General features: G+C 43.8%; 1 protein-coding gene and 1 long non-coding RNA gene across 2 annotated transcripts; one reads left to right on the top strand and one right to left on the bottom strand.

Annotated features, from left to right (window-relative positions):
• The first annotated feature begins 3,667 nt into the window (after positions 1-3,667).
• Positions 3,668-22,520, top strand: LOC132370030 (uncharacterized). Its single transcript, XR_009504510.1, has 4 exons — positions 3,668-3,793; positions 4,115-4,343; positions 13,545-13,724; positions 22,239-22,520. It is a non-coding gene; the product is annotated as an uncharacterized LOC132370030 (long non-coding RNA).
• An 8,926-nt stretch (positions 22,521-31,446) lies between these two features.
• LOC132370028 (spindle and kinetochore-associated protein 2-like) lies at positions 31,447-31,869 on the bottom strand. Its single transcript, XM_059929754.1, is given in 1 exon segment — positions 31,447-31,869. A coding segment is annotated over 1 exon segment (366 nt). The 3' UTR covers positions 31,447-31,503.
• Between the last annotated feature and the right edge of the window lie 26,854 nt (positions 31,870-58,723).

The raw sequence follows: 58,723 nt of genomic DNA, 5'->3' as shown, positions 1-58,723 counted from the left end.
CATTTTAATTGTGAAATATAGCACACATCTAGAAAAAGGCACAAAAGAGAGATATACAGCTTATTAGTTTGTCAAAATCATTCCTTAAAAACCACCTCCAACGTCAAGAAATAGAGCTTGGCCAGCTTCCCAGAAACCCCCCTGCTCCCTCCCCCAAAGTAAAACCTTTAAAAAAGTATGGTAATCATTGTATTGTATTGCTTGTACATTAGTCTCCCCTTATCCATGGTTTCACTTTCCGTGTTTCAATTACTGGGGTCAAATGCAGTCTAAAAATATTACATAGAAAATTCCAGAAGTAAATAATTCATACGTTTTAAATTGTGCTGTGTTCAGAGTGGGGTGTTGAAATCTCACGCCACCTGCTCTATCCAGCTGGTGACAAGAATCAACCCTTGTCCAGTGTATCCCACCCATTAGTCACTTACTGTCTTGGTTAGCGGATCAACTGTCGAGGTATCGCAGTGCTTGTGTTCAAGTGACCCTTATTTTACTTAATAATGGCCCCAAAGCACCAGAGCAGTGATGCGAGCAATTCGGATATGACAAAGAGAAGCCATAAAGTGTTTCCTTTAAGTGAAAGGTGAAAGTTCTCAATTTAATAAGGAAAGAAAAAAATCGTATACTAAGATTACTAAGATCTATGGTAAGAATGAATCTTCTATCTGTGAAGTTGTGAAGAAGGAAAAAGAAACTCGTGCTAGTTTTGCTGTCACACCTCAAAGCGCAAATGTTACAGCCACAGTGCCCAATAACTGCTTAGTTAGGTTGGAAAAAGCATTAAATTTGTACAATAAGATATTTTGAGAGACCACATTCACATAGCTTTTATTACAGTATATTGTTATAATTGTTCTATTTTATTATTGTCAGTCTCTTACGGTGCCTAATTTATAAATTAAACTTTATCCTTGGTATGTATGTATAGGAAAAAACTTGGTATATATAGAGTTTGGTACTATCTGAGGTTTTAGGCATCCACTGGGGATCTTGGAAGGTATCCCCCATGGATAAGGGGGACTACTGTATAGTTTTACCACCCAAAACATGCATCTCTCAACATTATAGTTTTGTTTGTGTTTAAAAAAAAAAATAAAGTGTTACACAGTTTGCTCTGTGTCTGGCATCTTTTGCTCAGTATTATGTGAGATTCATCCATGCTGTTGTTCGTGGCTCTAGTTCCTTAATTCTTATTGCTGCTGTATAAAAGTACAATTTATGAGTATTTTGCAATTTTAATTCATTCTACTGATGATGGATATTTGGGATACGGGGTTTTTTTTTCCCCCAAATTTCTGCTATTATGAATAGTGCTGCTATAAATCTTTTAACACTCTGAACAGCTCTTGGAAAAAAAAATAGCATTCTCCCTTTTTAGGGTTGAGGAAAACCATCTCAGGAAGGTTAAGTCATTTCCTCAAGACTATGACACTAGTGAGTGGGGGAGTCAGATTCTAACTGCAGACTCTGCCTCCTGAGAAGTTTCCAGAATCTTTCTGTGTAGAAGTTACTAGAGGAGTGTGGAAGTTAGCAGCACCTCCCAGGGAGGACCTCTGATCAGCTACCAATGCCAGGGGCTGGCCCTCCTTGTTCTTTTGTTTTAACCAACTTTATTGAGGTATAATTATATATGACTATATTTTATTTTTTAATTTTATTATCTATTGAGGTATAGTTGATTTACAATGTTGTGTTAGTTTCTGGTGTACAGCAAAGTGATTCAGTTATACATTCTTTTTTGTACTCTTTTCCATTATTGTTTATTACAGGTACTGAATATAGTTCCCTGTGCTACACAGTAGGACCTTGTTTATATGACTATATTTTAAATGTCCAGTTCAGTGAGTTTGGGCAAATGTATGCACCTGTGATCAAAATAAGCACACTTCCAGCCCCTCAGAAATGTCCCCCCTGCCGTTTTGTACTGCAAAATGTGCTTTGTGTCTCACTCCTTCCATTCAGCTTTATATTTTTGGGAATCACCCATATTGTGGGTCTCAGTATTTGGTTCCCTTTTTATTGCTGAATAGTATTCAGTTGTGTAAATATACCACAACGTGTCTATTCATTCATCATTTTGGTTGTTTCCAGTGTGGGGCTATTATGAAGAAAGCTGCTATGAACACTCATAGAGAACTCTTTGTGGATTTATGTTTACGTTTCTCTTGTGTAAATATGTAGGAGTCGAATTGCTGAGGCATATAGCTAGCGTATGTGTAACTTTATAAGATACAGTTTTCTAAAGTTGTTGCGCCATTTCACACTTCCACAAGCAGTTGATGCATATTCCACTTGCTCGCCATCTTCCCTACTTCGTAGAAGACCCCACAGTTTTCTGACCCTGCTCTGAAATTCCAGTAACTCCAGCTGCCCCTAGGTCTGACACCTGCCTCCTCAGCTCAGCGGGGCTCCAGCTGGCTGCACCCCAAGGAGACAGAGGCTGAGTGGTCCTGGGGCTCAACCCCAGGTGTGCCCCTTCTCTCCAGGACTACAGTCTGCCTTCTCCTGTGGTCTAACACCTAAGAAGAGTTGCTCATATTTTTGACTCCAGCTTTACTGCTGTTTACCATAGGAGAGCTTATTCTGTACTAGTTCCTCCATCATAGCTGGACGCTGAAGTCCTCCATGCTGTGTTTTTTTTTTGGGGGGGGGTCCTATATATTGAAGTCTCAAAGAATCACTCTTTTTTGTTGTTGCTCTCTGATCCTGATGGCTGAGAAACTCATTTATATGAAATAAGAAATGTGCAGACCAAAGCTTATTGAAAGAGTGTCTCTCAGTAAACGTGCAGTGAAGAATAAATATCACCAAACAAAATCCTTGTGTAAGTGTTATCTGTGCAGTCTCCCTCCTAGCAGGGCACTGAGTGAAATCACAATCAGAAGCTCTTTTATTGAGGATTTAGTATGAGGAATCGCGGTCTTGGGTAGCCAGTTTTAGTCTGGAGGTAATCGAGTGCGTTCTCTCTCTAAGGTACAGCAGAAGCCACGTTGTAACCTGAAGGTTGTCCTGCTAATAGAATCAGCACGGGAGGGGCTTCCCTGGTGGCGCAGTGGTTGAGAGTCTGCCTGCCAATGCAGGGGACACGGGTTCGAGCCCTGGTCTGGGAAGATCCCACATGCCGCGGAGCAACTGGGCCCGTGAGCCACAATTACTGAGCCTGCGCGTCTGGAGCCTGTGCTCCGCAGCGAGAGAGGCCGCGACAGTGAGAGGCCCGCGCACCGCGATGAAGAGTGGTCCCCACTTGCCACAGCTGGAGAAAGCCCTCGCACAGAAACGAAGACCCAACACAGCCAAACATAAATAAATAAATAAATAAATTCAAATAGCTTAACCAAAAAAAAAAAAAAAAAGAATCAGCACGGGAAATTAGACAAATGGTTAATGGCAGCCAGCTATGGCAGCCTGAGGCATCCAGCTTATAACAGGGAGAGCCTTGCTGGCGGGATCAGAAATCCAGAAGGTCCGCCATACTCCCTGAATACATACCTCAATTAAATAGAGTTGGGAGACCAGCAGGGGGAGCTCTCACACCCTGCAGCAACAGCAGAGCCCAACAGAAAGAAAGACTCCTCTTTCCTGGCAAGGACTCAGCCAATGAAAAGCCACGGACCCTTTGTTTACACAGCCCTCCCAACTTCCTTTTCTTCCCTATAAAAATGATCTCTTTTCCCTTGCTGTGTGGGGACTTGCACAGAGCTCACCATCGTGGCCGATCCTAAATTGCAATTCTCTGCTATCCCGAATAAACCCATCCTAGCTGGAGAAATATCTGGCCGTCTATTTGTTTCAGGTCAACAGAGAGAACCTTTCCTTTGGAACAGGAACTGCTTAAAGTTGGTGGCTAAAACTCATCCTTCCTTGGATAGGAAGCATACAGCCCTTGAATAGCAAGCATTTGCCACTTATGTTCCTTTTGCTTTGCTTGGGGGACTTTGCTTGTCTCCGCTCTGATCCCTTATAAGTGGTCTTAGAGTTGAGCTCACAGATGGCAGCCCCATTTTCCTCATTTAAGGTTTGTAAGGCCCTCCTCTCTGTAGCTTCAAGTATGGAAGGTAGTCGAGCACACTAATCCTTTGCTGTGTTCTAAGGTGACACCTCTATTCTATTACAGATTATTCTATTACAGAATATCTCATCTGGGCTGTCCGGCCTCATTTGTGCCCTAGGGCAGGGGCCCCCAACCCCCGGGCCATGGACTGGTATTGGTCCTTGGCCTGTTAGGAACCAGGCTGAACAGCAGGAGGTGAGCAGCAGGCCTGTGAGCAAAGCTTCATCTGTATTTACAGCCACTCCCGATCGCTTGCATTACCGTCTGAGCGCCGCCTCCTGTCAGCATGATGGTGAGTTGTATAATTATTTCATTATATATTACAACGTAATAATAATAGAAATAAAGTACACAATAAATGTAATGTGCTTGAATTATCCTGAAACAATTCCCCACCCCCCGCCCCCGTCTGTGGAAAAATTGTCTTCCATGAAACTGGTCCCTGGTGCCAAAAAGGTTGCGGACCTCTCCCCTAGGGGTATAGCACTCTTTTCTGCCCCTGGCTGAAGGAGATACTGTATAAGGAATTCCTATTCAGAATGAGTGGTTGAACTGTGTTGCTTCCAATGAATGATTCTGAAATTCTAAATACATGCACTCTTTTCACGTTTTGAAATTTCATGGTCATTGGCTACTTTGGAGAAAAGGCAACTTTGTTTGGTTCTGCAAAAATCAAAGTCTATTTGACAACTGGAAGGTGTTTGACAGAGGAAGCTTGCAAAATCTGTTATGAATTTGCTAGTGCTGCCATAACAAAGTACCACAAACTGAGTGGCTTAAATGACAGGAATTTATTGTCTCACCATTCTGGAGGCCAGAAGTTCAAGATGGTGTCCACAAGGTTGGTTCCTTCCGAGGGCCTTGAAGGAGGATCTGTTCCCTGCTGCTCTCCTAGTGCCAGGTGGTTTGCCGAGCATCCTGGCACACCCCATCTCTGCCTTCATGTTCCATGACCTTCTCCCTCTGTGCTAGCCTTATTAGGTCACGTGGCTGTGTCTGAGGCATCCTCCTGCTGACAGTGTCCCAGCGGGAGGCCGACTGACATGGGCTGGTATCTTTCTTTTCCTGCCACAGGTAATGAATAGTAGTTCCCCTGCTCTGAGGACTTCGACAGAAATAGGTGGAGTCCGTGTGGCCTAATGAAGCTGCTGTGTGATGTAGGGGGATGGGCCCTGGACTTGGGACAAAAAGCCCTGGGCCCCACTGTGTGACTGCAAGTGTCAACATCCCCATCTGCAAAGTAAAGGAAGTGAAACAGGCAGCTTTTTAAGGTCCCTCCAGTATTAATGATTCTTGCAGCTGCTGGGGAATCAAGTGGTAGTCTCTGAATCTAGAGACGAGCCCCATGCTGTGTGTCCGCTAGGAGGCCGGGACTGTCTGCGTTGGATCCACTGCCCTTTGAGCAGGATGCCTCATTTACTAGAAGTCAGTTAATGAAAAAAAAAAAAAAACAGAGGGGATGGGGTAGGAATCTCTTCTTAGTTTCCCCGTCAACATCAAACCACTCTAGAATAACAACTTATAAGTCATGGCCATTTAAGGCAATAAGAAAAACTGAGTGTTTCTCAGTTTTTTGTTTCACGGAGTGTTTTGCTGCTTTCTGCAATCAGTCTGAATTTCTCCAGACTTGACCCTTTACCCACGAGGAGCCCTCTGTTTTTCTTAACATGTTGAACTTGGAGATCACAAACTTGTTAAGTCACAGAATTTCAGACCCAGAAGGGGCTCTTTGCAGTCGAGGAAACTGACCAGAGTGATAAGTGGCTAAAGGTCATATCGCAATTTAGTGGTAGGGCCAGGACTAGAAACCACCAAAATCAATTTTCTCAGCTATATGAGAGGTGATCTCTGAAGTTCTAAAGCTTTAGGCTTAAGAGACTGATGTTTTGGTCTTGATTATCTGGCCAGTGATCTTTGCTCCCCCATGATGGTTCTAACTAATCATTAATTTTGCTTGGTAGGTTGACTTTTTTTTTAAATAAGACTTTATTTTTAAGTGCATTTTTAGGTTCACAGCAGAATTGAGTGGAAGATACAGAGATTTCCCATATACCTCCTGCCCCACACATGCATAGCCTTCCCAGTTATCAACATGCCCTGCCAGATGGCACATTTGTTACAACTGATGAACCTACATTGACACATCATTATCACCCAAAGTCTGTACCTTACATTAGGGCTTATTCTTGTTGTTGTACATTCTATGGATTTAGATAAAATTATAATGATATGTATCTGCCATTATAGAATCAAACAGAGTACTAAGAATCCTCTGTCTTTCCCTATTCATTCCTCCCTGCCCGCAACTGGTATTTTTTACCATCTTCAAAGTTTTGCCTTTACCAGAATGTCATATAGTTGGAATCCCAGAATACGTAGCCTTTTCAGATTGGCTTCTTACACTTAGTAATATGCATTTAAGTTTCCCCCATGTCTGTTCATGCCCTGATAGCTCATTTCTTTTTACTGCTGAATAATATTCCATTGTCTGATGGACCACAGTTTATTTATCTATTCACCTACTGAAGGACACCTTGGTTGCTTTCAAGTTGGTTGACTTCTTGAGTGTCCAGAGATAGATTATTAAAAACTTTCCTCATCAGAATGAAATTCAATTAAGTCTCATTAAGTCCATTATCTCGAATTAAATCGCTGATTAAATCTATTAAAGTGATGGTTCTCTGGACTTTTGGATTTCACAAAGGTGTAAAATTAACAAAAATGTTTGCGCATCTACATTGTGTTAATTTTACTGAGTAAATATGCATGTTTTTATCTAAAACCTACAATTTATTATTATCCTACTACTATAAAAGACATTTTAACTCAAAAAATAAAAAAGGGCTTCCCTGGTGGCGCAGTGGTTGAGAATCTGCCTGCCAATGCAGGGGACACGGGTTCGAGCCCTGGTCTGGGAAGATCCCACATGCCGCGGAGCAACTAGGCCCGTGAGCCACAACTACTGAGCCTGTGCGTCTGGAGCCTGTGCTCCGCAACAAGAGAGGCCGCGATAGTGAGAGGCCCGCGCACCGCGAGGAAGAGCGGCCCCCGCTTGCCGCAACTAGAGAAAGCCCTCACACAGAAACGAAGACCCAACACAACCAAAAATAAATAAATAAATAAAATTTTAAAAAATAAAAAAAAATAAAAGAGTACACAATTTCAGAATACATCACAGCCAGATAAATAAGTTCCTCTTTGAAAAACTCTTGCATTGTTCTTACTTTTCTCATTTTGCACAAATCAGTAGAATCCTTGTCACCCACCAAACCCAGCCTACACATCAGCCTTGGAAACCACTGCTTTAAGGAACTAGCCAATGTGACCCAAATTCCTCTACAAAAGAGCTCTTCTGCCTCTGAATGGCTCCCTTCAAGAGATGTTGGAGGCTGAAGACATTTCCAAGCTGCAAGAGAAAACAGTGAGGGTGGGAAAGTAGGTCTTCTAAAGCTGAACTTGCAAGGAACTTCTTGGGAGAAGATTTGTAACTTCGATTTCTATATGATAAAACATTCTTGAGACTTAAACTGCACTAGAAGTTGAATGGGGGTGGGGGGGTGGGAAAAAGAGAAAATGTTTCCTTCTGTGAATGTAAGCTTGCTGGACCAGTTAGAGGTAGGTTAAATCCTAGTCCGATGGTATAGGCAGCTGCTGTGTGGGCCCCTCACACTCAGAGTCAGCAAATGCAGAGAAGGTGCTTAAGGCACAGGTAATCATCCCGAAGAGAAATCGAGAAACCAGAATTCCTGCTTTTGTTTACTCAGTGGCTCTTTAGCAAACGTCTAACCCCAGTCCACAGTTTTAAAGGACAGGGACTTCCCTGGTGGTCCAGTTGTTGGGACTCTGCGCTTCCACTGCAGGGGGCGCGGGTTCAATCCCTGATCAGGGAACTGGGATCCCTCTTGCAGCACAGCACAGCCAAAAAAAAAAAAAGACATCATACAATTATTAGCAATATTCGCTCAGATAATGCTGGCTCTTCTTCTTCTTTTTTTTTTTTTTTTAATATTTAGCTATTTATTTATTTTGGCTGCACCGGGTCTTAGTTGCGGCACATGGGATCTTTTAGTTGCGGCATGCATGCAGGATCTAGTTCCCTGATCAGGGATCGAGCCCGGGCCCCCTGCATTGGGAGCATGGAGTCTTAGCCACTGGACCACAGGGAAGTCCTGGTTCTTCTTTTTTTTTTTTTAAATTTTTTTTTTTTTTTAAATTTTTTTTATTTTTGGCTGTGTTGGGTTTCCGTTGCTGTGCGCGGGCTTTCTCTAGTTGCGGTGAGCCGGGGCTACTCTTCGTTGCGGTGTGCAGGCTTCCCATTGTCGTGGCTTCTCTTGTTGCAGAGCATGGGCTCTAGGCACGCAGGCTTCAGTAGTTGTGGCACGTGGGCTCAGTAGTTGTGGCTCATGGGCTCTAGAGCTCAGGCTCAGTAGTTGTGGTGCATGGGCTTAGTTGCTCCGCAGCATGTGGGATCTTCCCGGGCCAGGGCTCGAACCCGTGTCCCTTGCATTGGCAGGCAGATTCTTAATGGTTCTTCTTTTTAAACAATATTCCATGGTTAACCAACCATGTTCTTCACAGCAATTGGTGCCCTTCACTTTATCTGTCTCTTAAATTATATTGTCTGAGAAAAGATATACTTCAAAAAACAAAACAAAACAACAACAACAAAACCAACCTTCATCTTTTTGTGGGATTTCCTGGGTATATACAAGTCAGGGTATAATTCCCAACATTCCTTTAGGTTGTAAGACTGTATCTATGTTCTGCTTTATCAATGATGCCCCATTTTGCTCTCTCTCATACACTCTGCCTCTCTTTCTCAAAGAGCCAGGTAAAAATCAATCTAAGATTCTTCCCAGATAGTAGGGGCATTCAGGACGCTCCCTAGGCACTGTGTGCTCCTGGAAAAAGTACGAGCCCAGGGGATTTCTCCCCACAGGAAAATAGGAAACCATAACCACTGGAATGGAGAGGGGTTCTTGCCATGACATCTCTCCAGAACTTGAAATTGTACCTGAAGATCTCATTTCCTTGGAAAAACTGAGCAAGGGGGAGAAGGTGAAATAAGAAGACAGATTGTTGAGGATTATAAAGTCTCTGCTACACTGTGAAGCTCTGATGGGTCAGTACATTTTCCCCCAAAGATAAGGACAGATTACTAGTAAAGATTTTTTCACCAGGTAGGCGCTGAGGCTCTTAGGAATGTTCTAGAATCCTTCAGGAGAATGGTATGGATAGTTCTACTGTGCCTGCAACCTGGCCTTTTGTCACCTTGAGAGCTGTGATGTTTTGTTTGCTTGTTTTTGTTTTTTTTTTAACTGGATATGACCTGGGGACCGAGAGCTGTGAGGTTTCACCACTAGATTATGTTTGACCACTAGATTTTTTTTTTTTAATTTATTTATTTATGGCTGTGTTGGGTCTTTGTTTCTGTGCGAGGGCTTTCTCCAGTTGCAGCGAGCGGGGGCCACTCTTCATCGCGGTGCGCGGGCCTCTCACTATCGCAGCCTCTCTTGTTGCGGAGCATAGGCTCCAGACGCGCAGGCTCAGTAGTTGTGGCTCACGGGCCCAGTCGCTCCGCGGCACGTGGGATCCTCCCAGACCAGGGCTTGAACCCGCGTCCCCTGCATTGGCAGGCGGATTCTCAACCACTGCACCACCAGGGAAGCCCGACCACTAGATTTTTTAATAATTAAGATAAATTTTAAGATAAACTATAAAGTAAATGAAAATATTTAAAAATAATATATCCTCATTATAAGAACTTTGAGGCAAACAGAAATAGAAAGTGATCACTGTAATCTCCCCGTCTGATCACACCATGGCTGTATTTCTTCCTATGACTCCTTCTGGGTATTTTTTAGGCACAGCTGTAATGGCATCCTAACTACCTCGTATTCTTTTGTTACTTGGTGTGTGTGTGTGTGTGTGTGTGTTTTACCATGCCACCACTTCATGAGTCTCACTTTTACTGGCTATGAAATTCCTTCTTGTGGGTGGCACATTTTAGTTAAGTATCTCCTTGTTGAGCTTGAGGGCAGTATGACTTTTGTTTTTGTTGTTACTCACCAGAAATCTATGAAAGTGTTCATTCTGCCAGGCCCTTGCCTATGTTAATCATTGTTTTGTTCAAAATCTTTATTAATTGAATGAAAATAGCAGCTCATGTTTAATACATATTTCTTTGATTACCAGTGAAGTTGAACACTTTCCCATATTCTTTTGTTTGCACCTTGTGTTTTTTTTAAATTTAATTTATTTATTTTTTTATTTTTGGCTGCATTGGGTCTTCATTGCTGTGCGCAGGCTTTCTCTGGTTGCGGTGAGCGGGGGCTACTCTTTGTTGCGGTGTGCGGGCTTCTTATTGCGGTGGCTTTTCTTGTTGCGGAGCACGGGCTCTAGGCACGTGGGCTTCAGTAGTTGTGGCACGCAGGCTCAGTAGTTGTGGCTCATGGGCTTAGTTGCTCCGTGGCATGTGGGATCTTCCCGGACCAGGGCTTGAACCCATGTCCCCTGCATTGGCAGGCAGATTCTTAACCACTGCGCCACCAGGGAAGCCCACACCTTGTGTTTTGGTGACATCCTGGTTAAGTCCTTCAGGCAGAACCAATTAGAAGGATGTTTCCCATTGATAAGCTTTTAGAGATTAGCAGTAAACGTTCAAAGGGGGAGCATTCCATAGAGAGTGGGAGTGAGAGGGCTAAAATACATGATAGTAATTATCAAATATTCTACTTTAAATACAATTATAAATAGATGAAATGTTATTTTAAAATGAAAGACTAGTAAGTCAGAGAAAGACAAATATCATAGGATATCACTTATATGTGGAATATAAAAAAATGATACAAATGAACTTACAGAACAGAAACAGACTCACAGACTTAGAAAACAAACTTATGGTTACCAAAGGGGAAAGGTGGGAGTAGGGATAAATTAGGAGTTTGGGATTAACATATACACACTACTATATATAAAATAGATAATCAGCAAGGGCCTACTGTATAGCCTAGGGAACTCTACTCAATATTCTATAACAACCTAAATGGGAAAAGAATCTGAAAAAGAATGGATATATGTATATGTATAACTGAATCACTTTGCAGTACACCTGAAACTAACACAACATTGTAAATCAACTATACTCTAATATAAAATAAAAATTAGGGACTTCCCTGGTGGCGCAGTGGTTAAAACTCTGTGCTCCCAATGCAGGGGGCCTGGGTTCGATCCCTGGTCAGGGAACTAGATCCCACATGCATGCCGCAACTAAGAGTTTGCATGCCACAACTACGGAGCCTACATGCCGCAACAAAGGAGCCCACCTGCCACAACTAAGACCCGGTGCAACCAAATAAATAAATAAATACTTTAAAAATAAATTAAATAAAATAAAAATTAAATTAAAAAATAAAATAAAATGAAAGACTGAAACACCTCCCCCTTTTTTCTCAGAGTAGTTTTAATTTGGTTCAGCACATATACTTGACATTCAACGCATCTCCATGTGAATTGAACTAGTTAGTTTTTTGTCTACTTCCTCCCATGGTCAGTGAAGACCAGAAAGCAGTTACATACAATGCTATTAACTGAGGGCCCCTCTGAATAAAAGATTCACATATTCAAAGATTCCAAAAGGGAACTTTGCTGGTGGCACAGTGGTTAAGAATCCACCTGCCAATGCAGGGGACACGGGTTCGATCCCTGGTCCGGGAAGATCCCACATATGCACCACATGTGCACCACAACTACTGAGCCCGCGCACCTAGAGCCCGTGCTCCGCAACTAGAGAAGCCACTGCAGTGAGAAGCCCGCGCGCCACAACGAAGAGTAGTGCCCGCTCGCAGGAATTAGAGAAAGCCCGCGTGCAGCAACGAAGACCCAACACAGCCAAAAATAAATAAATAAATTAATTAATTAATTTAAAAAAAAGATTCCAGAGGTATAATCCTAGGTCCTTTTCTGCTGCTGTTGAATGTCCTTCGTCTGGTTTGAAGGCTGTCTGACCGGCCTTACCCTCAGATTTCTGACATCACTCTTCTGCCACGTTGTCACCTTTATTTGCACCTTTTCAGTTTATCAGCACCATAAATTCTTTCTCAGATAATGGATATTTGTTTTATATTACTAACTGACATCTACTGGTACTGCCTGTGTCAGGCATGGGCTGAGTACTTTTCAGGCATTACTCATTTAATCTTTACAACACCCTATATGGTAGTTACTAGTATTATTCCCAGTTTACAAATGTGGGCAGAGTCTCAAAGAGATGAGCCAACTTGCTCTGGACCCAGAGGAGATGCCTGGGGAGTGGCTGGAATTTGAACTCAGGTCCTGATTCTAGAGTTACTAAAACATGTCACCTCAAACCTGCAGTTTAACCCCAAAGGTCCTGAAAAAGTACTGTACTCTGAAATCTCATGCCATATGGCCAAACACTTGTACATAGTAGATGCTCATTAAAATCCTTGCTGAGGGGCTTCTCTGGTGGCGCAGTGGTTAAGAATCTGCCTGCCAATGCAGTGGACATGGGTTTGAGCCCTGGTCTGGGAGGATCCCACATGCCGCGGAGCAACTAGGCCCGTGAGCCACAACTACTGAGCCTGCGCTCTAGAGCCCGTGAGCCACAACTACTGAGCCCGCATGCCACAACTACTGAAGCCCACGTGCCTAGAGCCCCTGCAACAAGAGAAGCCACCGCAGTGAGAAGCTGGCACACTGCAACGCAGAGTAGCCTCCGCTCGCCGCAACTAGAGAAAGCCCACGGGCAGCAACAAAGACCCAATACAGCCAAAAATAAATAAGTAAAAATAAATTTTAAAAAATCCGTGGGGGCTTCCCTGGTGGTGCAGTGGTTAAGAATCCGCCTGCCAATGCAGGGGACACGGGTTCGAGCCCTGGTCCGGGAAGATCCCATATGCCGTGGAGCAGCTAAGCCCGTGCACCACAACTACTGAGCCTGCGCTCTAGAGCCCACGAGCCACAACTACCGAAGCCCACGTGCTTAGAGCTTGTGCTCTGCAACAAGAGAAGCCACCACAATGAGAAGCCCGCGCACTGCAACGAAGAGTAGTCCCCGCTCTCAGCAACTAGAGAAAACCCGTGTGCAGCAGTGAAGACCCAATACAGCCAAAAATTAAATAAATGAATAAATAAATAAATTTATTTAAAAAAAATCCTTGCTGAGTTAAAAGAGGATCTACCTGTTTAAAAGATTTTATGTCTCCAAACGAGGTAGTTTCTCTGCCTCTCTACAAACTATAAACTCATCCTTGAGAATTCATGGGAACATTCCTTGGGGTTGCAGTGGACTAGAGCATCTGAGTCTTTGGAATGACCTGAATGAGAATAGAACAGAATTTTTGACCTGAGAAACTCTTTACTACAGAAAAACCAATAAGTTGTGGGTAAACTGTGTAGTGGGAATATAGCAAAGGGTAGGATACTTAACATCCCTCAACGTTCAAAGACAAAATTTTGTCCTGTTTTCTAGGTGAAATGATGTTCATGTTGCAGACTCCGAATTGCTTCCCTGTTTGGACCTGACACATCTGGGTCTGTCTGTGGGTAATGTGGCCTCTGAGGACATCTTTATACACTTGGCAAAGGGACCACCTTTTCAAGCTTGGACCTTAAAATCCCAGTAAGATCTTCCTCACAAATGGGCTCCAAGGTAAGGACGTACCCCTTTTCCCTAACGAAGTCCAGATTGCAGTGCTGGTAACTTCCTCCCAGACTCAAACAGGACCTCAGCATCCTGGGATCCCCTAGAACCACTTCATTTATCTCTTTGGGCAAACTAAACATGCTCAGTTTAAAATGCAGTGAAGCTCACCACTGTCCTTTGTTTTGGAGAGTCTTATTTTTGCATAAGTAGTCCATCCTATACAGGTTGCTAACTACTGTGTATTCCCCTTGCCCCTATGACTGCTGGTGTAAATAAACTGCATCTCCCCATTGGTAAACAATGATAATAAACAAAATTTTAAAAAATGAAAAACAAAAACAAAACTAAACTAAACATGCTCAGTTTAAAGTCTTTGTCAGATTATTTTATTAGACTAATTTCATCTGAAATAAACTCATATTCTAATTACTGATTTTGTTGACTGCCTTAGTATTACATCTTTTCAGTGTTTTATAATATTGGTTTATGGACCATGCTCAGAGTTTGTATGTTTCTCCTTGTCTCTCTCCTTCTGTGCTCACCCCTCCCAGTTTTATGCTTTTGCATTTGCCTCCCTCCCATCCTCAAGGCTCTAGTCCAGAACTGGCTCTTATTGTGACGGTTGAGCTGCCCCACTGAGCGATTAAGGATGACACAGATCCAGGCACTGAGCCAGCAGGCAGCCTGGCTCACTCCCTGGACTGCAGGATGAATCCTGGTCGACTCACGTCTCTGGACTTGCAGCTTGTTCTACATCTTAGCACAGGCAGGTTTCAGCAACAATTTAGTTCAGCCCCTAGCCTAGCCTGGCCCAGCCCACAACTTTAAGCAGGGATCCAGCTCCATCCCCCATCTAATTTGAGACTTTTAGTTCCCATGACCCCCCCAGGAATGAAACTTGGGGCTCCCACTGAATGTCTGGGCCTGGAGCTCTTCAGCCCACTTACCGCAGTGCGTTTTCATCCTGCTTCTCATCCGTGGTTCTGAGCCCCCCGTACGCAGAATAATGGCCTGTAGAGGTGTCCACATTCTAATTCCAGGAACCTGTGAGTATGTTACCTTACATGGCAAAGGGGGGTTTGCAGATGGGATTGAGTTCAGGATCTTGACATGGGGAGATTGTCTTGAATTCTGCCAGTGGGTTGATGTGATCACAGGGGTTCCTTATAACGAAAAGGGGGAGACAGGAGAGTCAGAGAAGATGTGATGATGGAAACAGCAGAGGTCAGAGAAAGAGATTTGAAGATGCTACACTGCTGGCTTTGAAGATGAAGGAAGGGGCCATGAGCCAAGGGATGCAGGCAACCTCTAGAAGCTGCAAGGAAACAGATTTTCCCCTCGAGTCTTCAGAATGAATGCAGGCCTGACGACACCTTGATTTTGAGCTCAGTGAGACCTAATTTGCATTTCTGACCTCCAGAACTGTAAGATAAATCTGTGTTGTTTTACGTCACAAAGTTTTCAGTAATTTGTTACAGCAGTAATAGGAAACTATCTTTGTTTTTCTCATGTTGCTGCTCTGTTTTCTTTTTGATTATTTTAAACCTCCCCCTCCTTTTCTGTGTGTGGAACTGAGAAAGACTTTCAACCATGAATTTGCCCACAAGTGGACCCTTTCTCTAGAAATAAATGGTGACCATTTATTAAAGTGAGAAAACAGATTGGTAGTGACAGGAGTGTGTAGAATGCTAGCTAGTGTACTTTCAGCATTTTTTTAAAAGTACTGAAACTTAAAAAAAAAGTTTTTTCTAAATCACACATATACCATGTATGCACCTATAAACCTAACATTGTAAGGCCATAAATGAATTGCCAGACTGTTTTTGAAATAGCTATAACCTGATAGTGCAAGTACTGGACAACAAATAATTGAAATCTGAGATACCTTTTTATCTCTGCCATCTAGTCCCTGTGAATTAAAGAAATAACTCACCTTCTCTAAGACTTCCCTTTTCACTATCTGCCTCTTTCAGAGTTTGTGGGAGTAATAACAATATTTAAAGGCTTTTAAGCAATTAGAATTGTTTTCTTGTTATCAGATTGGTGATGCTTCTATAAGAAAACCATTGTATAAGTTATCTATCGCTGCAAAACAAACTACCCCAAAGCTTAGTGACTTAAAACAAAACAAATGTTTATTATCTCACATCATTTCTGTGGGTCAGGATTTCAAGAGCAGCTTGTCTGGGTAGATCTGGCCCCAAGTCTCTCATGAGGCTGTGGTCATGATGTCGGACATGGTGCAGTTGATCTGAAGTTTGATTAAGGCCGAGGATCTACTCCCAAAGTGACTCGCTCACATGGGTGACAAGTTAGTGCTAACTATTGGCAGGAAGGCATGGCTCATCTCAAGGATCTCCCCACAGGGCTGCTGAGTGTGTTTACCTCCTGGCAGCTGGCTTCCCACAGGGCAAGCAGTTCAAGAGAGAGCAAGGCAGAAACCACAGTGCCTTTTATGACCTAGCTCAGAAGTCACATGGTATCGTGTCCACACATCCAACCGGCTACACAGGTCAGCCCTGCTCAGCATGGAGTGGACTATAGAAGGGCATGAATAACAGGGGGCAAGGATCTCTGGGGTCTATCTTAGAGGCTGCCTACCATGACCAAGGAGAAGGTTCTATTTAGTCTTCAGCCTTAAAGCCTTCCTTATCTCATAAATCCCTAGAGATGCAGAGTAGGAAGGAAATTCCAAGGTTAGTCCAAACATCTAGCTCACAGGAATCACATCTTTAAAATCATATCACCTAAAACTCTCTACTGATAATTTAAAACTGAGTTGCATAAGCCTTGTCTCATTTGCATTAGAGCCTCCGTATCTCCCAGGAGCAGAAACCCTGCCTTGTGCTTCTGAAACTCTTAGGACATCTCGCCTGCTCCTTGGCACAGAGTTAGGAATACATACATTTTTGTAAACTTGACAAATTGTTAACTGGCATTTGAAGAGTAACACATTGGTTAATATCCAGCTCCTCTCCCCCCCCAACCCCGCCCTCTTAATTTGATGTTTCTGTGTGTTTTGAAAGCCTGGGCTTATGGGAGTGGCTGACTCCAGAATTTTAGGAGAAGTCAGTTGTAGGGTGAACCTCTCCACGCTGAGGTTGAATTTGGAGTCCAAATAGGAGCCAAATGGGGGTATATACAGAATCAAAAATATTGCCAGCGTCCTTGTCCAGGGATGCTAGTGAATGAAGCACATTGGACAGAAGCAATACGTGTAAACAGAGAGACAGGATGTCAAAGGTGGTGGAGACACAGCTGCACCTGCTGTGTGATTTTTAGGCAAGTCCCCAAATCACCTACACTTTCTGGGTGTGGCTTCCTTATTATTTACTTGGGATAATAATGCCCACGTGTTTTCAGAGATGTGAAGCAACTGGACCTCTCCTACTGGAAGGACCGTAAATAGTTATAATCACTTTACAGAGCACTGGCAATATCCAGTATAGCTAACGATGTAATACCCACCCCATGATAGACACCCCAGCAATTCTATTCTTGGTCTGACCTTGGAGCAGAAGTTCTCAGCCCTGATTGCATGTTAGAACCACCTGGGGGAGTTGGGGTTTTTTTTAAGCGCTAATGTCTCAGCTCTACCCTCAGGGATTAAGATTTCATCAATTCTGGGATGAGGCCCAGAAACTGGTTTTTTACAAAGCTCCCAAGGCTATTCTAAAGTGCACTCTGCCAGAGAGAAACTCACACAGACAAAGAGACATCCAATTGGTACCAAATATACACTTAAAACCAAGGGAGATTAAGCATCTAAATGTAAAAAGTCAATCTTTAAAATTCTTTTAAAAAGGTTAAAACTACCACATGACCTTGGGATATGGAAGGATCTCATGAGATTAGAAATGCATACACCATAAAAGATAAGATGGATACATTTGCCTTTGATGTGTAAAAATCTTGTGTTTGAAAAGATGCCATAAACAAAGAGAACAGATAAGCCACATTCTGAAAGAAGTAATTTGAGAATCAGATAACCAAACAAAGGATTAGTATTCAGAGTATAAAAGAATTCAAACGTGTTAGTAAGAAAAAGGTGAATTATCTATAAATGCTCCAACCAAAAGACACAGGCTCAATGAATGGATACAAAAACAAGACCCATATGTGTGCTGTCTACAAGAGACCCACTTCAGACCTAAGGACACATTCAGACTGAAAGTGAGGGGATGGCAAAAGATATTCCATGCAAATGGAAATCAAAAGAAAGCTGGAGTAGCAATACTCATATCAGATAAAATAGACTTTAAAATAAAGAATGTTACAAGAGACAAGGAAGGACACTACATAATGATCAAGGGATCAATCCAAGAAGAAGATATAACAATTATAAATATATATGCACCCAACATAGGAGCACCTCAATACATAAGGCAACTGCTAACAGCTATAAAAGAGGAAATCGACAGTAACACAATAATAGTGGGGGACTTTAACACCTCACTTACACCAATGGACAGATCATCCAAACAGAAAATTAATAAGGAAACACAAGCTTTAAATGACACAAGAGACCAGATAGATTTAAGTGATATTTATAGGACATTCCATGCAAAAACAGCAGATTACACTTTCTTCTCAAGTGTACACGGAACATTCTCCAGGACAGATCACATCTTGGGTCGCAAATCAAGCCTCAGTAAGTTTAAGAAAATTAAAATCATATCAAGCATCTTTTCTGACCACAACGCTATGAGATTAGAAATCGATTACAGGGAAAAAAACATAAACACAAACACATGGACGCTACACAATAGGCTACTAAATAACCAAGAGATCACTGAAGAAATCAAAGAGGAAATAAAAAAATACCTAGAGACAAATTACAATGAAAACACGATGATCCAAAACCTAGGGATGCAGCAAAAGCGGTTCTAAGAGGGAAGTTTATAGCTATACAAGCCTACCTCAAGAAACAAGAAAAATCTCAAATAAACAATCTAACCTTACACCTAAAGGAACTAGAGAAAGAAGAACAAACAAAACCCAAAGTTAATAGAAGGAAAGAAATCATAAAGATCAGAGCAGAAATAAATGAAATAGAAACAAAAAAACAATAGCAAAGATCAATAAAACTAAAAGCTGGTTCTTTGAGAAGATGAACAAAATTGATAAACCATTAGCCAGACTCATCAAGAAAAAGAGGGAGAGGACTCAAATCAATAAAATTAGAAATGAAAAAGGAGAAGCTACAACAGACACTGCAGAAATACAAAGCATCCTAAGAGACTACTACAAGCAACTCTATGCCAATAAAATGGACAACCTGGAAGAAATGGACAAATTCTTACAAAGGTATAACCTTCCAAGACTGAACCAGGAAGAAATAGAAAATATGAAAAGACCAATCACAAGTAATGATATTGAAACTGTGATAAAAAATCTTCCAACAAACAAAAGTCCAGGACCAGATGGCTTCACAGGTGAATTCTATCAAACATTTAGAGAAGAGCTAACACCCATCCTTCTCAAACTCTTCCAAAAAATCACAGAGGAAGGAACACTCCCAAACTCATTCTATGAGGCCACCATCACCCTGATACCAAAACCAGACAAAGATACTAAAAGAAAAGAAAATTACAGACCAATATCACTGATGAATATAGATGCAAAAATCCTCAACAAAATACTAGCAAACAGAATCCAACAACACATTAAAAGGATCATACACCATGATCAAGTGGGGTTTATCCCAGGGATGCAAGGATTCTTCAGTATATGCAAATCAATCAATGTGATACACCATATTAACAAATTGAAGAAGAAAAACCATATGATCATCTCAATAGATGCAGAAAAAGCTTTTGACAAAATTCAACACCCATTTATGATAAAAACTCTCCAGAAAGTGGGCATAGAGGGAACCTGCCTCAACATAATAAAGGCCGTATATGACAAACCCACAGCAAACATCATTCTCAATGGTGAAAAACTGAAAGCATTTCCTCTAAGATCAGGAACAAGACAAGGATGTCCACTCTCACCACTATTATTCAACATAGTTTTGGAAGTCCTAGCCATGGCAATCAGAGAAGAAAAAGAAATAAAAGGAATACAAATTGGAAAATAAGAAGTAAAACTATCACTGTTTGCAGATGACATGATACTATACATAGAGAATCCTAAAGATGCCACCAGAAAACTACTAGAGCTAATCAATGAATTTGGTAAAGTTTCAGGATACAAAATTAATGCACAGAAATCTTTTGCATTCCTATACTAGTGATGAAAAATCTGAAAGAGAAGTTAAGGAAACACTCCCATTTACCATTGCAACAAAAAGAATAAAACACCTAGGAATAAACCTACCTAGGGAGACAAAAGACCTGTATGCAGAAAACTATAAGACACTGATGAAAGAAATTAAAGATGATACAAACAGATGGAGAGATATACCATGTTCTTGGATTGGAAGAATCAATATTGTGAAAATGCCTATACTACCCAAAGCAATCTACAGATTCAGTGCAATCCCTATCAAATTACCAATGGCATATTTTACAGAACTAGAACAAAAAAAACTTAAAATTTGTATGGAGACACAAAAGACCCCGAATAGCCAGAGCAGTCTTGAGGGAAAAAAATGGAGCTGGAGGAATCAGACTCCCTGACTTCAGACTATACTACAAAGCTACAGTAATCAAGACAATATGGTACTGGCACAAAAACAGAAATATAGATCAGTGGAACAGGATAGAAAGCCCAGAGATAAACCCATGCACCTATGGTCAACAAATCTATGACAAAGGAGGCAAGGATATACAATGGAGAAAAGACAGTCTCTTCAATAAGTGGTGCTGGGAAAACTGGACAGCTACATGTAAAAGAATGAAATCAGAATGCTCCCAAACACCATATACAAAAATAAACTCAAAATGGATTAGAGACCTAAATGTAAGACTGGACACTATAAAACTCTTTGAGGAAAACATAGGAAGAACACTCTTTGACATAAATCACAGCAAGATCTTTTTTGATCCACCTCCTAGAGTAATGGAAATAAAAACAAAAATAAACAAATGTGACCTAATGAAACTTCAAAGCTTTTGCACAGCAAAGGAAACCATAAACAACACGAAAAGACAACCCTCAGAATGGGAGAAAATACTTGCAAATGAATCAACGGACAAAGGATTAATCTCCAAAATATATAAACAGCTCATGCAGCTCAATATTAAAAAAACAAACAACCCAATCAAAAAATGGGCAGAAGACCTAAATAGACATTTCTCCAAAGAAGACATACAGATGGCCAAGAAGCACATGAAAAGCTGCTCAACATCACTAATTATTAGAGAAATGCAAATCAAAACTACAATGAGGTATCACCTCACACCAGTTAGAATGGGCATCATCAGAAAATCTACAAACAGCAAATGCTGGAGAGGGTGTGGAGAAAAGGGAACCCTCTTGCACTGTTGGTGGGTATGTAAATTGATACAGCCACTATGGAGAACAGTATGGAGGTTCCTTAAAAAACTAAAAATAGAATTACCATATGACCCAGCAATCCCACTACTGGGCATATACCCTGAGAAAACCACAATTCAAAAAGACACATGCACCCCAATGTTCACTGCAGCACTATTTACAATAGCTAGGTCATGGAAGCAACCTAAATGCCTATCGACAGATGAATGGATAAAGAAGAAGTGGTACATATATACAATGGAATATTAGTCAGCCATAAAAAGAAACGAAATTGGGTCATTTGTAGAGACGTGGATGGATCTAGAGACTGTCATACAGAGTGAAGTAAGTCAGAAAGAGAAAAACAAATATCATATATTAACACATATATGTGGAACCTAGAAAAATGGTACAGATGAACTGGTTTGCAGGGCAGAAATTGAGACACAGATGTAGAGAACAAACGTATGGACACCAAGGGGGGAAAGTGGTGGTGGGGTGATGAATTGGGAGATTGGGATTGACATGTATACACTGATGTGTATGGATAACTAGTAAGAACCTGCTGTATAAAAAAATAAATAAAATAAAATCCAAAAATTCAAAAAAAAAGAAAAAAAGATGAATTATCTAATTACCATTACTTTTTCTAAGGAGAATAGATAAATAAAATGGGCAGAGTTATATAGGGAACTGTTCAGCAGTAAAAAAAATGAATCAACTATGTATTAACATATATACACATTTACATATGTTCATACATACATATGTATTAAGATAAATAACTCTTACAACAATGTTGATCAATAAAAACAAGACCTTCAGAATGATACCGTATGACGCCAATTTCCTGAAAAAAATTGAAACACACAAGTCAACACTGTATGTGTTCATTAATAAAGACTGTACAAGTATAAATACACACATGGGTCTGAAAAACACTATCCTGAGTTTTATTTTTACCTCTAAGAAGAAAGGGAAATAGGATTGGGATTTCAAATAAATCTATAATATTTTAGGTGTTCAACTGAATCATAAATACATGAATGTCTGTTGTATCATTATCTATACTTTTTTGTATGCTTAAAAACATTATAGGGACTTCCCTGGTGGCGCAGTGGTTACGAATCCGCCTGCTAATGCAGGGGACACGGGTTTGTTCCCTCGTCCAGGAAGATCCCACATGCCGCGGAGCAACTAAGCCCATGCGCCACAACTACTGAGCCCGCATGCTGCAACTACTGAAGCCCACGCGCCTAGAGCCCGTGCTCCACAACAAGAGAAGCCACCGCAATGAGAAGCCCACGCGCCACAACAAAGAGTAGCCCCCCACTCGCCACAACTAGAGAAAGCCCACGTGCAGCAACAAAGACCCAACGCAGCCAAAAATAAATAAATTAATTACAATATTATAAAATTATTGAAAAATCTAAAAATTAGTTATAGCGTCTTTGGGGGGCTAATCCTCTAGAACCACAACAGACTTTTTGGTGTGAAATCTTGATCCGATTATCCTGGTTTTGTAAACTGTCACTTTAAAGAGAAAGCTCGTGACCTTGTAGAGAAACGAAGGCAGAAAGTCTTTAGTTCATAGAGTAAATATTGGGGTTTTAGCTTCCTATATGAGGCGCCGTTTGGGGGCGCCAGAGGACAGCACAAGCCAGCCGATCCCAGGTTCTCCCAGGGGAACAGAACGGCCGGGTTCACCTGTTCCACACTGGTTAATAATCAAACATCTGGTGGGTTCTTACCTCCTGAAGTGTCTTGTGATGACGGTAGCACGTGCTGTCTTTAACGCCCTGGACTTGATATAGTAAGGGTTTGCGGAGCCCCTGAAATGCAGCTTATTTTTGACCTGAGTACTTAGAACTTTGCAAGCTGAGTCAGGTGGCAATGGTTCTTCCATTGCATAGGGTTATGAAAAATTAATTTGGCTGAAACTCTGTACTTTCTGACACCCCCAGGATCCTCTTGAGCAGGAAATGAGGCTGCTTGATAAACGTGCTTTTGTCATCTCTTGAGGAATTGCCATATATTAAAAATAATTTAAAAGAAAAAAAGGATGATCAAGGTTGTTACCCAATATTACAAAGAAAATTACATGTAGATAGGTTGATGCCTGGTGAAAATGGAGTGTGAACGGCTTTCCTTACCTAATCGGAGGGTCTTCTGAGAGGTCCTGTTAAAATCATCCAGCCAAGTTTGGAGGAATTCTTCCCATTTTATAGCAAAGGAAGAGAAAAGATCACCAAGAAGTCCCCTTCATTGGGTCCCCTAGACCAGTGCTGTCCATTAGAACGTTCGTGATGATGGAAATGTTCACATTTGTGATGTACAATGACGTAGCCACTAGCCATGTGTGGCTGCAGCATGCTGAACTATGGCTAGGATGAAGAATAAAATTTTACATTTTATTTAATTTTAGTTCTTTTCAATTTAAGTGACCACATGTGGCTGGCGGCTGCTGAATTGGACAGTGCAAGTCTAGATATTTTTAAATATTTATTTTTGTGTTGTGCCACTAACATATGCACTAAAGAAAATGAGATGCATGTTAAATTCAAATTTGGGTGTAGATACTTCTAAATATTTCCCTACTGATGTCAAATGTACTTATAAATACACATGTTTTTCTTTTCAAAAATGGGATCATACTTAACATATTGCTTTTAATGTTTTAAAAAAGTAATATACAGGGAACATCTCCCCATACCAGAACTTTATATCATTTTTAATACTTGGAGTATCCTCTGTTGAATGGATAGTAATGGACAGTTATTATTCTAAGCACATTGCCCGCATTATCTCATGTGATCCTCACAACCCCATGAGGTAGATATCATTCCATTTTACAGATGAATTCTCTGAAATACATAAAGATTAACGTGTACTTTGCAAAACTCAAGCAGAGGCAGTGGGAGAGTCAGGGTTTCAAGGCTCCCAACCAGGTGGGCTGACTTCAGAGCCTGCTGTTGAATCTCTCTGCTTTAAATAAAGTTTTTTAAAATTGAAGTATAGTTAATTTACAATGTTATGTTAGTTTCAAGTGTACAGCAAAGTGATTCAGATATATATAGATATAGATATTCTTTTTCAGAGTCTTTTCCATTATAGTTCATTACAAGATATTGGGTAGAGTTCCCTGTGCTATACAGTAGGTCCTTGTTGTTTACCTAGTTTATATATAGTAGTGTGTATATGTTAATCCCAAACTCATAATTTATCTCCCCCACCTAAATAAATTCAGTTTAAAATAAGCATTCAATTCATCTAAAAGACACCCCAACAGCTTTGTCCTTAGTTTTGGTCTTAGGGCTTGAACACATCCTTTGTGCTACATTCAGTAATTGACGGGATGCCTTTAAGTTGCTTTACTTGTCCAATGGGGACAAAGAGCTGAGTTTACTGAGCACGTGAGCCTTTATCTGTGCAACACAAGGATGCCTTTAGGTGGTGTCGAGCCGCTGCTGCATGGGGGCTTGTCTTCCTACTGGGCATGTAAACCCTCCTACCCCAAAAACCGATCACGCCAGCCAAGAGTTACCTGCCTTGCTGCAGAGTACAGCACTTGAAAGCAGATAATAAAGTGGTGTGAGTGAGTTAACTTGCTGTGTTCACAGCCAAGCTCCCCACCTGTAAAATATGGTTCATAAACTTGTTGAGTGCCTGCAGGGAGGGATGCATCTGGGTGCTCCTTAAGGAGATATGGAGGTACATAAGGCGTGATCCTTGCTCCCAAGGAGGTACAGCAGTGTAAGGACTCGAGAGCACATCCTTCCAAACCCACATGGCAGCTTGTGCAATAACACAGGCAAAACACCAGGTTCAACAGAGCAGAGACAGCGAGGTGTCATCTCCAGGGAAAATTCCATGAAGAGGGAGACATTTGACCCAGGAGCTGAGCCTTCATACAATGGTTAAGCTTTCAGTTGGAAGAAATCCCAAGTGGAGAAACAGAATGATGTGAAAGAACATTGGTCTCGCAAAGCTTGACAGCCGCTGACACAGCATCTTTGTTTAAGCTTTCAATTCTAATTACAAACGAATAAATACCAACTGTCAAATAAAAATGAGAAAATCTAGGCAAATATAAAGAAGAAAACTTAAATTATACCTAGTCCTACCACTTAGAAATATTTCCTTCTAATCTTTTTCCTAGTTGCCCCGACCTAGTTGCATACTTTAGTGTCATTTTCCCCCAAATCTCCCTTGGAAATGTAAAACTCCTTAATATAGATTTAAACACAATATGCATTTTACCAACATCATCCTCTTTGGGGTGTTTTCCTGAGAGCCTGGTGACTGGCCCCTAAGGGGACAGGGTGCCCTCTGCACTACAGCCCAGCTGTCATCCTGGGATCTCCCTGCACCACCATCACCCTGAGGATTCCCTTCTCCTCGCTCTTGTGTTGAGACCTAGATTCCCAGATCAAATGGCTTTTTTTCTTTCTTGGTTTACCCCCTCATTTTGGTGGAACACATCCTCTAAAAGCTTTCTGGAAATGGGTGTATGGTAGCTAAAATGTTTGAAACCCTTGCATGTCTGTTAATGGCTCTCATTCAGCCCCGTCCTTGATTGATGATCTGTGTAGGAATTGAACTCTTGGTCACAAGTCATTCTCCTACAGATCTTTTTAAGGTGTTGTTCCATTGTTTTCTAGCCTCCAGTGTCCTGCTGAGAGGTCTGGTGCCAGTTTGATTTGTTATCCCTTCCCTGGAAGCTTTTAGAAGGGAGCTTCTCTTTGTCCCTATTGCTCTGAGGTATCATGGTGATGTCTGTGGTCTGGGTCTGCTTTTATCCATTGACAAAAATGCCCTTTTAGGGCTTCCCTGGTGGCGCAGTGGTTGAGAATCTGCCTGCCAATGCAGGGGACACGGGTTTGAGCCCTGGTCTGGGAAGATCCCAAATGCCGCAGAGCAAGTGGGCCCGTGAGCCACAGCTACTGAGCCTGCGCGTCTGGAGCTTGTGCTCCGCAACAAGAGAGGCCGCGATGGTGGGAGGCCTGCGCACCACGATGAAGAGTGGCCCCCGCTTGCCGCAACTGGAGAGAGCCCTCGCACAGAAACAAAGACCCAACACAGCCATAAATAATAAAATAAATAAACCCAAAGTTTAAAAAAAAAACCTGTCATCTTTATTGCCTGCAATCCTACACAACCACATCATCTTTAAAAAAAAAAAAAAAAAAAAGCCCTTTTATTCCACCAACTCACATCATCAGTTTTGGAAATTTTTTCTTGAGTTATTTTCCAATGATTTCTACTCTCCATTCTCTTGGTTCTCAGATTCTGGGCTTGCTGGCTTGTGCCCTAGTTTTCATATCCTTTCTGAAAAATTTTCTAGCTCTTTGTCTTTTTCTCTACTTTCTGGGAGATTCCCTCAATTTCATCTTCCAACACCTCCTTTGAGTTTCTAATTCTACCATTATATATTATTATAACATGTTAACATTACATAATGTAATATATTTAGTATAATATATTTTGGGGAGCTTTGTTTTGCTCTCTGTCCCTTTTTCATAGCATCCCTTTATTCCATAGATGCAGTATCTTTTCACATCTCTCCTTTCTGTACTTCCTGTCTTATTGTTTCCTTCAAGTTGATTTTTTTCTGATTCTTGTTCGTCTTGCTTCTGTCTTTCATCTAAGAGATCATCCTCCTCAAATGTCTGACAATCCCTGCCTCTCAGTTCCTATGTAATAGTAAAACATCAAAGAGCTGATTGGATGCTCAGGGCTCACAGATAGGGCTGGTCCAGCGTGGGCAGGGTGTAGGGTGATATGAGCCTCCTCTGCTCTCCTTCTAGAGGGCATATGCCCAGCTCCAGCAATCTGGAGGCCCCAGTGGTCAGGACTAAATCCTTTACTTAGTCCACTGGTTTTAGAGTACAGAATCCTGACCCTTAACCACTTCTGGTGTGGCCCAGTTCAAGACTCTGCTTTTACTGTCTGCAGAGAATAAATTTCCAGGCTTCAGCTGAGGTGAAGAAAGGTGCAGTTGCCCATCTGCTCAGAATAGAGGAGGGGATCTGGGGATCTAGTTTCATCTTAAATAGACTTTTAGCCACTTCTGTTTTCCATTACTAACCAATGTGTCTTCCCCAAAGATTTGTTAAATAAAATAATTGAGATAGCCCTTGCATAACATGGGACACTTTATAAGGACACAAATATAAGGCAATTCTCTTTTCTAAGGGATATTTTGCAGGGGGAGGGGAGAGGTTCAATTTATATTTAAAGAAATACAATATTAAAACCACAATGAGATACCACTTTACACCCACTAAATAGGCTGCAAGTAAAAGAACGGATAACGCCAAGTGTTGACAAGGATGTAGAACAACTGGAACATTCATACAGAACTGGTGGGAATGCAAAATGATGTAACCACTTTATAAAACTGTTTGGCAGTTTCCTATAAATTTCAACATATACTTACTACATGACTCAGCAATTCACGCCTAGGTGTGTTTACCCCAAAGAGATAAAAATATGTGTCCACACAAAGACTTGTTCACAGATGTTCTTAGCAGCTTTATTCATAATGGCCCCAAACTAGAAAGAACCCAAATGCCCATCAACAAAGGAATGGATTTTTAAAAATGTGGTATAGCCATAGAATGAAATACTATTCATCAGGAAAAATGAACAAAGTATTGATACATGTAACAACATGGATGAGTCTCAAAATATTAAACTGAGTGAAAGAAGCCAGACACAAAAAATACCTATGTTTCCAATTAAATGAAATTCTAGAAAAGAAACTATTGTATGGTGACAAAAAGCAGATCGGTGATTTCCTGGCCCAGTGGTGGGAATGGGGTGGGATGGCTTGCAAAGGTGCATGAGGAAACTTTCTGGGACGGTGGAAATGTTCTATATCTTGATTATGTTGATGGATTCATGAGTATAAATGTTTGTCAGAACTCATTAAAGTGTCCATTTTAAAAATGGGTGCATTTTATTGTATGTAAATTATACTTCAGTAAAGGTGATGTTTTTTTTCAGTGGTTTCTAAAGAGATTACGACTTCTGTCCATGGGCAAGGACTGTTGGCCACTGATGCATGGGCTTCACTTGAGGGAGCCAGCTGTTCTGATGATCTATTTTACGGGTGTTACTGAACAAAGTTCGTGTGCCCGACACACAGTTAGGCCAAATAAAACTGCAATGATGGCGTTTGGAGCAGAGAAAGGTTTACTGCAGGGCCAAGCAAGGAGAACAGGTGGCTCACGCTCAAAAACCCCGAGCTCCCCAATGGTTTGGGGGGAAATTTTCTTAGAGGCAAAATTTGGGGTGAGGGCTGCGGGGCGTGTGACTTTGTTCTGATTGATTGGTGGTGAGGTGACAGGGCGGTGCTCCAGGAATCTTGGGCTCAGCCTGAAGTTATCAATACCATCCTCCACCTTAGTGGGGGCCTTAGTTCTGCAGAAGAACTCAAAGATATTGTTATGTCTATTCCTTGAGGAGGAACCAGGACCTTGCCCCAAGTATGTCTGGACTGCTCCTCCCTTGTTTCTGTATTCCCTGACTTTCCTGATTAGCAACTGTTTGAATCTGCCCTTTGGAACTCAGAGAAGGTCATGGAGGCTGAATGAAGCCTATTGCCTACAAACAAGAAACAGGGGACATGGAAAGGTTTTGCACGTGGGAGCCCTAAAGGGTCCTGCTGGGTTTCATTACCTCAGGTGGCAAAGGAGAATTCAGGTAGCAAATGGAATTGAGGTTGATAATTAGCTGAAGTTAAAATAGGAAGATTGTTTTGTTTTATCCAGTGGGGCCAATATAATCACAGGGATAATTAAATTTGGAAGTGGAAGGCAGAAGAGATTAGAGTGATAAGATGCGTAGCCATTGCTGGCATTGGAGATGGAGGGAGGGGCCAGGAGCCAAGGAGTGAGGGCACCTCTAGAAGCTGGAAAAGGCAAGGAAATAGATTCTCCCCTAGAGCCTCCAGAAAGGAACACAGCCCTGGTGATGCCCAGATTTAGCCCAATGACATGTCTGACCTACAGAACTGTAAGATAACAAATTGTATTGTTCAGGGCACCAAGTGTGTGATAAATTGTTATAGCAGCAATAGCAAACTAAAACAGGAATTAAAATGGAGTTTACATCTTAAAGTTTACATCTTAAATTAAAAAACTTGTTTAAAAAACTTAAGTTTACATCTTAAATTAAAACCATTTAAGAAGTAAGCTATTATGTATAGGATGGATAAACAACAAGGTCCTACTGTATAGCACAGAGAACTATATTCAATATCCTCTGATAAACCATAATAGAAAAGAATATTAAAAAAGAATGTGTGTATATATATATATCTCTGAATCACTTTGCTGTACAGCAGAAATTAACATAACATTGTAAATCACCTATAGTTCAGTTTTAAAAAAAAAAACCCATTTCAGCTCCTTACACTAGTAAGATGGTAATTAGTTAACTTCCTGCTGGGCCAGTCTGTTAGCTAGTTTGCTAATTTACCTATAGGATTTCTCCTCTAAAGGAGTATCTAGAGGACTCCCTTAAGCTTCTCCCCAGAGGGTTATAAAAACGCAACCATTTAGAAAATAGAGATGCACTGTCCTAATCCTCTATAAATCCTTAAACTATAGAAGAAGCTGTTACTGATTCACACACGTTAACTCAGGGGAGCCCAATCTTGAGGATGGGAAAACGTCGAGTTCACCATAGGTGGCCTTTGTTTGTTCTAATCGTAGAGACTTCTCTTAAGTCAGCTGTTAAAGACCAAGGTCTCTTTGCAAACCAGGCCACTCAGCTCCGCCCTCCCTCCGCCCTCCCCCTCCCTCTCCGCAGGCCTCTGCAGCGCGTCCGCCTCCTCCAGGGTTTCAGTTGGAGGCAACAGCCCTCTTGTCCTTCAGCCAACCCTTCTGTAACTGATGTCCCCTGACGAGAGGGAGCGAAGCTTCAGGTTCATGTCAAAAGGATTTTAACCCTTGCTCCACCCAGAAGCCGCCTGCGTCAGGTTGATGGACTATAAGAGCCTCGGTCCTAATTAGGGTCAAGCGGAAGTTACTAATCAGCACCGTGCCCAGGACTGTTCCTAGGCTCAGCTGAAGCAAAATCGAGAGGAAAATAAAGCATGCCGTCACACGCCCCGTGCGCGGGAGCCCATTGGACCATTGGAAAGGAGGAAACGGGAGCCCCCATGAGACACGGGCCTTTAGATGCAGTGACGCTGACTGCCAAGAAACTCCACGCTCTCTGCTTTCCGCAGAATCTGATGAATACTCAGTTTGTTCAGTGCGCAAAACATACACACCCCAGTTCTGGAATTGGAGAGCGGTGATGGTTGCACAGTACTGTGGATATACTTAACGCCACTGAATTGTGCATGAAGTGGTTCAAATGGTAAATTTGACACTGTGTGTGTTTAATCACAATTAAAAACAAAAACCAGAAGTTCCGTTGCTTGCTTCCAAAACCTGAGCCATTCATTTTATTTTTCATTTAGGATGTTGACTTTTTTTAAATCTTTATTTATTTATTCATTCATTTATTTATTTATTTTTGGCTGCATTGGGTCTTCGTTGCTGTGCACGGGCTTTCTCTAGTTGTGGCGAGTGGGGGCTACTCTTTGTTGTGGTGCGCGGGCTTCTCATTGCGGTGGCTTCTCTTGTTGTGGAGCACGGGCTCCAGGCGCACGGGCTTCAGTAGTTGTGGCACGCAGGCTCAGTAGTTGTGGCTCGCGGGCTCTAGAGCGCAGGCTCAGTAGTTGTGGCACATGGGCTTAGTTGCTCCATGGCATGTGGGATCTTCCCGGACCAGGGTTCGAACCCGTGTCCCTTGCATTGGCAGGCGGATTCTCAACCACTGAGCCACCAGGGAAGCCCGACTTTCTTTTATCTTGAACTATAATTGACATATAACATTAGTTTCAGGTGTACATTGCAAAATGATCACCACATCCATTCTTTCTTTTTTTTTTTCTATCCTTTAATTTCCAAAGCATGTTCATTCACATTTGACTGACTGATAGTACATAATTTTCTTTTACAATAGGCCAGGACATCTGTGTTATCCTGATTATACAAAAACAGATACAAAATGGTGTTGAGACTTACTTGCCTGAAATTACAGGACTAAGTGTATACGCATATATTTTTTAAAATCTCTCTATTTCCATTCCATCCCTTTGGCTGAACATTATGAGCACAATATCTGCCCTTCTTCCCGTATTCCCCTGTCTTGTGGCAGGCATCACTATCCAGTAACCCAAGCCAAATCTCCTTTGTCATCCCCCCCAACAACCGTCATCAGATGCGAACAAGACATCTTCCTAAATCTCTCTGGAATTGATCTCTTCCCCATTAGAGTTCCCTTTTGCAAGTCCATTTCTTCATCATAAGTCTGACATGTGAGCTCTTAATTGCTCTGCCGCAGTTTTCTCTTCTTCAGTCAGTGGTAAGAGCTTCAGATCTGTTTGCTTTTGTAGTTCTTGTATCAAGGTCATAGTCTTACTGAAAGTAGCACAAATGCAGCTCTTAGTCTCTTTCTGCTTGACAGCAATTGGTTTAAAGCGTGCATGCAAAGTTTGATATCGAGACTTTATTGCTGACAATTCCTTTAAGAGTGTAACTGGATTTTTCTTGCCTGCTGAATCAGGATAATTAGTCTTGATTTCCTATTCCAACCTGTGCTGAATGTAATCCAGATCAGAGTCAGCTTTCTGGAATGTCAGTTCCAGCTTATCGACCTCCGCCTCCATGTTGAATAGTTGACATTCCTCCTCCATTCTTTTTTTTTAATTTTAATTTTTTTTAATGAAGTATAGCTGATTTACAATGTTGCATTAGTTTTAGATGTACAGTACAGTGATTCAATCATACATACATATGTATCTATTCTTTTTCAGATTCTTTTCCCTTATAGTTTATTACAAAATATTGAACATAGTTCCCTGTGCTATACAGTAGGTCATTGTTGGTTATCTATTTTATATATAGTAGTATGTATATGTTAATCCCAAACTCCTAATTAATCCCTTCCCCCCTTTTCCCTTTGGTTACCATAAGTTTGTTTTCTATGTCTGTAGGCCTATTTCTGTTTTGTAAATAAGTTCATTTGTATCACTTTTTTTAAGATACCACATATAAGCGATTACATATTTGTCTTTCGCTGTCTGGCTTACTTTGTATGATAATCTCTAGGTCCATCCATGTTGCCGCAAATGGCATTATTGCATTCTTCTTTATGGCTGAGTAGTATTCCATTGTATATATGTACCACATCTTCTTTATCCATTCATCTGTCGATGGACATTTAGGTTGCTTCCATGTCTTGGCTACTAAGATCCTTTTTTTGGGGAGGGGACGGGTGGGCCGTGCAGCTTGTGGGATCTTAGTGCCCCCAGCAGTGGAAGCGTGGCGTCTTAGCCACTGGACCACCAGGAAAGTCCCCTAAGATCCATTCTTTCTTTTTTAAAAATTAATTAATTAATTATATTTTATTTTTGGCTGCACTGGGTCTTTGTTGCGGTGCATGCGCTTCTTATTGCGCTGGCTTCTCTTGTTGCGGAGCACGGGATCTAGGTGTGCAGGCTTCAGTAGTTATGGCTCGCAGGCTCTAGAGCTCAGGCTCAGTAGTTGTGGTTCACGGGCTTAGTTGCTCCGTGGCGTGTGGGATCTTCCCGGACCAGGGCTTGAACCCGTGTCCCTTGCATCGGCAGGTGAATTCTTAACCACTGTGCCACCAGGGAAGTCCTAAGATCCATTCTTTTTTTTTTTTTTTTTTTTTTGGCTGTGTTGGATCTTCGTTTCTGTGAGAGGGCTTTCTTCAGTTGCGGCAAGCGGGGGCCACTCTTCATCGCGGTGCGCGGGCCTCTCGCTATCACGGCCTCTCTTGTTGTGGAGCACAAGCTCCAGACGCGCAGGCTCAGTAGTTGTGGCTCACGGGCCCACTTGCTCCGCGGCATGTGGGATCTTCCCAGACCAGGGCTCGAACCCGTGTCCCCTGCATTGGCAGGCGGATTCTCAACCGCTGCGCCACCAGGGAAGCCCCACTAAGATCCATTCTTGATTCTCTCCTTTACTTACCCCACGTGACCAATCTATCAGGAAATCTTGTCACCTCCAGGAGATTTCCAGAATCTGTCCTCTCCATCTCCGTACCACATCCTGGTCCAAGCTACCATTCATACCTTTGATTACGGCAGCAGTAACCTCCTAACCTGTAACTCACCTCCCTAATCGATTCTTGCCTTTCTGCAGCCCATTTTCCTCTCAGCAGCCAGATCATAACTTAACTGACAGTGCTCTCCTCGCTGAAACCGAATGGATTCCCCTGGCTCTTGGCATAAAAGCCAAGCTCCCTATCCAGCCTCCAGGGTTCACACCATCTGTCACAATCTGCCTCTCCAGCCCCACCTCCTGCCACTTCCTTTCTGGTTCACCACGTCCCAGCCCCTTTCTTTCTGCTCCTTGAGGATGCTAAGCTTGCTCCCATATCAGGGCTTTGCTCTTGCTGTTTCCTCTGCTCGGTCTCCACACGCTGGCTCTTTCCTGGCAGACCTCAGCTTCATGTCACCTTGGCAGAAAGGCCTTTCCCTTCTAAGTCTAAAGTAGCCACCAAATCTCTCCATCACATGTCCCTGGTGCATTTTCCTTACAGCCTGTATTATTCCCTAATGTTTTCTTGTTTATTTGTAATCATGCACTGTCCATGTCCTCCCCCTAGAATGGAAACTCCACGAAGAGTAGGACCCTGAATGGCTGGGTCCCCAGCATCTAGAATGGTGCCTGGCACGTAGCAGGTGCACAACACGTATGACTGAGTGAATGAGTGAAGAATTAAAGTGTATTTCCCAGACATCGGGAATATCACTCGTAGCGGGCTGAATGGTGGCACCCAAAAAGATATGTTCATGCCCCAGAACCCGTGAATGTGACCTTATTTGGAAAAACAGGGCAGGGGGGAGAGAGGGAGGGATAAATTAGGAGTCTGGGATTAAAATATACACGCTACTAAATATAAAATAGATAACCAACAAGGACCTACTGTATAGCACAGGGAGCTATACTCAATACTTGTAATAACCTTTAAGGGAAGAGAATTTTTTTAAAAAAGAGTAAATATATTTATATAATTGAATGTATAATTCAATTATGTGTATGTGTAATTGTATGCAAAATTGTATTACTTTGCTGTACACCTGAAACTAACACAACATTGTAAATCAACTCTATTGCAATAAATATTAACAGAAAAACGGTCTTTGCAGATGTAATTAAGTTGAGGATCTTGTGATGAGAGTGTCCTGGATTCCCCGACTGGGCCCTAAATCCAAGGACAAGTGTCCTTAGAAGACACAGCGGAGACGGCCATGTGCAGACAGAGGCAGTGATTGGAGTGATGCTGACACAACCCAAAGATTGCCTGAAGCCACCAGAATCTGGAAGAAGCAAGGAAGGATCCTCACACTTAGAACCTTCTTAGGGAGCATGGCCCCGCCAACACCTTGACTTCAGTCTTCTGGCCTCCAGAATGGTGAGAGAATACATTTCTGTTGCTTTAAGCCACAGATTTGTTACAGCAGCCCTAGGATGCTGGTACACTCCCCAAATTTACCTTCTTCTGAACTCTTCTGGCACAAATTAACTGTGTGTTCCCTTTGATGTTAAATTAACCACATAAAACAGTATGTGAGGGCTTCCCTGGTGGCGCAGTGGTTGAGAATCCGCCTGCCAATGCAGGGGACACGGGTTCGAGCCCTGGTCCAGGAAGATCCCACATGCCGCGGAGCAACTAGGCCCGTGAGCGACAACTACTGAGCCTGCGCATCTCGAGCCTGTGCTCCGCAACAAGAGAGGCCGCGATAATGAGAGGCCCGCGCACCGCGATGAAGAGTGGCCCCTGCTCGCCGCAACTAGAGAAAGCCCTCGCACAGAAGCAAAGACCCAACACAGGCAAAAATAAAATAAAATAAATAAATAGCGTTCCCTTTAAAAAAAAGAAACAAAAAAAACCAGTACGTGATTCTCTCCCACGTGCTTGTCCTATTTCCACCGCCTGATAACTAAGGGAAGGATGTTATTGTTCTGCTTCTTGGCATTGTCCACAGCAGTTTGCAGAGCGCTAGGGTAAGAGCAGAGACTCAGCGAGTCGGTATTGATTGAACGGTGGGGAGTATTGATACACCCACTGCTCAGATCGGGGTTACAAAGCAAAGACTCTGGCATCATCAGGGATCCAGGGAACTTTGCTGCCTGTTGAAGCCCTGACTTGATACAGGTTTGGGTATGATTTTGGCTTTGTCTACGCTAATCTGCCATCCTTCAAACCCAGCCTTTACAACACGAGGAAGATAGCTGATATTTTATAATAACTATAAATGGAGTATAACCTTTAAGAATTGTCAATCCCTATATTGTACACCTGTAACTTATATAATATTGTACATCAACTATACTTCAATTAAAAAAACAACAACAGCATTTAGCTCCTGTTACCTCAGTCCCCCCTGAGCTTGACTACTGTGGAAAACTTGTTCTCTGGCTGGAACTTGTAAGCTTGTCAAAACGACTGAGTTCTGGGAAGGGGACCACCCAGATGGTGCGGGAGTTAATGGCTTTGTTCTTGGTCCTCTTTTGCTCCATCTCTGGGCACACACCCAAGTCTGGTGGTCTTCGCTGGGGGCCTTCCCAGGTGAAGGAGGAAGGGACAGTGGGAGAGAGAATCAAAGGGGAAAAAATAGCCCACAAGAAAGCGGGAGAAATAGCAGGCCCAAGGGAAAAGCAAGGACTTCAGAGTTGGTTAGTCACTGAAAACTGGTTCTGGACAAAAAGAGACTCAGCGCTGACCTGCGGGCACCGAAGGCACTGGCAGCCACATTAGGGGGCAGTGGATGCTGGTCTTTTCCTAAGAGGGCACCTCGTGTTTTTCTTTCCTTTTTTGACTGTGGGTTTTTCCACTTTGTCATTTCTGCCCGGTGTCTCTGGGGAGCCTCGTGCTCCTTCGCAACAAGGTTCTTGTGACTTTGCTGCCAAGAACGACTTCCATAAATGCTCCAGGGGGTGCCCAGGACCCCCTCCCCGCAGAAGGCAGCAGGAACACCCCCCCCCGTGCCCCCACTCCTCCTGTGCCTATCTGAAGCATGAGGGCAGGGACAGTTCATCTTCCTGCCCTGGGGCATCGGAGGGCAGGTGTGGCCACGTGGACAGCATCCTGGACAGAGATGATGGGAAGTGTCTCTATTTTCCCTTTCTCTGGACTTCCTCTTATGGATTCACCCTTCCCCCCATTTTCTTTCCAAACTCAGAAAGGAGCAAAATTTAGTGTGAAGCAAGAAGTGAAGGTAACGGGGCTTCCCTGGTGGCGCAGTGGTTGAGAATCTGCCTGCCAATGCAGGGGACACGGGTTCGAGCTCTGGTCTGGGAAGATCCCACATGCCACGGAGCGACTAGGCCCGTGAGCCACAACTGCTGAGCCTGCGCGTCTGGAGCCTGTGCTCCGCAACAAGAGAGGCTGCAACAGTGAGAGGCGCGCGCACCGCGATGAAGAGTGGCCCCCGCTTGCCGCAACTAGAGAAAGCCCTCGCACAGAAACGAAGACCCAACACAGCCATAAATAAATGAATTTAAAAAAAAAAAAAAAGAAGTGAAGGTAAAGAGGGGGAAAGAGCAGAGGGAGGGGGGGAAAGGTGGTGCCCCCGCGGGAACAAGGTGAGGCTTACCTGATGCGCAAAGTCGGTACAAGCAACTTACGTAAGGAACAGCTGTTCAGTAAGCAGATCAGGGGTGCTAAGTACCTTCTAGAGAGTTAAGGCTCAGGTTGGATGCCTTCAGGAGTAGATTTTCTCAACCTTGGGCTCTGAAGATTGAAAATGGCCACTGAGGCCACTGAAGAAAATGGACTTGAAAGGAAAGAGGCTTCCACCTGCCCCAGCAGGTACAATCGGAGAAGTGGGGAGGGGATGCGTATGATTGGGTCACACGGACACACGTGCTTTTACATGGACACACACACACACACACTTTGGCTTAGAATGAGTCTGTCTGGGCCTTGACTTGTCTTAGAAAGGTTCTCAGTGGACCATGACCGTGGCAAAGGCAGTATGGGACATCAGCCACTGGAAGGGTGGCCTTTGTGTGGTGGTACCAGGACTAGCCCTGGGGTACAATTTTAAAAGTTATCTTGTTGTTAAGTAAAACATAAGTATATGCACAATAATAAAATAAACGTTAAAATAAAATAAAGTACAGGTACAGAAAACCATACAAAACAAAGTTATGACTTTAACGAATGATTCTAAGGTGAACACCTTTGTAACCACTACCCAGGTCTAAAGGTAGACTTTTCCAGCGACCCCCGGACGACCCTTCTGTGTCCCCTCCCAACCCACACCCCTCCTTCCCCCAATAGTAGCCTCTCTCCTGACGTTCATAGGAATCGCAAACTTGAGCTCTTTATAGTTTTATCACCCGGCTGTGCATCACTAGACACCATGTTTTATTTAGTCTTGCTCATGTTTTAATTGGATGTGTCTTTTCACTCTCTTTAAATTCTGGATATCCCCCTGGATCCTCCCCTTCCCTACAGTTTCTCTGTGGCAGACCTGAAGAGCGTCCCGCAGTCTGGATTTTGCCGGTCGCACCCTTGCAGTGCTGGTGAAGCCCTTGACTACTATTTGAGAGGATGGTGGGTATAATGGAAAGACCCCCTGGGCGGGGACCTGAGTGTCACCCCAGCTCTGACACTAACTGGGAAACAACCTGGTGCAGCCAGGAGACACATGGTGGAGCAGTTACAGGGACATGGGCCACGGAGTCCAGCGGAGCAGCGATCCGTTCCTGGTTCCAGGACTTAGGACTGTCTTGGTTTGTTTCCTCATCTGTTTGAGGGCATTCTTCATACCACAGAGTCATTGTAGGGAGTCAATGGGAAAGCTCTTTTTGCTGCTCCTGAGAGATAATGAATATGTTATGCTGCTCTTATTATTTTTACTCTCACTATTATTACTAATGTGACTGAGTCCAAGCTCGCTCTGCTTGCCACACAACAGGCCAATAAATCAAGAGACAATTTGTTGGGGGAAGGAATAGCGACTTTATTCAGAAAGCCAGCAGACTGAAAAGATGGTGGACTACTGCCCCAAAGAACCATTTCCCAAATTAGAATACAGGCTTCTTTTATACTAAAAGGGGAGGGAGGGACTTCCCTGGCGATCCAGTGGTTAAGACTTTGCCTTCCAATTCAGGAGGTGCAGGTTCAATCCCTGGTCGGGGAGCTAAGATCCCACATGCCCCACAGCCAAAAAACCAAAATACAAGATAAAAACAATATAGCAACAAATGCAATAAATACTTTAAAAAATGGTCCACATTCAAAAAAAAAAATCTTAAAAATAAATAAATAAGTAAATAAATAAAAGGGAAGGGGTAAAGTGCTGGTTCCAGTCAAACTCCAGAGGGAATGTGTTAATTCTTCCTTCCTGCAGCTGTTCACAGGTGGGCCTGGTCAGGATGTTTCCTGTGATCTAAACAAAGGTAATTTAGCTTAATGCTCACTGCATGGGAGGCAGGGTTCCTAGAGATGGGCCATGATGTGTAATTTAAGCTTATGGGCAACATCCCTTTAGAGATTAACTTGTAATAGAATACAAAGGTTCTTCCCTATTACACTAAGAATTACTTTAGGAAGATCAGTTCACCTCTGCGAACTTCAGGTTGGCCATCCAAAGAATCAGTCCCTTTTGGTTGCACAGTTAAAAATATATGCCTTTAAAAATACACCTTAATAAGTTGAAACATGTGTCTTCTCTCCTTCTTCCTACAAGGCTTCTCCTCTTCTCCATTTGCTTTGGCATTCGAATGTGTTACAGACAGATGAGTCAGTTGAGATGAGGTCTTCAATTTGCTCGAGCCAGACATGTGTCAGCCCTACTCTGGGGAAGGAGCAGGAAGGCGCTCATTTCATACCTCGCCTAGGACACCCTGGCTGAAATAACCTCAAAACATGCCCTGCCTTCCCCAAGGGTCTGTTTTGTTTTATTTAAAACAAATTTTTTTTGAAGTATAGTTGATTTCCAACATTGTATCAATTTCTGCGGTACAGCAAAGTGATTCACTTATACATATATTTTATATATATATATATATATATATATATATATATATATATATATATATATATATATATATATTCTTTTCCATTATGGTTTATCATAGGATACTGAATATAGTTCTCTGTGCTATACAGTAGGACCTTGTTGTTTATTGGCACAAAAACAGACCCAAGGGTCTCTTCTGAGGTTCATGCAAGATGATAAGGTGCTTCAAATCCCTTTGAAAGTGAAAGCACTGGCCAGGGGCTAGTGGAGTTTTTGTGTATTTCTTTCTTACAAACCAGGAGCACAGGAAACGGCTTGTCCTCAGGCCTGGCTGGTGGCTGTACTGGGACCAGAATCCAGGTTCTGACCCCCAGCCTGGGGTAAAGGCTGCCCGGCCAAGTGCTTAGTTGGGTCTCATGTCTTGCAACTCCTTCAATTAAAAGCAGTTTAACTGGGACCTCCCTGGTGGTCCAGTGGTTAAGACTCTGCTCTTCCACTGCAGGGGGCACGGGTTTGATCCCTGGTTGGGGAACTAGGATCCAGCATGCCGTGCGGCTCCACCAAAAAATTAAAAAAACAAAAAAAAAGCAGTTTAACTGTTGCCTAGAAGGAGGAGAGCCTGCCACCGTCTACAGTCAGCCTTGAGGGAAGGACGTCTGTCCATCTAAGGGTGGCTGGTGGGAGTAGGTGGAGGCTGGGGCTGAGGTGGGCAAGGGCAGGAGACAGAGAGACTGCAAAGAAGTCATCCTTGCAAGAGATGGTGAGAGGCTGGATTCCAGAAGGAACAGAGCAGAGGGGACCAATTTGAGAAATGTTATTTATCTTGTGTTACTTAACTTTCTGTTTTGGAAACAGACTGACACACAAATAGAGAGACTAGTATAATGAACCTCCATATAGCCAGCACCCCCCTATTCACCGGTTATCAACATTTTGCATTTGAGAAGTTGTAGAAGGTGAGGCGGAGAGGACTTGGGGATTGATTAGGTGGTGGGGGAGAGAGGATGGTGATGGAGAGCAAAAGAGAAGGAAGAATCCAGAATGATCCTGGGCCTCTGGCTTGGTCGGGTAGACAAGGGAAGAAGCCGAGCCAGTCTGGAGGGAGACGATGAGCTGGGTGAGCAGGGGCTCTCTGCAGCGTGGGGACTGTGCTGTTTGCACCCCCCAGTTCCTTACACGGCTACCTACTAAAGGAATGAGCAAAGGACACCGGGTGGCAGGGTCAACCAGGGGCTCTCCTGAGGGCTGAGCCAAGGGGAGCTGGCAGAGCATTTGCTTTCTTTCCTCTCTAATCCTTAAACCTTGGTTTTACCCCTTGAGAATTTCTTTTTTTTCTTTTTCTTTTTCTTTCTTTTTTTGGAGTATAATTGCTTTACAATGTTGTGTTAGTTTCTGCTGTACAATGAAGTGAATCAGCTATATGTATACCTATATCCCCTCCCTCTTAGACCTCCCTTCCACCATCCCCCCCATCCCAGAGAATTTCTGAAAATGAAAAGTAACCACCTAGCCTTTTTCCCAGAAAAAGAGAAACTTTGCAGATGAACAGAAGGATGCAAGAGGGTGTTCTGGAAAGAGACCAGTGATGTAACAAGGCTGACGGTTCCACCCTTCAGGGAGCTGCCCAGGCTCTGCCCCAGGGGACTCTTTTCCGGGCATGAGAATTCAGCTCTACCTCGAAGGTGCCCACGTTCACCCTCCACTGTGTGTGTCTTGGAATAGACTTAGAGTGCACGGCGGAGGGGACAAGAGGTGTCCCATGGTGGGTCACCCTGATCTACAGAGGGTCCGGGATGGGGAGCTGTCCCCTTCTCATGTTCCAGACTGAGCCTGTCTCATTTTAGGTCAGGATGACACTGCCTGGTCCTGATTTGCAGAGGTTCCAACTTGTCCTCCACTGCTTACAACCAGGGATGTTACCACCCTGGTTGGCTGTTGTTCAAAATTCCTTATCGCCATTCCAGCAATTATGGGCCACACCAAGGGTGCCCTGCGGGTCTGGTTTTATCTCCCCTGAAGTGTCCATGAATCTGAGACACAGGCCTGAGTCACCTCCTGTGCGCTCATTACCCAGGAAGCCCTTTGGCATTCTGGCCAGTCCGAGGCTGTTGCGGTTTTTCCTTTGTCTTCCAGCCAAAAAGCAAAAGCAAAACAAACAAATCGCTCCCTCTCTATTAAACTTCTACCAGCCTTCTAGACCCAGTGCAGTCTTCAAAGAGGCCTCTCTTTTTTTTTTTAAATTTATTTTTATGGCTTTGTTGGGTCTTCGTTTCTGTGCGAGGGCTTTCTCTAGTTTTGGCAAGCGGGGGCCACTCTTCATCGCGGTGCGCGGGCCTCTCACTGTCGCGGCCTCTCTCGCTGCGGAGCACAGGCTCCAGACGCGCAGGCTCAGTAGTTGTGGCTCACGGGCCTAGTTGCTCTGCGGCATGTGGTATCTTCCCAGACCAGGGCTCGAACCCGTGTCCCCTGCATTGGCAGGCAGACTCTCAACCACTGCGCCACCAGGGAAGCCCGAGGCCTCTCTTTGAACAGAAATTTCTCCCGTTAATTTGAACTTCCCGGATGTGCTGGTCCGAGAGCCCATGGCACTCTACCTGGAGCTGTCATCAAGTTGCCATCTGGCAGGTTCGGTGCTGTGTCATCTCCCCAGCTGGATTCAGAGCTCCTGGAGGACTTGCTTCTTCCCTTCCCTCCAGTGGCAGCCATGTAGTGTTCCCCAAGTTCGATTCCTTCAGAGCTGGTTTATCTAGTTTTGGTGAAAATTATTCTGCCCTGAATGTTGAGATAGAAGCCTAAGGTAGCGAAGGTCCCCAGCACAATCTAGGACTTTTGAATTGACTACCACAGCTGTGACACCCGTGGGGATCTTGAGGGCAGCCCAGGGGGCATGTGCTGCTTTGGGTAGATGTGGCCCCAGGTCAACCTGCTCTGAGAGTCACATTTTGGTTACTAAGACTTTCTATATTTAAGCACTTCAGTCTCATTGGACTCAAATCTCCTCTTAACACCATCCAAAAAGCAGTGGCTTGGGTCTGGAGGGAGCGGGTGGAGGTGAGCGAGGAGGGTCATCTTCTTCCTCACGTCCTTCTGCTCTTGTGCTTCTTCTTCTTCTTTTTTTTTTTTTTTTAATTTTATTTATTTATTTATTTATGGCTGTGCTGGGTCCTCGCCTCTGCGCGAGGGCCCCCTCCAGCTGCGGCAAGCGAGGTCCACTCCCCACCGCAGCGCGCGGGCCCCTCACCACCGCGGCCCCTCCCGCTGCGGAGCACAGGCTCCAGATGCTCAGGCCCAGCAATCATGGCCCACGGGCCCAGCTGCTCCGCGGCACGCGGGATCCTCCGGGACCAGGGCCCGAACCCGTGTCCCCTGCACTGGCAGGCGGACTCCCAACCACTGCGCCACCAGGGAAGCCCTTCTTCTTCTTTTTTTAATTGGAGTTTAGTTGATTTACAATGTTGTGTTAGTTTCAGGTGTACGGCAAAGTGATTCAATTATACATCTGTACATATATCCATTCTTTTTCAGATTCTTTTCCATTATAGGTTATTACAAGATATAGAATACAGTTCCCTGTGCTCTACAGTAGGTTCTTGTTTCTTGTCCATTCTGTTGAGAATGGAACCAGGGAGACGAAATTCAAATGTTTCTCTGACTACCCTTGGCAAGCCATCCTCTCTCTGTTTTGTTGTAACAGACCCCATCTATTGTTGTGGCTGCTTTTCTGTCCAGCACTGGCCATTCCTTTTTTTTGAGTGTCAACAGCCCGGTGCTGCCTCTCCAGGGGGACTCGATTCTCTGTTCTTCAAAGGCCCCTAAGGGGCCTCCCTGCACAGCCCCCATGGGACCAGCTGAGGCCCAGCCTCTTCCCCCCAGGCCTCCCCTAGCTGGGCTCAGCGCTTCTCAAAGCCTCTGGGCTGAAGGATAGGGTTTGTTTTCCTTTTCTGCCAATGTGTCACAGATCAGTACTTCCATAAAATACATTAAAAATTACTAGGGGGACTTCCCTGGTGGTGCAGTGGTTAAGAATCCACCTGCCAATGCAGGGGACACGGGTTTGAGCCCTGGTCCGGGAAGATCCCAAATGCCGTGGAGCAACTAAGCCCGTGTGCCACAACTACTGAGCCTGTGCTCTAGAGTCCACGAGCCCATGTGCCACAACTACTGAAGCCTGCGTGCCTAGAGCCCATGCTCCACAACAAGAGAAGTCACTGGAATGAGAAGCCTGCACACCACAACAAAGAGTAGCCCCCGCTCGCCGCAACTAGAGAAAGCCCACGCTCAGCAACGAAGACCCAACACAGCCAAAAATAAACAAGTAAATAAATTTATTAAAAAAATAAAATGAAATAAAATAAAAATAAAAATTACTAGGGCAAACACTATTTACAATAGCCAAGATATGAAAGCAACCTAAGAGTCCACTGATAGATGAATGGATAAAGAAAATGTGGTACATATATAAAATGGAATATTACTCAACCATAAAAAAGAATGAAATAACGCCATTTGCAACAACATGGATGGACTTAGAGATTATCATACTAAGTGAAGTTAAGTCAGACAGAGAAAGACAAATATTATATAATATTACTTCTATGTGGAATCTTAAAAATGATACAAACGAACTTATCTACAAAAGAGAAACAGACTCACGGACTTAGAAAACAAATTTATGGTTACCAAAGGGGAAAAGTTGGGGCGAGGGAGAAATTAGGAGGTTGGGATTAACATATACACACTTCTATATATAAAATAGATAATCAACAAGGATCTACTGTATATCACAGAAAATTCTACTCAATATTCTGTAATAACCTAAATGGGAAAAGAATCTGAAAAGAATATATATATATATATATATATATATATATATATATATATATATATAACTGAATCACTTTGCTGTACACCTGAAACTAATACAACATTGTAAATCAACTATACTCCAATATAAAATAAAAATTAGAAAAAAAATGACTAGGGAAGGGGGGCAGAATATGCCACCCGAAAGTATGCCACTTTGGCATAAGGATTAGTTTGAGCTAAATGCATTTTTTTTAATGAATTTATTTATTTATTTTTGGCTGCGTTGGGTCTTCATTGCTGCCCACGGGCCTTCTCTAGTTGCGGCGAGCAGGGGCTACTCTTTGTTGGGGTGCACGGGCTTCTCATTCCAGTGTCTTCTCTTGTTGTGGAGCACGGGCTCTAAGCATGCAGGCTTCAGCAGTCGTGGCTCGTGGGCTCTAGAATGCAGGCTCAGTAGTTGTGGCGCATGGGCTTTGTTGCTCCACGGCATGTGGGATCTTCCTGGACCAGGGCTCGAACCTGTGTCCCCTGCATTGGCAGGTGGATTCTTAACCACTGCACCACCAGGAAAGTCCCTAAATGCATTTTTAAAACAGCAGGTGCAAGAAGGGTGCTCTGACTCTCCCCTTTTTCTCCCTAAAAGCAGGAGATAAAACCCCAGATGGAAGATGACTTCCCTACATGTGGAGGAAGGTAACATTCTTATCATCAAGACCAGGGAGTTGAACCCAAGAGAATTCTGTGCAAACAGACCTTGTTGAAATAATTCTCATCTTCCTTTAGCCTCCCTTATATTTTTGTTACTTTTCTACAATCGCCTCTCTTTGTTCAACTTAGTATAAAAACATTTAAGGTTTGTCACTTTCTTTGGGTCTGCATTTCCTTCTGAGGGCTCTTGTGTCACAAAAAAACTTGTATTAAATAAATGTGTATGCTTTTCTTCTGTTTATCTTATGTAAATTTAATTCTGAGGCCCAGCCAAAAACCCTAAGGGGGAAGAGGTTAAAATTGCCTTCCGCTACACTAAGAAAATGACATTTTGAAAATAAACTCACAAAATACAAGTCCTGTTTTCATTATTAGACTCAACAGTCAGAAAATTACTCTGCCAAATTGCTATGAAACTGTCTTAATAATTTCTCTTAACTTCTGCACTTATTTATTCTTGGACTGGCCACACATTTCATGGATCAGTTCCTGTCCCTGGAACACAGTGTGTGTAGCCCTGGTCTAACCCATCTTGAAAGAATTTGCTGTGTTTTAATAAAACGCATTCTTTACTACACTGTTGTAAGTAATATCCTAATAGTTTATAATTTAAAAAACAGTATTTATTCTTCCCAATTTTCTCTCCCTCTCCCCCCAGACCAGCTCCGCTTCCTATTTCCTCTTCTCCCTCTATTCTTCTTTTTCTTTCTCCGGAATCCCAATAGCCAACTAGTTGGGTGGGTTGACCTTTTCTTCTGAGTTAATTTATCTCTGTGTGTGGCAACTACTCTGGGGGAACAGGCAGTAATGGAGCCAAGAACTCACACTGAATAGAAGCAGTGACTTGGGTCATGTCTGGGGGCAGAGGTGGTTGAAACAACCACCAATGCTGTAGGAGAGCTGAGAGAAACTAATCAGTTGGTGTGCTCCCAGCTTCCATTTGAGGGAGGTTCCAGCCCTGGGCGCTTCCACCTTTGCTCCCTATGGCTCAGCGTAGAGAGCCACTTCCTTAATCTTTCAAGGAGTCCGCATACCCCATGGGCTCCAGTTCTGGCTCAGCCACTTTACCAACCTGTCTTTGTCCCTGTGATGCAGGCTGCGGGCTCATCCGTGTGGCCCTCAGTTTCCTAACCACCCCAGTCAGGATTGCATCTGCCCTGCTGATGGTGGTTGCCGGACAACGGATTCAGCTCCACACTCTTTGCTCCAATGTCCACTGGACAGCCTGTGGCAGACAGAACGACAAAAATAAGGCTCGAAGGACTTCCCTGATGGCACAATGGTTAAGAATCCGCCTGCTGATGCAGGGGACACAGGTTCGAGCCCTGGTCTGGGAAGATCCCACATGCCACGGAGCAGCTAAACCCGTGTGCCACAACTAGTGAGCCTGCGCTCTAGAGCCCGCGAGCCACAACTACTGAGACCACGCACCACAACTACTGAAGCCTGCGCGCCTAGAACTCATGCTCCTCAACAAGAGAAGCCACCGCAATGAGAAGCCCACGCACCACAACGAAGAGTAGCCCCCACTCACCACAACTAGAGAAAGCCCGTGCACAGCGACAAAGACCCAACACAGCCAAAACTAAATAAATTAAAATAAATAAATTTAAAAAAAATAAGGCTCGAAGACAAGAGTCCTCTAAAGTTCAGTGAGGAAACAGATTTAGGGTCTATATCACATCTATCATTAACTCAGATGTCGCAGATGTCTGGCGGGGGGGCGGGGGGGTAGGGGGTGCCGGGGAAGATTCACAGCGGGCAGGGTATGTGAACTGTGTTCCCTGGGTTAGAGGAGAGAGGATTGCAGAAATGGGGTATGGGATGTGCAAGAGGATGAGAGCGGGGTGGCTGGAGCTGTGGGTGTGAAGCAGGAGCAGACAGTGTTGCCGGAGAAGGACTTGGCTCAGGCAGCTAGGCTCCACCACCCACTACACTCTCACGAGACTCCTGCAGTCACGTCCCTACCTTCTGCCCTCCCTTCCTCTCTTGTCCCCTAAAAATCCACGCTCAGCAGCCAAAGCGATTCTTTTAAAAGTAGCTCAGACTTGTCACGGCCTTGCTTCACCCCATCCACTGGTTTTCTATTATTGGTCGAATAAAATTCAAACTCCCCACCTATCCTCAATGCCCGGTGTGACTCCCTGTTCTGGCCTGTCTGGCACCACCCTCCCTGGCACACTGTGACGGGCACCAGCTTGACGGCGGCGCAGCTCGGCACCACCTGGACCAGAGCGGAAGAGGTTGGAGTGGCAGAGCCTTCCGGCCCCAGGGGACCACAGGAATGTCAATTTCTTTGTGCAGCAGGTGCCCATGGGCTCATTTGCTTGAGGAGATGGGATTTCCATTTTCCACATGCTGAATTTAAGCATTACATTTAAGCATTAAAGCTGGGCATTATCTAGCGAGGCTAAAGATGTGCGAACCCTATGACCGGCCGTTACGCTCCTGCAGAAACGTTTATGCATGTGTACGGGGAGCTCAGAGGGCAGAGGTCAAAGCTACAGCCCACGGCCTGATCCTGCCCCAAGTCTGGTTTTGTACAGCTCGTGAGCTAAGAACTATTTTACATCTTTAGGATGACTTTTCCTCTTTTTTCCATATTTTAAAATTTATTTCAAAATAAAGAAGACTATGCAACAGAGACCATATGTGGCCACAAAACCTAAACTATTCCTTTACAGAAAAAATTTGCCAACCCCTGATTATAGGACTGCTCACACAGGATTGTTTGTAATAACAGAAAACCAGAAACATCTAAAATATCTGTCAGCAGTAGAATAGATCAATAAATTATAGTTTGTTCACATAATGAATATTACTCAGTGATGGAAATGAACAAACTATAGTTATATGTAACAATCTGGATGATTCTCACAAACCATACTGAGCAAATAAAATAGGACACACAAAAAATACGAACAGATTCCATTCACATCAAGATCAAAAACAATCAAAAGCAAACTAATTTAGGAATGTACATATGGATGGTAAACAATGAAGAAAAGTAAGAATTATTTTTTTAAAGTCGAAACTGTGGTTACCTCTAGGGCTGAGGGAGGGGGTGGTGCTCAGGAAGGGCATATGCAGGTTTCTGGGATGTTGAGTGATATTTTATTTCCTTCCCTTGGTGGTGGTTTTGTGGGTTTTCCTTGCATAACTAATCTTAATTTGTGTGTCTATGACTTATACCTCCATCTCTATGTAAGATTGTATTGGTTAGCTGTTGCTACAATAATGGTGTGTAACAAACCACCCCAATATTCAGTGGCTGAAGACCACGACCCTTTAATCTCACAGCTCTGGGGGTCAGTGGGGCCAGTGGCTGTGATGATTCTGCAGTCATGGGGGTGCTCTGCTTCTGGCTTTAGGTCAGCACTTTGGCTGGGGCAGCTTTGCTCCATGTGTGTTCGTTGCAGGCCCAGACTCAGGAGGCAGGGGAACCTCCATTCACCGCAATGCCTGAGACTCAAATAAGGCATAGTGTCACTTCTACCCTACTGGCCAAAGGAAGTCAAATGACCAAGCCCAAAATCAAGGGGCAGGGGTGAAGCCCACAGTGAAGCAGAGGGGTGAAGAACTGGAGCCAATAACGCAAGTATATCTCTCCCAATAGAAGCATTAGTTAGGAGAGAAATCGAAGCTACTTTGGGACAGCAAGTTAGGAGTCACAGATGCTGATCAGGAGCTCAGAAATCTCTCGAACGCAGACCAAGACTTGGCTCGTCTGCATTTAGGTAGCAACCAATGCCCCACAAGTGACTGAGCTGTCTGGGGACATTGTACTGGGTTGAAGCAAGAGCATCACTAATGTGAGTTGGGCTCAAGATAATCCAGTAAAGTGGGTTTACACAGGCACCAGCAGAGTGGCAGGAAGAGGGGGCTAAGAAACTGAACAAGGCAAATGGCACTGATGGTGTCGAGTGTGGAACAATGTGCTGGGCTTTTGCTCTTGGGAGATCGCATTAGAGAAAGGAACTTGGCAGCTCTGTAGGGACCGAATCCCATCTGCAATGGGTTGAGGCAATTGGAGAGGATACAGGGCTGTTCTTTCACGCAGCGTGGCTACCGAGCAGAGGTTTTCAACCTTCTCCCTCCTCTACCCTACACTAGACTAGTACTTCCCACTGTCATCAGTAGCAGCTGCTCACCACAGGGCGACTTTCAACGGTCCTCACCTTCCTCCAACCCCGTTTTAAGAAACGTTGTTATAAAAACAGGACAGAGAGATGGTGACTAGGAAAGGATGCTGCACCCAGAGAGGATATCATATTACCGATAAACAGAAGAGCTTGGGTTTCTGCCCTGCCCAAAGGTGAATCCAAGGTCAGCCTCCTTGCGGAACTTATTGCCTCTAGGGGAAGTGGCCGGCGAACACCTTACAGGAATTCAAGGCAGGGCAACAGGAGGGATGACTACACTCACCTGCTATTTGCAGTGCTGGCATTGAGGAAGGAGCAAGGAGGGGGCAGGTTTGCAAAGGAGGAAGCGTTTAGGGAGTGGGCTGAGCTGGAAAACGGATGGGGAAGGGTGAGTAGAGGGTGGGGAAGGGTGAGTGGGGGAAGGGTGAGTAGGGGATTGGGAAGGGTGAGTGGGGGTAGGGCAGCACGTGGAGTGTCTAGGAGGGCAGGGTGTGGAGGGAGAAGCCTGCAGATGGGGCTGGAAGCGAAGGTTGGGGCTCTGCACGGAGAACATCAAATGCCAGGGGTATTAGGGCTTACACTCTGCAGGCAATGGAGAGCCACGGTGTTTTTTGTTTTTTGTTTTTAATATAAATTTATTTATTTATTTATATTTATTTTTGGCTGCGTTGGGTCTTCGTTGTTGCGTACGGGCTCCTCATTGCAGTGGCTTCTCTTGTCGCAGAGCATGGGCTCTAGGCGCGCAGGCTCAGTAGTCGTGGCGCACGGGCTTAGTTGCTCCGCAGCATGTGGGATCTTCCCGGACCTGGGCTCGAACCTGTGTCCCCCGCATTGGTAGGCGGATTCTTAACCACTGCGCCACCAGGGAAGTCCCACACCGTGGGATTTTGAGGCAGGGAGTGGCGTGGTCAAACTCACATCTTACGAGATACCTGGTAGCACTGTGAAGAATGAATCGGCTGTCAGGAAGCAAAGGAGGGATTACAGGGGGCTGTTGAAATGGAGACAGAAACAGGGCGAAATGTGTAGGCAGGAAGTGTGACTCGGGAATCCTTCATATGTGCGTCTCCCGTCCTCTTCGGCACGGGGGCAACGCTGTGCTGTCCCTCCCGTGGAGGGTACTGGGTTGTGCTAATTTGAAGTCCCCCTCCTCCTCTGTCTCCTGTGACAATAAGAAGACTGGTCAGGGCCGAGAGCCAGTGAGACCAGGTGGGATGGAAGCCGTGACCCATGTTCTGAAGGAGCAGAAATCTGCCATCTTCCTGATATGACTCACTTTTGCCGAGAGAAGTCACCCTCAAGGCTGTCAAAAAGTTTGGTAAATCTCTAAATGAGCGCTGGCACACTCACCAGATAGAGGGATAGGCCCCTGTTCTCCAAAAGTGCTGGTTTAGAATGTCTGTCTAGGCGACCCCGTTATAAACCCTCAAGATGACCCAGTATCACTGATATTTGGGGGCCCGTTCAAATGACACCTCCCAGCTTGGCTTTTGTTTTTGTTTTACTGAGAAATATTAAAAATATCAAACCATGCACCTTGATTTGGGGGTTCAGGTAACACAGTCACCACAGTTATGGGACAAGTCAGTTAGTGCCTTAAGTCATTGGTATTCCTACTTGTAAAAAATGTGGACACGTGGTAGCCACAGTAGAGCCTCTTGCTCTAATAATAAGTCCGGGCTCTGGTCCTAGGCACTAGCTTCAGTGAAGCCTGCGGCGCTCATTAGCAGGTTGGAGTCCTGACTTGCTGGGGTACCCAAGCCAGTGACTTTCCCTCTCTGTGCCTCAGTTTCCAAATCTGAAAAGTGTCAGTGAAAATAGAACCTAACTCACAGGTTGCTAGGAGGATTAAAAGAGTTAATGTTAAGTGAAGTGGTTTTGTTTTTGTTTTTGTTTTTTATAAATGTATCTATTTATTTTTGGCTGTGTTGGGTCTTCGTTGCTGCGCGCGGGCTTTCTCTAGTTGCGTGAGCGGGGGCTACTCTTCGTTGTGGTGCACGGGCTTCTCATTGCGGTGGTTTCTCTTGTTGCGGAGCACGGGCTCTAGGCGCGCGGGCTTCAGTAGTTGTGGCACACGGGCTCAGTAGTTGTGGCTCACGGGCTCTAGAGCGCAGGCTCAGTAGTTGCAGCGCATGGGCTTAGTTGCTCCGCGGCATGTGGGATCTTCCCGGACCAGGGCTAAAACCTGTGTCCCCTGCATTGGCAGGTGGATTCTTAACCACTGTGCCACCAGGGAAGTCCAAGTGAAGTGTTTAGAAGAGTGTGTGGCCCACAGAGTGTGCTCCAAAGTATTAGCTATTATGTAGCCCAAAGGTGGAGGCAATCCGTGTGTCTACCATGGATGAACAAATAAACAAAATGTGGTCTACACATACAGTGGAATATTATTCAGCCTTAAAAAGGATGGAAATTCTGACACATGCAGCAGTGTGGATGAACCTCAATGACATTATGCTAACTGAAACGAGCTGGTCGCAAAAGGACAAATACCGTATGATTCCACTTATGTACGGTACATAGAACAGTCAGATTCATAGAGACAGAAAGTAGAATGGTGGTTGTCAGGGACTGCGGGGGAGGGGGTATGGGCACTTGTTTAATGGGGACAGAGTTTCAGTTTGGGAAGATGGAAAACCCTCTGAGATGTATGGTGGTTATGGTTTCACAACAATGTGAAGGTACTTAATGTCACAGAGCAGTGTACTTAAAAATGGTAAAAAATATAAATTTTATGTTATGTGTATTTTACCACAACTTTTAAAAATATGTAAGAGCTATTGTTATCTCTAGTCTCAGAAACGGATGTGGCGATTCCTGTCTGCCCTGTAACTCTGGCAGACAGGGCTCAAATTTTGCTCCCCTCAGATCTTCTCAGTTACAGTAAGTTATCTTTTCCCCTTTAAATCCAACCCTATCTTTGTCGTAGGCCAGGAGAACTATGGAACAAACAGCCTAGATGGTGGAATCCAGGAAAGCCGGAGGAAAAAGAGTGAGAGCTGTAAGCGGAGGGGCCCCCAGATTCTGCTGGAACTCTGGCCGCAGCTCCTGGCTGACACTATCCTGACCCTGTCTGCTACTGCGCCAGAGAACAAAGTCTCCCCAGAAGCCGGATGCCCGCTGGGGAGCTACGGAAGTGGTTTCTGGTGGCATCCCCTCCGATGAGCACCAAAAGAATGGCGGATCCGGGAGAAGCGAGGCTAAGGCTCAGGTGACTGTGAAGTTTGGAGGCTCTTGGGTCCCATTTGTACCCTCAGCAAAGCCGTTTTCCCCTGAAACCCCGGGAGGTGAGGGCCAGCGGGCCTGTGCCTTGGGCGGATGATTCTCACTTATAACATGGCCCAGGACAAGGGCCCTGTCACTGGTCTCCACAAAAGGAATCCTTTTTCATGCTTAATTTAATAAATCTTTTCTGAATATGTCCCGTAAGCAGGACTTAAAAGCAGCTGCACGTTCTAAAAAATACAACAAACTGTGGGGACTTCCCTGGAGGTCCAGTGGTTAAGATGCCATGCTCCCAGTGCAGCGGGCACGGGTTTGATCCCTGGTCGGGGAAATAAGATCCCACGTGCCTCACGGCTCGGTGAGAAAACAAAACCAAACAAAAACCAACGAACCAGTGAATATAACACAAGAGAAGAAGTGTCACAGATATAGAGAACAAACTAGTGGTTACCAGTGGAGGGGAGGTAGGGGAGTAAAAGGTACAAACGATTGGGTATAAAATAAGCTACAAGGATACATTTTACAACACAGGGAATATAGCCAATATTTTATAATAACTATAAGTAGAGTATAACCTTTAAGAATTTTGAATCACTATATTGTATACCGGTAACTCAGATAATATTGTACAGCAATTATGCTTAAAAAAAAAAAAAAAAGCAGCTGCATGTTGGGACCACTTTGGGGAGCTTAGCCAATACTGATGCCCACACCCAGATTCCAGAAGTTCTGGTTTAATTGGAGAGGTGCAACCCAGGCGTAGGGATTTTAAAAAGCTCTCCAGGTGATTATGAGGTGCAACCAAGGTTGAAAACCGCTGCTCTAAAGTTCAAACAGGAAGACTATGGCCTCAGTGAGCGAGGTAGGAGCTGCAGCAGATGTAGATTAAAAAGATCCAGGGAAGCCCAGGTACCACTGAGTGATGGTTTCACGAGGGAGGACCATGGACGGGCAGTATCCACTATTTCTGATTAACAGGAGCCATTAATCTGAAGCTGGTTTGGTCTGTGCACACATAGTGATGTGAAGACCCTGCCTTCTGCATTGAAAACACAGATTTGGACTTCCCTGGCGGTGCAGCAGTTAAGAATCCGCCCGCCAATGCAGGGGACACAGGTTCGAGCCCTGGTCCGGGAAGATCCCACGTGCCGCGGAACAACTAAGCCCGTGTGCCACAACTATTGAGCCTATGCTCTAGAGCCCGCGAGCCACAACTACTGAAGCCCACACGCCACAACTACTGAAGCCTGCACGCCTAGAGCCTGTGCTCCGCAACAAGAAGAAGCACCGCAACGGAGAGTAGTCCCCGCTCTCCACAACTAGAGAAAGCCCGCGCACAGCAACGAAAACCCAACGCAGCCAAAAATAAATAAGTAAATAAATAAATAAATTTATTAAAACAAACAAACAAACATAGCTTTGTAAAATATAACATAGGTCCCCCAAATGGTCACTTTTCTGCCAGTCATGGTGTCTGGGCTTTCCCCTTTGGCTTGTACTGTAACTGCTGAGAATTGTGGTCAAAATACACCCTGTCACATCCTGTGGGTGTCTGCTGACTGCTTACTTCAGCTTTCTTGATGTCATAACAAAGCTGTCCAATGTATTTCTTCAAGGGGTGAAGTCTGCTGTCTCTTCTGTTTTGAAATCCATGAGTGGCAAGACTCTGACTCACTTCCCTTAGCCTGTGGAGTTCTACTGCTTCCTGGATCACAAACCCTGCGGGCACCAGAATTCATAGCAGGGGTGAAAACTACCATTCTGCAAGGCCGTGAGTTCAAATTCCAACTCTCCCACTATTGGCGGGGGAGTTGTACGGACAACTAGGTGACATTTCTGGGCTTTGAGGGTTTGTAGAAAAGGAGATGTGTAAATACAAAATGCAATTAACCCTAATTCTTTGAGGAGAGGACCAGGAGATTTCTCTCAGTTTGTAGGAGACTTGATTGTTCTGCTTGGCGACCCTGACACCAACTAGCTTTTGTTCAATCATTCAAGACATAGGCACTGCCAGAAACTGTTCTAGGCTCCTGAAAAAAAGGCAGAGGCAAGATGGGTATTATGGACCCTGCCTCTTTTTTTTTTTTTTGGAAGACTTTATTTGTTTAGAACAAATAAAGGTTTACAACAAAATTGAGAGGAAGGTACAGAGATTTCCCATATATCCCCTTCCCTTCAACATGCATAGCTTCCTCTATTGTCAACATTACTCACCAGAATAGTACTTTTTTTTTTTTTAACCAAGGATGAACCTACACTGACACATCATAATCACCCAAAGTCCATAGTTTACCATAGGGTTCACTATTGGTGTATATTCTATGGGTTTGGACAAACGTATAATGACATGTACCCATCGCTACAGTATCATACAGAGTATTTTCACTGCCCTAAAATTCCTCTGTGCTCTGCCTGTTCATTCCCTCCCTCACCCTCCCAACCCCTGGTCTTTTTATTATCTCCATAGTTTTGCCTTTTCCAGAATATCATAAAGTTGGAATCATACAGTATGCAGCCTTTTCAAATTGGCTTCTTTCACTTAGTAGTATGCATTTAAGATTCCTCCATGTCTTATCATGGCTTGATAGCTCATTCCTTTTTAATCTGAATAATATTCCATTGTCTGGATGGACCACAGTTTATTCATTCACCTACTGAAGGATATCTTGGTTGCTTCCAAGTTCTGGCAATTACGAATAAAGCTGCTATAAACATCATGTGCAGGTTTTTATGTGAACATGTTTTCAACCCCTTGGATAAATACCAAGGAGCTCATTGCTGGATCATATGGTAAAAGTATGTTAATTTTGTAAGGAACTGCCAAACTATCTTCCAAAATGGCTGTACGATTTTGCATTCCCATCAGCAATGAATGAGAGTTCCTGTTGCCCCACATCCTCCCCAGCATTTGGTGTTGTCAGTGTTCAGGATTTTGGCCATTCTGATAGGTGTGTAGTAGTATCTTAGTGTTGTTTTAATTTGCACTTCCCTGATGACATATGATGTGGAGCTTTTTGTATGCTTACTTGTCACCTGTATATCTTTGGTGAGGTATCTGTTAAGGTCTTTAGCCCATTTTTTTTAAATCAGGTTTTTTGTTTTCTTATTGTTGAGTTTTAAGTGTTCTTTGTATATTTTGGATAATAGTCCTTTATCAGATGTATCTTTTGCAAATATTTTCTCCCCATCTGTGGTTTGTCTTTTGATATTGTCTTTTGCAGAGCAGAAGTTTTCAATTTTATCTGGACTCTGCCTTTTCATGAAGCTTACCAAGATGTGTGCTTGGGAAATAGCATTTACTGTCTTCGGACTATTCTTTTTTTTTTTTTTTCAGTTGTATTGAGACATAATTGACATATGGCATTGTATAAGTTTAAAGTGTACAGCATAGTGATTTTTTTTAAACTTACCATTTTAATTATTTTACCATTTTTGTGTGCACAATTCAGTGTCATTAAGAATATTAACATTGGGGACTTCCCTGGTGGTCCAGTGGGTAAGACTCCGCGCTCCCACTTCAGGGGGCCTGGGTTCGACCACTGGTCAAGGAACTAGATCCCGCATGCATGCCGCAACTAAGAGTCCACATGCTGCAACTAAGAAGCCCACATGCTGCAACTAAGAAAGGTCCCGCATGCCGCGGCAAGGATCCCGTGTGCTGCAGCTAAGACAGGGTGCAGGGCTTCCCTGGTGGCGCAGTGGTTGAGAATCTGCCTGCCAATGCAGGGGACATGGGTTCGAGCCCTGGTCTGGGAAGATCCCACATGCCACGGAGCAACTAGGCCCGCGAGCCACAATTACTGAGCCTGCGCGTCTGGAGCCTGTGCTCCGCAACAAGAGAGGCCGCGATAGTGAGAGACCCGCGCACCGCGATAAAGAGTGGCCCCCACTTGCCGCAACTAGAGAAAGCCCTCGCACAGAAACAAAGACCCAACACAGCCATAAATAAATAAATAATTTTTAAAAAAGAAGGTGGAAATGGCAAGGCGGTAGAAATTGTTGTCACATATTCAAGGATATTTCTTCAATTATTATATAAAAAAAAAAAAGACAGGGTGCAGCCTAAATAAATAAATAAATAATAAATATTTTTTTAAAAAAGAACATTAACATTGTTGTGCAATCATCACCACCATCATCTCCAGAACTTTTTCATCTTCCTAAACTGATACTCTACCCATTGAACACTAACTCCCCATTCTCCACTGCCCCCAGCTCCTGGTAAACCAGTATTCTACTTTCTGTCTCTATGAATTTGACTACTAGAGACCTCACCTAAGTAGAATCATACAGTACTTGTCCTTTGTGCCTGGCTTCTTTCACTTAGCGTAATGTATTCAGAGTTCGTCTGTGCTGTCGTATACAGCATAATGATTTGACTTACCTATAACCTTGAACCATTCTTTTTCACTTCATTAATAACAGCGAACACTTAGGGAGTGCTTACTGCATGCCAGTTTCCGTGCTAAACCCTTGGTTTGCACTCCTTTCAAAAACAGCTATTTCCTTTTACCACAATTCTCACTGCCCTTTTCCCTTTAAGCAACCACCCTAACATGTTTTGTGTGCGCCCCAGCTTGTGTTTGTGGGGTCTTCAGTTGTTGCTTCTATGCATGCATTTTAATTTCTATTTAGGTCGGATATGCTTGTGTAAATGAGGGTGGGTGCCCTTTTGCTGCCAGCGTATGTGAGTATGACCCATCTGTGCTGCTAGCTGTGCATCTGCCCCCTTCTCAGGGCCATAAATGACTCACAGAGGGCAGCCGCTGTGTTTCACGTGTCCGCCACCCCACGGAAGGGCTGCGAATTGCGCGCAGTGCCCTGCCCCCGCCAGCAGCCCTCTGCCGCGATGAGCGTCCTCGTGTAGGTGTCCTTAGGCCCCTGTGTGAGACACTTCAGGATATATCTGTATCTATATATCTATATATATATTCCCAGGAGTGGATTATTGGTTATGTGGTACACATACAGGTGGTCAGGCTAAGGAAGGCGGATTGCCTGTAGAATGGCTTACACCACCTACCTCCTACCTGCAGTAATGTAGGGAGCTTATAGCCCCCCATCCTAACCCACTTGACATTACTCAGCTTTTCAGTTTTTGCCAAATAGGTGGCAAGTAATATCTGGTTGGTCTAATTTGCATTTACCTTATAACCAAAGAACATCTCTCCATATAGTTGTTTAGTCCTTTTGGTTTCCTATTCTCAAAATGACCTGTTCCTATTCTTGGCCTATTTTTCCACTGGGTTCTTCTCTCTTTCTTGTTGATGTGCAGGACGTCCTGTCTATTCTAGATACTAGTCACTTTTTGGCTTGATATTGCAGTATCTTTGCCCAATCTGTTATCTGGTCATTATCGTTGACCACTGTGCCCTTTGTTTTACAGAAATCCTGTATTTGGAGGGATCACATTAACCTTGAGTCTTATGATTGTGCTTTTCGACTTTTTTTAAAGAAGTCCTTCTTTGCCTCCAGTCCGTAAAGGCACTATTTACAGTTCTTCTATTACCAGCAGAGTTTGTGTTTCACAGGTAGGGCTGCAGTTCATCTGCACAGCAGCTCTGTAAATGATGTTTATCAGGGATCCACTTGTGTTTGTCTTTGCTTACCCTACTCACTGGACCTTTATAACAGCTCTCTGAGGTAGAGGAAGAAACTGAGGGCAAGGAAGGTCAAAATGCTAGCAAGTGGCAAAATCCAAATCTGATTTTGTTTCTTCAAATGTCAAGTAGCTGGACTGTATTACAGAGTTCCAGGGCAGGGGAGCAATGAAGCCTGGGACCCAGAACACAATTCACCTAGAATAGGCATTATTCATTACTTGGTGGATGGATGAGGCCCTCAGTTTGGTCTCTTGAACTTAGTTCAATCAGAAATACCAACAAACCCCCAGGAAGGGGCACACTCAAACCCCCAGCTTCAGTAGGAAGCCCCTTCCCATCTCTCTGACCCCTGCACCACGTAGGCCACACACGCAGCCTACTCCAAAGTAGCTTCTCCTCCCTCAGCTTAGGGTCTCCTTCTACTTCCTGTCCTCATATTTTGTGCTTATGAACTCTAAGAAATCTAAGAAACTCTAAGATGTAGAGAGTATTTTCCATGTGCCAGGCACTGTTCTATGCACTTAACATGTAGACACTCATTTACTATTCATAACAACCCTATGAGGTGAGTATTATCATTGTACCCATTTTGCAGATCATAAAATCAAGGCCACGGTTCTCACTTTTAATAAGTAGCAGAGCGGGGATATAAACCCAAGCCACCGAGCATGGAGCTTGCACTCCCAACCACTGCATCATACTGTCTCTTGTAAGGTACATTACCAGCCTATCCAGATCAAGTACAACTCCAGAAACTATAAAATACAGGTACCTGAATAAGGCTGTGACTTTCATTTCGAGCGTCTTTGTAACAAACGCTGCAATTTGACATTCCAGCATCCAGAATCGCCTGGATGAAGACTTGCAGTCATCGCGGTGGCCTGTTTACCTCACATCCCTGCTGGAGCGAAAGACCTCAAACATCTTGCTCTGCAAGAAAGCCCACCTGATTCATTAGGGCTTGCTGTGCAGCACAACTTTTTATTAAGTGAGCATTCCGCTGACTGTAGAGCTGCAGCTCCCAGCCCAGCCACA

This window comes from Balaenoptera ricei, chromosome 8 (assembly GCF_028023285.1).
Source record: "Balaenoptera ricei isolate mBalRic1 chromosome 8, mBalRic1.hap2, whole genome shotgun sequence".
Taxonomy (NCBI): domain Eukaryota; kingdom Metazoa; phylum Chordata; class Mammalia; order Artiodactyla; family Balaenopteridae; genus Balaenoptera; species Balaenoptera ricei.
The sequence above is the reverse complement of the archived record's forward strand: the minus strand, read 5'-3'. Positions and strand labels throughout refer to the sequence as shown.